Below are 71,372 nucleotides of genomic sequence, written 5' to 3'. Positions count from 1 at the left end.
GCATTGAGAACTGCCAAAGTCATCATGTTTGCAAACAGGCTAACAGCCATAACCTTTACATTTGCTTTCCTCTGTTTTATTACATTATTATTGAACATTGGGGATTGTGAAATCCTAACATTCAGCAACAGTAGTCTATGTCTCTGTTGTCTATGTCTCTTGTTTTTAATGTCAAAAAGGGTGCATGGGACACCAACTTGTTGCCTTGAAACAGAATAAGTATTTAGCCATTATTCTTTCCCCAGATGTTAGTTATAGCTGTAATAGGTGAGGCTGATCATGACCTCCAGGGTGACAAGTCCAAACCGGAGAGCTGTTGTCAGCATTTTCATAAAACATCCTTGTTTTATGAAAGAGGAACTTACAAGTTCCCATTAAGTAAAAACAATGATGAGGATGTAAAAATACTCGTAATGATCTGTAAGGGATACATCCAGTCACCAGGTCCTTATTGCAAAATAACCAGGGTAATAAGGACACAGACACAACGTGGCACTTTTGCAGAAGCCGTTGTCCAAAGTCTTGGCCTGCTGTCATTGTTGAGCATGCACAGCACTGGTGACACAATTTTCGTGGAAATTCTTAATATGTATACAACGTATACAATCTACTTAATCTGATTTCTTCACCACGGACAATCTAACAACTTGCAGTTGTTAAAATAATCTTACAATACAATACTTCCCTGAACTAAGGTGACGGGGTCCCGTCAAGAAGCTACTATTACTACCTCAATCACACATGGATGTTCTGTTGTTGTCTTTTGATCGTAGAATCTATTTCTCAGCTAAGCAGCATATACCTGACACGACTTCCAAGTTGCTCTTTGTAGAAATTAAGTTTTATTCACGGCCGGGAGATCACTGGCCACAACAACCAAGTGAGTCTCCTGAATAGAAAGATACATGTACATTTATATTATACAGTTGAGTAAAAATCACAGATCTTCTTCACTGTGATTTGTTCTGGTGATTGGTTTGTAATGATCTAAGCTAATCATGTGACTGTTAGTTCTACTGTGTTAAGCACTTTTTGGTTAAGTATATGACCTTTGACCTGAGGATCCTTAGTCTGCATTTCTCTGTACATTTAATGTTGAAAATACCTATTACATAAAATATTTCTATCACACAATCATGCAGCTGAATCCTCAGGATGAGATGGTCCTGGCGCTTCCTTGACACTCTGGGTTGTCCCGAAGCCGCCTTCACTGCAGTTGGACTGCAACTCTCCTTGAAGTTCTTGATGATCCGGTAAATGGTTCTATCAGGTGCAATATTCTTTGCAGTAATTTCCTTGCATTTGAGCTCATTTAAGTCTTTCTTTGGAGGTAACTATTGCTAACACAAGAACACAATGATTGGAAGCACTTCTTCCCTCCTTTTTTATAGCAAACAGTCTGCTCTTTTAATCCAATCAAAATGAGTAATTTCACTGGTTCACACTTTCCCATGTGCTGATGAAATGATTAGTGAAATTATGTTAGCTGATCATTTTGTGCCAGGGACAAAAAACAGTGAAATTTGGGCTTTTGTGAAAGTTCCTTTTTAGGCAATGAAGCATTTCTGCACAATAGTCTAAAAATAATGTGAATCAACACCACAACAACTGGATTTATTTTTCTATATCCTCCTGCATATCACGTTTTTTAACTTCGAAAAATCATTGTGTGAATGGCCTTAGAGGGGAAACTCCTCGCGAATTTATGTTATACTGAAGCTTCGAAACATGCAAATGTTTTGTTTTGAATCCAACCAAAAATTTGGAGCACATACAAAAATGCCTAAACGTGAATTGCGATGGGTCGATCATGAACCAACGTTCCTTTATTTTTTCTTCTTCTTTTTTTGCTTTTTCTTGAAGTGACATATGTACATCATATAGAAATTAACTCACCTCCCGAGATGAACAATAGTGATTTATTGTTTATTTTACTAATATGGTTAGTAAGTAACAAAAGAGATGCCTATCTCAAAGGAAACATATAGGTTATATAATGAATGAAAGTAAGTGAGCTCCTGGACTCTGGAGGTCAATTAATTTTCCTTACCAGCCTGTGTCTGTTACGTTTTTAAAGAAAAAAATGACATTTTATCTATAACAAATTAACAGTGCTTATAGGACACTTTAATAATTTTACATGATTCATTGAGTTTTTAAACACTCGGGCTCTGTTTGGTCTAATGTATTATCATAACCTTTGTCTATCAGAGCACAGATCTATACTCCTGGTACAGTGGCCAAATTGGACTTGTGCCGATATCAAAATTCTTTTCACCATCCTCCATCATTTTAAAATGTACAACATATTGATGTGTAATAATTTTCATTGGCAGGTTGTTTTAACACATGATCATTATTTTTTCCAAGATATTTTTGTAAAACTTGTCTTGTCACCAAAGACTACTGGAGAAATAAATAAAAAAACTAGTGATTCTAAACATCTCCGAAACAAGTGTCAATTTTGTCAAATGTCAAATTTACAAAATGAACACAGGATTATCAGGAAAAACCCTCTTGTCAGTGCAGACAGTGAGTTTGGCTAAGTTACTAAATAATATGCAGATACTGTGTAACTTTAAGCTGACATGTCACATGACTTTTCCTGATCATCCACCATATTTAAGACCATTAGCAAGGGAAAATAATGATGGTAAATACAAAAATAAAGTCATTTGTTTGATGAATAAATACTGCAATTAATAAACTGTAAATGTATCCCCTGTATAGCATGTGACAGAATTTCCCAAATTTTAGAACAATGGAATTTACAAAAAAACAACAACATTTTAAACAGGTTTTGAAACCAACATAAAACCACTGCTTTAGAAAATTCAATTATTTACCTTTGGTTTTTTAATTTTTTCCAGTGGGATATCCAAACAAGGACACAAACTCAACTCACTCCCATTGGATAGATGCATTTTAATTGATCAGTAAAATAAGCAGAGAAAGGCTGTCACATTATTAATTCATTGCAATACAATTTTGTATTTTATAATATTTATGATATAAATGCCAAGATTATTGTTAACATTATTTTATATCATTTTTAATAATTATTTTGTTAATAACAAATGAAGATACAGTATATTATGAATTATTTGATTAACAGTGCATGTACTTATCAAGACACAGATTTTATATCTTTTTTTAATAATTATTTTGTTAATAACAAATGAAGATACAGTATATTATGAACTATGTGATTAACAGTGCATGTACTTATCAGGACACAGATTTTATATCATTTTTAATAATTATTTTGTTAATAACAAATGAAGATACAGTATACAGTATATACTATATTAGAGAGATCTGTGATTAACAGTCAGATCTGTAGTTATCAGGACACAGACAGCAGATTGTTACAAATTATATAAGATTGTATGAGCTCAGACTGTTAGAATGATATTATCCTGCTTTAAAGCTTTCATTTATTTGTCATAATCTGATTCATTAATAGTGAGTTTTTAACCACTCTTCCAGGGCTCAGTTTCCACTAATTTTTTATCATAGCCCTTGTCCTTCATGAAACGAATTTGTACTCCGGGTGCAATAGCTAATTTGGATTTGAACTGATAAACATCAAAGTTTTTGGTACCCTCATCCATCTTTTCAAAATACACAGCATATTGATATGTGTCACACTGTTTATTTGTTTTTTGTGAACTAATGTAAAACCCCACCCATGAGTTGTAGAAGGTATTTTTCCAGTCTGTGAAGGTCTTCTTGATATAAAGCCGAGCACAAGCTTTGCCGTCTTTGGTGAAGAGCTGCAGACCAGCATCATACCTCTGTATTTTAATAGGGAGGACATTGTTAGCATCATAGATCTCTGGTTTGTAAAAGAATTCTGGATAAGACCAGGATGATGAGAGTTCAGGATTCCCTTTGTCACAAACTGATGTCACTTTTTCATCACTGTCCCAGGGTGTAGTTTGTGCTAAAACATTGTTATATTTTTGGTCCAGCAAGAAGCGGATTTGAACTCCGGGAGAAATAGTCAAACTAGAATCGTACTGGTAAATGTCATAATTCTTTATGCTAGTGTTGTCAATCATTGCAAACTTTGTAGCATACTGATACGTGTAACATCCACCATTTTTATCTTGTGAACTTTTGTAGAACCCCACCCATGAGTAGTAAAGAACATCCTTCCAGTTACTGAAGGTTTTCCCGATGTAGAGTCGAGCACAGGCTTTGCCGTTTCCAGCGTAGAGCTGCAGACTAGCATCCGTCCCCTTTATTCTGATGGGGAGCACTCTGTTAGCTCCATCAAACTCTGGTCCATTCCAAATATATGGCTTATTAAAAACATAACTAAACTTTGACGTGTACATTCGCAATCGGGGTTGGAGACCAGCATTCAGTGAGACAGAAGTATCTAAAGCCCCAGGTGATGTAACAATCTTGAAATCCTTTTTCCTGACCTGCGTAGGACCTTTATTAGGATCATTGGAAGGAGTGTTTTGGCAAATATCAATGTATACATACATATAGTTTTTCATTTTGTCAGGAGGTATATTCCATATAAGCTTTGAATAACCTTGTGTAGTTGTTTTAATCTCTAGTTTAATTCCCTCATATGTATTGCACTGGGAATAGGGTGAGCGTTTCTTTCGGCGGCTGTGTTTAGACCTACAGTCATTGCTGTAATATCCTGTCTGTTCCAGAAACTGATTGCATCTATCATCATCTTCATTATCATGTTGTGATGTACTGTAAATAACATGATCTTGGCAATTAGGTTCTCTGATCATCAAGATTAGTGCAGGATCAATCTCATAAGTCTCAGAAGGATTAAAGTCATTCCTGTTAAGGTTATGTGCTGTAATAAACACATTGGATATGCTGTCTGGTCTGTTTGTGTCCAAAGAGATGATAAGCCTGTCCATATTTCTTTCTGGTAGATCGTTGTTTCTGTAATGCCTCAGTACATACTCCGGAAAATCACTAGCACGAGGATAATTTAGATTGCCAACAGAATAGTATTTTTGCCTGGGGCTCAATGAGGGAAGAATGCACTCTCCATTTCCAAAATAATGGAATCCATAGTCTCTTATAGGATTAAATTTCAATTGGATATGATTGTTGTTTTGATCAACAATCGCGTTTCGGGCAAGCCAGAACAATAATTGGAGTCCATGACGTGGATAAGGCTTTCCATAGCCAGTGTTTCTCAAGTCATTAATATTGTTAAGTTTTTTCACAGAAGAGACGCTCGCCAAAAAGACACAGATGAGCAGGAAGCAGAGTCTCGTGGCACCCATGGCAAAATCTTAATCTACAAAAAAACGAGGTAAATCAAACATATAAGATGTAAATATAATTGGATCATAAGCAGACAATTTAATGATGTTGGTTTTTTATATTGAATTTAAGATTTTAATATTAACATTTTAAAAATTGTAATGCTAAACAATATTAACAATATAACTTTATTACAGTAGTACATTTTTATGAAGGTGCTTAAATGTGTATGTGGCATTTCTGTGGAGAGCCATTTGGGACACTCAATAAAAAATAGACAGCCACTCAGTGTACACTTTTTAGGCAATCAACTACTACACACATACACTTTATTTTTAAATGTTAGAAACACATTAACACTGGTATCCTATCATTGACAGTATAAACTCAATAGTTTAAGTTTATTTTGACCTCCATTTAATATTTTAAAATATAAATGTAATATTTCAATAATTTCTGAAATATTTCAGTAAATGTAATTCATAATCTTATTTTTCATCTGAATGAATTTTAAACTCTTTGAAGATATTTGTAATATTCAGCGGACTTAAATTTAAACTCATCCTACCTCAGATTGAAGGTCCTCTGCATCCTTCGCATCTACTGGGTGTTATTTATACAGTAGGAGGAGGCTGTACTAAGTACTCAGACATCCCAACCTGCAAGAAGTCATTTCAGGGAGGTATCTCATTTGGGGGTGGGGGCACAGTATGGAGCACATTATGTTCTGTCTCGCATGCGCGGTCTTGCTTGCTCGCTCGCTCTAGATTCCGGGAGATTTGAACTAATTTGCGGGCATCAGAGAGCCGCTATCAATATGCGGGAGACTTGGGATGTCTGGTGTACTTTACAGACAGGGTGTGTCTGCAACGGACATGGAGCCTGTAAGACTGTCCCTCAGTTTCACCATAATGAAACATTCTGGTCAAATAAATTGTACTTTACTATAAAGACAACATGTCAATGAAGAATATGCTTCAAATATGAGACATGTGATGTGTGGAGAAATCACTTGGGAAAAGAATATATTTAGTGTGTCAATTCTCAAGTTGTTTATCACGCTGCGATTTTGTCTTTTAAAAAAAATTATTTCACATGGACACAATTGCCCCAAAACACCCATAGACCTAATAACTCTTATACATATAGCATATAGCCTACAACATTTCATTCCTTACATTATAAGCTAATATTATAAGAAGTGTATTCTTCAACGGGTTTGTTTATCACATATTAATATCAAGAAGTGTTTTGCTTTACTAGAGATTTATTTACCACGAAAAGTCGTATAAGAATGCTAAAAAAAAAAAAAAAAAAAAAACATCAGAGCAATGACCCAGGACGGTTTTGCAGCAGTGCGAATCGTTTAATGGTAGTTCTGAAGAGCTCAGGTAGGGGGCGAGCCTGCTGCAGCTCCCGCCTCCGCCCCGGATGACAGCGCTGTCACGGCGCGCGCGTCCTTCCGGTTATGGGATGCTGTAGCAGTGTTTATGTTTCTTTCAGTGTTTCAATTACTAGCGATATGGCATGCAATTCCAAGATTTATCAAACTAGATTTAGATGCATTTCTTTGCTTTATCAACCCAGCTGACCCGACGGTACGTCTGCATGAATTATGATTAACGTTAGGCTAATGCTGATTCTGATGTTTGATATCTGAACATGTTTGTCACTAAAGCAGTTTTAGAAGAGCCGAAATTTCCATTAAAAGCTGTTTTAACCCCACGCTCGCAACTTTAAACTGTGCTTTTGGACAAATTAGTTTTCAGGTTAATGTCTTTTGATCACATATGCAAAAGTCAAAAATATGATAACAATTGTCTTACTGTATACGACATTTTCTTTTATGTCTTAAAAACGCACAGCGTGCTGAGATTAATTTATCATTCACATTTGTGATTGTGTTACTGCTTGTGTTTCTTCTATCAGAAGTGAAGCTGGTTTGGTTGCCATGGCAACGGAGACTGAGCACCATGCAATGTTTTTGGACCCGGACTTTCCGGCTGTTGACTCCTCAGTCTTCTGTGACTACACCACCCCCCTCTCCAAACTTTTGGCTGATGTCACTTGGCTCCGCCCACAGGTAACATATGCGCTCCCAATTTTCCTTCTTATACTACGCCTTAAGAGTATGTACTCTTTTTGTGAAGAAGTATATACTTTTTAGTGTGCAAAAGAGTTGGCAAGCTTTGGGACATACTACTTCATTATGGACAGCTCTGTCGCTTAGTTACGTGCATCCCGTCAATCATTTTGTCACAGTCAAAATCCTCCATTCAATCTAATTTAATTTCTACCGTTTCGGAGAGAAATGTTGTAGCACGTTGATCTGCCAGTCGTGGTCCTTTCATGCGGAGACTCTCCTCATGTGTTTGCAATTTGAATATAATGAGGCATTTAAAAGTTAATGGCTAAACGTATCTTTACAAAAGTTCATTATGCTGCTGCAGATGAAATATACAACATTGAATAAATACATTTTCGTCAGGTTAGAGATACAGATAATTAATCTCTCAAACCCCTTTATCTAAATCTCAGTCACCGCCGGACTCACACATCCTCAATGTAGTTTTTTAACAATTATGCTTGTGTTAGTAGTTCTAATCAAATCCTCGTTCAGCGCGCAATGGGTTGTGGGCAATATTAGCCGTTAGAGTGTGCATTGATCTGCACTTCGGCCGGAAATAGTTGACTATCCGGGAATCTTTGAAATACTTATTTCAACATACTACGATTTGGGCCATACTAATTCTATTTTCGAAATTATGTTTTATTAACGTCTACAATCAGTAATCAACAAATACTCCAGTATCACCAGCTGTCTACAATCAGTAATCAACATATCTACCCAATCAGCACGAAGGCAAACCATATATTATCACAGTCAAACCCACCTAAGGATTCTCTACAGTCTTTAATAATAATAATAATAATAATAATACATTTTATTTATATTGCGCTTTTCTTGTACCCAAAGCGCTACAAGTACAGTACAAAAGTAAATGCATTAAAAATTAAGATAAATTAACATACACCAATTAAGACACAAACACCTTCTTAAAAAAGATGGGTTTTTAACAGTTTCTTAAAACTCGTTAATGTTGTAGCATTCCTAATCGTTAAAGGAAGTGCATTCCACAACCTGGGGGCTGCCACAGAGAAAGCTCTTTCACCCATCGTTTTCAGTCTGCAAGAAGGCTGTTTCAGTAGAAAAGAGTGGGCGGAGCGCAAAGATCGAGAGGGCATATATGGCGTAATCAAATCACATATATATGATGGTGCAGTTCCATGTACAGCTTTATATGTTAAAATAAGAGTTTTAAAATCAATAAGGGGATGTACCGGAAGCCAATGCAGGTTCCTAAGCACACCAGAGATATGCTGACGAAAAGGAGTATGTGTAAGAACACGTGCAGCTGAGTTCTGTATGTGTTGCAGTCGCTTAATGGACTTTGCAGGTAGGCCAAGATAAAGGGCATTACAATAATCAAGCCTAGAGGTCACAAGTGCATGGACAAGCCTCTCAGCATCAGGTAATGAAAGAAAAGGCCTGATCCTGGCAATATTCCTCAAATGGAAGAATGCAGATTTTGAAATGCTCTTGATATGTGCTTCAAGTGTTAAGTGAGAATCAAAAATTACACCAAGGTTGCGAACTTGAGGTAATGGAGACAGTACATTGTTTTCAATGTCTAAATTAAATGTTTTACCATTACAGGTAGCTGCAGGGGTACCAACTAAAAGAACCTCTGACTTAGTACCATTTAATTTAAGAAAATTGTGGTACATCCATAATTTAATTTCGTGCAGACAGTCAGAAAGCATTGCTGATGTACCTGTGATATTAGTTTTTGTGCTAATATAAATCTGAGTATCATCAGCATAGAAGTGGAACCCCAAACCATGCTTTCTAATAATCTGCCCCAAAGGAAGCATGTAAATATTAAAAAGTATTGGGCCAAGGACAGACCCCTGAGGGACACCATGACATACCTGTCCAACGTTAGATTTATTATTTTCTAACGTGACGAACTGGGTACGATCAGTGAGGTAAGATTTAAACCACTCCAACACTGTACCGGAAATACCAATCCAAGTCTCGAGTCTCTCAATCAATATAGAGTGACACACCGTATCAAAAGCTGCACTCAAATCTAACAGCACCAAGATAGTAAGAGCACCAGAGTCAGCAGAGACGAGGAGATCATTCATAACTCGGACCAAGGCAGTCTCAGTACTATGTCCTGATCGAAAACCAGATTGAAAAGGTTCTAAAAGCTCATTCATGGACAAGTGAGAATGTAGTTGTGACATAACAACACGTTCCAAAACCTTCGCCAAAAAAGGAAGATTAGATATTGGCCTGTAATTAGACAGATCAGACACATCACACCCAGGCTTTTTAAGAACGGGTGTGATAGAAGCAACCTTAAGGGCTTGGGGAACAAGTCCAGTAGTAAGAGAAGCATTAACAATGTTCAAAATGAGAGGACTGATAGATGACAGACACTCCTTGAGAACATGAGTTGGAATAGGATCCAGAGTACAGGTAGAGGAACTCATCGTCATAATTAATTTGGAAATGTAATCAATGGTGACCGTTTGAAAACTAGAAAACCGGGTAAGTGGACAATTTACAGGCTGAATCTCAGGAGGTGCACACAAAGAGACAGAAGTAATAGACTGATAAATATTCTCAATTTTATCAGTAAATAATATCAGAAAATTATTGCACTGCTGCACAGTGGAACAAATAAGTGGATTGGTAGGTTTAAGGAGTTTGTTGATTACTCTAAACATCTTGTTTGGTTTTGCAGTACCGTCATTAATGATTTGAGAGTAGTATTCAGTTCTTGCTATTTTGAGGGCATCGCTATACCGAACCAAATGCTCATCATACATAAGTTTATGAACAGTGAGCCCTGATTTTTTATATTGTCGTTCCAACTGCCTGTTCTTTGCTTTAAGAGCCCTGAGCTCAATAGTAAACCAGGGTGATGATTTTGAAAATGAAACCACACGTTCCTTCCTGGGGGCCAGCACATCCAGAATTGATGATAAAATTAAATTATAGTGATCAACAGTATTACCTGCAGGACTCTCATTGATCATACATGAAAACTGATTAAGATCGATATTTTTAAGATTTCTAAAACTAATAACCCTCTTTTGTAGTTTTTGAAGAGGAACAGATAAGTTAAAGCTCAAGAGCTTATGGTCACTGATACACAAATCTTTGCCTTCAAGCTGATTAATATCAGCACCAGCTGTACACACTAAATCAAGTGTATGACCTTTTCTATGAGTAGAAAAGTTTACATGTTGTATCAGGTTAAAACAATCCAGAATCTCCATCAAATTAGTAGTATGATTACAACTAGGATTATCAACATGAATGTTAATATCTCCAATAAGAATCATAGATGGACAGAGGGGATTTACAAATGCAAGTAGCTCTGTGAGTTCTTCAAAGAACAGAGGGTTAGGTTTCGGTGGCCGATAGATAAACAAGATCAAAACAGGTCTTTGTCACAGTATATAGTAGACACTTGTGGATAGCATAAGTTCGCAGGGCAAACACCACGAGAGATGTTTTGATTAATGTCAATACATGTGGGACGGGAACATAAGACCTTAATATCAGTCCCTGTGATGTTAAAATTCCGCTGCGATCCCCTATGGACATATTTAGGCCGACGTAGAAGATGAAGTGATCGTAAAGTTTCACGGACACGTATGTTGAGCAACAACTGGTGTTTCTGTGAAAGCAGCTCAGGCAGAGAGTACCTTATCATAACGTGGTCCAGGTGTTCGAGGATGCACACTCCACGGAGCCCAGTCAATGTTAAGATACAAATGACAGTAAATAGTAAACAAATCCACATACTCCAATTGAGATCAAAATGTTGTGATGAACCAAAGATCAGACACTGCTACACAGGACACGGTTTGATCCAATCCAAAATGTCCAGGGTAGAATCCAAAGCGTTGTAGTAAAACAGAACTTCTGACGCACTGATACAGAATCACGGAGAGCACAAAGGAGTGAAAAATCCAGGCACACCGATAGGTTACACACACGTAGGTTTCACAGGCACAGCAAAGAGTGTTTTCCGATCCCAGTCAGAAATGTAGAAGCACGACCAAGTAACAAGGAATCCAACAAAAACATATAATAAAAAAAATAATAATATAAAACACGTAAAAACAATTAAAAGTACCGAGTGAAGAAGCGGCAACCAAACATGCCAGCGTTCTCTCCACCGGAAGTTCTTTTTCTTTAGAATCCCTCCACCACCCCGTCTCCTCTCACTCACCAGGTCACTTCCTAAACCTGGGGGGGGGATACTCTGCATTAGGGCCAATTACCAAGATGAGAGCCGGACAGCACGCCAAATACGTTTACCAATTTAATCTATCCGACTTATTTGTAAGTGGGAACTCGTGAATACTATTTTTGTTATTGTTGCATTCTTTCATTCGTTTCCAGTAAACACACATGAAGACCTATAAGAACTGACTTTCATTTAGCTTGGTGTCTGTCACAATTTTAAAGACTCCACGATATTAAAAATATTGGCTTTTAGTGGGTTACCTTTAAAGGGATAGTTCACCCAAAAATGAAAATTCTGTCAGTATTTACTCACCCTCATGTTGTTCCAACCCCGTAAGACCTGCGTTCATCTTCGGAACAGGAATAAAGAAATTTTTGATGAAATCTGAGACCTGGATCACTCCTCCACACTAGTCCATAGTAGTCTTCAGGGATTGAAACTTGCCGGCCTCGAAAATTTATTAAAGACATCGTTAAAATAGTCCAAGTGACTACAGTGGCTCAATCTTAAGTTTATCAAGCGACGAGAATACTTTTTGTAAGCAAAAAAAAAAAAAAAAAACGACTTTATTTCGACTATTCATTTCCTTCTCTGTTGGCCTCTAGTCAGTTAAACTAGTGTAATTACGTAGAGCTACGTCACACGTAGGCTCACTATTGGCCGACGCTGGTCATGTGGGTGATGCGTGTGACGTACAACAACAGAAGCTTACGCTATTATACTAGTGAACTGACTCGTGAACTATCCCTTTAAGACTATCTGTGATAGAGTACTCCTAAGTATTGACAAAATTATAATTTGCATATAGCAGATTGCATACATTTAACAAAGAAGGGAGATGAGCCCTTTGATATGTCCAAAACATGATATTTCAATTGGAAATACATAAGCATATGGGGGAGAAAACTGCACTTGTTAAGAGAATTAACTGGGTCTACATCTACAACACATATTGCCATAAACTGGCTTTACAGTACTTTTCCTTGCATATCTCCTAGGACATCTGCAAGCAGCCTCAACTCTTCCCCGATGACCCTGTGAAGGCCCACCCAAAGCAAGGCATTCTGGGAGACTGCTGGTTGCTCTGTGCCTGCTCCATGTTACTCAAGAACCAACATCTTCTGAACAAGGTGAACAGTGTCAGGTTTAATGTCAAGTCAAGTCACCTTCATTTGCATAGTGCTTTTCACAATAGAGATTTTTTTAAAGCAGCTTTACAGTGATAATAGGAATTTAATGCTACAAAATTGTTTTGGCTGTACCGGTCCGCAGCTTTAGAAAAAAATATTGTCCAGCTTAAGTAATTTTTTGATTAATTAATTTCCATTGTAAAAATCATCTGTAGTTAACTTAGGCCCCACTTACACGACACCGTTTTCAACTGAAAACAGAAAACATTTAATGCGCTCTGGCCATTAATTTACATTACAATGGCGTTTTGGGGGCCTGAGAAGAACACAAACTTTAAAATAGGTTTCAAAGTGCAAGATATTGATAACGAGGTGACGGCATGCACATGCGTATTATGTGTTTAGTCTATAGAGATGCGCGTTTGAATGCGTATGTGCAAAGGCTCGTAGTCTTACTTTACAAAGTGACATTGCCAATTACTTGTCTGGCATGAATAATACAGCGTTTTTAGCAATTTCCGTGGAACTGGAATAAAATTCATAACATTTTCATCTGTACAGAGGAAAAAATTAATTGTTTCTGTCGATGAGGCCTTCACAGGGGATAGCCTAGTTGACACGGTCTCTGCTGACATTTCAGGGCTGCGTTGTGGTCGTTACGGCCCGGATCCAGTTTACTATGGTAAACCTCTGGATAAACAGAGGGAGTAATATTTGCCTAGATGCCATTCTTCTTATGATGTAACGAGTACATCAGGTGTAATGGGAAGTGTTCCTGGTCCCGGCTGACCTAATGTGTGCAGCTTAACAATCATTTTACATGATTTGAATAAGAGAAATTGATCATGTGTTATGTGTATGCCTGGTTAAAGTGATGTGTTTTTAATCTAGATTTAAACTTACAGAGTGTGTCTGCTTCCCGAACAGTGCTAGGAAGACTGTTCCAGAGTTTTGGTGCTCAATAGGAAAGGGATTTACCGCCAGCAGTTGATTTTGATAATCTAGGTATTATCAACTGGCCAGAATATTGAGATCGCAATAGACGTGAAGAACTAATGGGTTAAGAGCTCGCTCAAGTACTGGGGAGCTAAACCATGTAGTGCTTTGTATACATTTTAAAATCTTGCTAATTACTTACAATGTTTAATAGGGAGCCAATGCAGTGTTGACAGAACCGGGCTAATATGGTCATACTTCTTGGCTCTAGTACTTCTTGGCATTGTCATTGTATGTCTTCTTTGTAAGTAATTAGCATGCATATGTCACCAACAATTAAGACTTTATCTGCAGCCGGTACTAGCTCTGATTGAAAAAGTCTGTATGGTGCCCTGGTGGCCTGTATACAGTAGCCTGCACAAATGTCAAGTGGGATTTATCACCTGCACTGTATAGTGAGAAATAAAGAACCATCACTTCAAAATAATTATATTTGAAACTAGACATCTGAGTAATAGTGAAGATATTACTAAAAATTACAGCAAAACCTCCCACTTCCCTTTCAGACGAGACTTGTGTTTATAAAGTCTGTATCAGACCTTTGCCATAACTGGAAAGAAAACCTACACTTTGTGATGCTCCCTACAGTCTGCTGTACTTTTAAAGGGTTAATTCAACCAAAAATAAAACTTCTGTCATTAATTTTTAACCCTTATGTTGTTTCATTCCCGTAAGACCGATCATCTTTGAATCACAAATTAAGATATTTTTAATGAAACCTGATTTGTCCAAATTTTCTGAAGAGACTTGCTTGCTTTATTTAATGAACAGATTTAATTTAGGCTTTTATTTACATTTAAACATTGATCAGCGAACATAAACAGAAACTCAACCGAACCAGCTTGACGCTCAAGAACAAACCCCAATGGTTCTTGAGGAAGCTCAAACGTGCTGTGTGACACGACAATGAACCTAATTGGTTCTTGCGGAAACTCAAACGTGCTCTGTAACACACTAGAATGAACCTCATTGGTTCTTACGGAAACTCAAACATGCTAACACACAAGAATAAACCTCATTGTTCTCGCACGTCAAGCAAACATGCTTGATTTTCTGTTACATCTAATGAGAGTTGATGAATGTTTATTATGTGAATAAAATATTAGAATTAGATGTTCATCATATAAAACGATTGTGTCTCTTCGTAAAATTCTTACACTTAATTCATATGGATTAGTAGTATATGTTAGGTTCTGGAAGATACTTTTGGAACCAAAGCTGCTAAAAAAGTGGGCGGTAGGGTGTCTGCGGGTCCTTAAAAAGTCTTAAAAAGTCTTAAATTAGATTTTAAAAATTTAAGGCCATAAAAAGTCTTAAAAAGTCTTATTTTTACTTATGAAAGGTATTACATTTTCGATGGCAATTTGACTTAGACATATCTAAATGTTTTCCAAATTATAACTATCTAATTAGCGTACTTTTTTATTTATTATTCGTTCTTTGTGGATTTGCTTGTTCACGTGACATTTCGCGTCACATTCACGCCAGCATTAACGTCTGTCTCCTGCACGCGAAACAGCAGGAGAGAAGGAGAAGAAAGCTGGTTAATTTCAGTTCAATTGTAAGTTCATTCTTTATGTGTGTAGTGGTGTGCGATGTGTATTGTTTATTATGATTTTGTAATCATTGTTTTATTGTAACGTTAACTATGTACGAGCGCGCACTGCGAGCTGACATCGCATTGTCTCTCATGCTTGCTTTCACTACGTGATGTGTCAGTGCAGTTACAGGTATTTTCCCTAATAGACGTATAAAGTTTTTGTATTTTATCATATGTTGTTATCATACAACATTACAATATTACATCAGCAAGAGGGCTGTTTTCCCGTGGACAATATAGCAAATATGATATTTATTTTATATAATTATTATTTATATATAATTAACAGTGTGAGTTACATTTTATAAACAATATTGTCAATATTGTTTGTTTTCCCTTTATTTCGCTGACGAGAATTTCAGAATGAAACCGTAGCAGAGTCTTAATGCAAAAGACAGCGATGATTTCTTGACTGAAATCCGCGTTTTGAATGAATCATTTTAACGATTCAATGAACATTCACTTGCACTTCTTGAATGAATCAGCTGTTTGAACAATACGGTTGAATGAATGACTCCCTGAAACAGTGACTTGCTGCCGCCTACTGGCGGGTTTAGTTTCACATTTAAAGTACCCTGTAATTAAAATGTTACAATTAGAAATCAGTTCATATTTAAATATTGAATTAAGAATTGAAGAATTGAAAGAATTGAATATCTCATAGCTTTATTTATGCAATTGTAAATGGAGTGTAAATATATTAATGCCAGTTCTGATGCTGCTTCTGTGTCTCCTCTGCACTGCAAAGATGGATTTTGATTTAATGATTTAATTTAACTGGTAACAGTGGTTTTGTGTTATTATTCTAATATAATTTAATTTGAATGTTAGAATTTGACATAAAAGGTGATGCATACCTCTAAGTAAAAAAAAAAGTCCATATATGGGTGAAAATGCCCCAGGAACTCAATTTTAGGTTGCAAATATTGTCCTTTAATAAAAAATGTTAATTTCTTTCACTGCTGTGAACTGACCACTGCATAGAATATGAAAAATATATATATGTTCGTGAGTCAGCTGTCAACAACAGGCCTAAACCAGCCATGGTACCAGTACACAAACACAATATAAATATCATCTAATTATCAACAAAACTTTGAAAATGTTGAGACATATTTTTGTCAATATTGTGCACCCCTAATGTAAGGTATTAATTTTGATTTCTTCAGGTCTTAAAAAGGTCTTAAAAAGCCTTAAATTTGACTTTAAAAAGTGTGCAGATACCCTGGCGGGCACTGTTTCACGCTGTTATTCAGTTATTTTAAATACCCCAGCTCATCTACATCTTCTCTGCAGCACACAAATATGGGTTTAAATGATACTAGTGTTAAAAGTTCTAGTTTAAAGAGTGTGTTATATAGCATTCGATCCTATTTCACACATTATTCTTATTCTTAAACATTATGACAACACTGCTGTGTGTTGTTTATTTCACAACTTCATGCAAAGACTTTAACTGAATGTGCTCTAGGTGTATTTTTATGTATGTTTGTGTTTGTTATCAGGTATTTCCACCAGAACAGCCATTGTGGGGCGACTGTGCATATCACGGTGAGTTCCGGTTTCGGTTCTGGCGGAATGGGCACTGGATAGAAGTACGAGTGGATGACCGGCTGCCCTGCATCAATGACACTCTCTGCTTCTCACGATGCCAAAGTCCTAGGGCATTCTGGGTAGCACTTTTGGAGAAAGCATATGCCAAGTATGTGCTGGTAAAAATATGTCTGTAAATTATAAAATATCATTTTGATGTTTGAACTAAGATCAAATCATAATAATTGAAGTGTTGGCAACTGTTCTTCATGCTAGGCTACATGGTTCATATGAGCGTTTGTGGGCAGGCCAAGTATGTGAGGCAATGGTGGACATGAGTGGAACCATAGTGGTAAGATGGAGTCTAAAAGGGGCGGAGTCATCACAACAGTCCAGCGACACTCAGACTCAACACACATCTAATGGAACGATTCTATCTCAACTCTCACTGGAGTTGAAGGAGCGATGTGCCATCAGCTGCTGTGTTCACAGCGCCTCCATGGGTGAGAAAGAAAAGTAACCACTGAATTTTAAATTTAATTGAGCAGGATGTTGACACTCATTTGGAACTGACAGTTATTGAACCGACCTGAAACAATATTGAGCTAAATTGACCTGAATAATGATGCTATTGCCTTCTGTAGAGATTCTTCACAGCTGAAATTTCATTTAATAATTGATGATTTTGCAACATTAACACTGTAGTTTTTCTGTTTATTATCATGAAGCTGCTTTGATCTTAATTATATTATGTGCTTTGATATGCACTATATAAATAAATGTGACTTTACGTGACAAACAAGTAACTGTTGTTTGACACAGCTAGGTAGTGTTATTTTAGTATTATTACTGTAATATGGAATTAAAGTATTTAAAAAAATTTTTTATTAGATTTTAGTTTTATATTTTCAGTTTTCATTTTAATGGTAGTTTAAGTTTTAGTAATTTTGCTGTGTGTTTTTGTCATTTTTATAAATTTTGTTAAAAGTTTCTTTCTTTTTTTTCAATTTTAGTTTTTCAACTTAAACTTATTTTATTTCAGTTAGTTGCCAAGGCAACATTTCTAATTGTATTATTATTTTTAAATAGTTTACTTAAATTGAGTTAATGTTTATTTTATTTAAAATAACAAAACTGTTTTTTAATTACCGATAACAACACTATTTGGGAGCCATTATAAACTATAGCAGCAATAGTTAATAGTTTACAGATTTTACAATGTCCCTAATTTATACCTTGAATTTTTCGCTGGCGATTTTACAATTGGCAGAAAATCTTTCACAAAATACCACTGGAAATATTTAGAGGAAGGGGCTTCTTCCTTATAGAAGTTTCACATAGAAGTATTTTGATAGCATGCCTCACTGTTTTTTAATGAGAAAAGAGGTGAGAAATATTGCAGTATTTGTTTATGCAATAACAATGGAAAAATGATCTGCTAGCCAGGTACAAGGTGGTATAATGCACATGAGTCTCATTTAGCCCAGCTCCGTCAGGTATTTTGTACTGTATTAGCTCTAGTAATGGGTTTGTTCTCTCTCTCTCTCTCTGCAGGTGTCCCAGAGCTCGGCCAGTTCCACGCCATGAGTGTAGTGGAGTGGACAAATGTGGTAACGACTACAGGCGATCAAGTGGAGCTGATCAGGATAAGAAACCCCTGGGGAAGGAGGAGCTGGGTCGGGGTGTGGAGGGAGAGGTATGGAGGGAAAAAATGCTGAATGATCACATACTAGTCCATTTTTACGTTGATTTTGTGTGCTAAATACCTGATATGTGTTTTAAATAGATTTGTTATTAATAATTGTAAATATCTCATATCTGTGTGGATTGATTTAACATACTTAACTAACATGATAATAAGGTTCTTCATAGAAATTTGCATCTATTTTACTTTTATTAGTAACTGCAGTGCTGTGTGGTTCATTGACAGGGACAGGCCGAAAGTCATTGATTTCCAATGGATAGCAATAATGATCATATGCATATGTAGATTTTTCAGATCCTATTTGAGCTTTGAATGCATTGGACTACATTTGTGATTAGAATAAATGCAAACACCACACCTAATCAAAACTATGATATTATTGAAGAACAAAGTGAGAATTAACGATATTTTTCCACTAAAATGTTGTTTTTTAAACACTATTTCTTGTGATTGAAATGATTGGTTAATGATTGGTTAATGAACAATTATGTCTGAAATAATAATTTTACGGTTGTTAAATTATAAAAAGTATTTACTTAGATTGTCTATCTCTAGAAAACCTACAGTACTATGTTTTTCTTCCACACATTTTGGTGGTCAGTTTTTTGGAACAATCATACACAAATGTTGGCTGGCGATTTTGGAAAGGCTGCTTCTGTCTGACGGGTTTTGTCTGTCTCTCTCTACAGTGGATCAGGATGGGCTTCTCTGGAGGCCTCCTGCACTCAGGCTTTACTGCGACGCACAGCAGAAGGGGAATTCTGGATGGACGTGAAAGAATTCCAGCAGGAATTTGATGAGATCACAGTGGGCTATCCCATCAGTGTTGCAGGACACCTCCAAAGCATCTACACAGGTATGGGCTATACGTTCTTAAAAGCATTTACATCACCAGACCCTTGCTGTCTTTTATATTTATTTAATCTTAATATTATGTGCCATAATATTAATGTGCCATTTCCCTTCATGTAGGAAGTTTTCTAACCCACAGCCACCAGATAAAGGGTCGCTGGGTCAAAGGTCACTCTGCAGGCGGTTGCCGTAACAACAGCACTTTTATCAGCAACCCTAAGTTCTGGTTGAAAGTGTGTGAGAGAGGAGAAGTGTTGCTGTCTTTGCTTCAGTACGGACTCCCTGAACCCCCAGCAGAGGGCGGCACTCGGCAGCATCCACACCTCCAGGCCATTGCACTACATGTCTGGAAGGTTAGAGAATCACAAAACAGTCTTTTTTTTAGTGACATATTACACTATGTGTAATGTAACATATGTGATATATAATATGTTTTAGGTGGAGAAGAAACACTTTAACCTGGTGCGGACACTGAACAAGCCTCCGCTTGTGTCACACACGCATGCTTATGATCGTGAAGTGGTTGTAGACACTCACCTGAATCCTGGATTTTTCCTGCTGGTGCCCAGTACCTTCCTGCAGGGAGCCGAGGGCCGCTTTCTCTTGAGAGTTCACTCTTCCTGCTCTACTTCTCTCAGGTCTCTGCTCAAAGACATATTTACTGTATTGAACTTCTTGTAAAGTTCAAAGATTGGGGTCATTAAGATTTTCTAATGTTTTTGTGACGCAAAGCTGAATTTTCAGTATCATTATTCCAGTATTCAGTGTCACATGATCCTTCAGAAATCATTCTAATATGCTGATTTGGTGTTTTAGAAACGTTTCTTATTATTATCAATGTTGAAAACAGTTGTGCTGTTTACTGTTTTTTGTGCTGTGATTTTTCTTTTTTCAGGATTCTTTGATTAGAATATTCAAAAGAACATAATTTATTTGAAATAGAAGTATTTTGTAACAATATAAATGTCTTTACTGTCTCTATTGATCAATTCAATCCATCCTTGCTGAATAACAAATTTAATTTCTTTCTAAAAAATCTTACTGACCTCAAACTTATGAATAGTACTGTGTAAATATACTATATAAAAATAACACCAATTATTAGTGGTCATATCTACATATCCGATTTGTTGCAATAAAGTCTTCCTATTAGTTTGAAATATCTGTGTTTTTTTCTCCAGTGTGATGAAATCAACTCCTCCTCCACTTCAGCACTGTTCAGAGGGTGAGTGGGAAACCATCAGCTGTCATGGCTCTTGGTCTGTTGGTTCTACTGCTGGAGGAAGTCGCAACTTCGCCACACATGGACACAACCCCTGTATACCCCTTACTGTGACCTATGACCCTGGAGGTAACAACGTAAGGGTCACTCTTCGCCAAAACAGGCCTGAAAATGCTCTCCATGCCATCGGATTTCATATTTATAAGGTCAGAAATTATTCATTTCTAATAAGTTTCAAGGCATTAAAGTGTGAATTAAAGCTAAAGCGTGTTTATTGTGCTAAAAGTGTTCAGTTCTAATTATAATTGGTTTAGTAATGGTATAGTAATTTAGTATTAGTAAGGTGTTGGTCTCTAACATTCGATAGTTATGGCTTTGGTGTCCAGGTACCTGCCGGTGGTTCTGGCTCCCTGTTAACCCCTGGTTCCATGTGTCCTGTGGTTAGTTGTGTACCTCATGCACACTCCCAGGAGGTCAGTGTGTTTTGCCATCTAAAACCGGGCGAGTATGTTGTAATTCCCTCCACCTACCAGCCGGAACTCAGCGCTCACTTCACGCTTACTCTTCTACGCAGGATACACCGGTAAGCACTCTGCCTACACGCTATAGTACAGAGCCTCTAAAGAGACAGGGCTATAAAAAAAATAATAAAATGAGATTGATGGATAAATCAATGCTTTTTCTTGAACACATGAAGAACGCAAAAGCATTGAAATGTATTGTTTCTTCCCATCTCATATTTTTGTAACCACCATGTCCCTTAAAGGTGCAGTAAGTGATTTCTGAGAAACACTGTTGATATTTTTTTATGTTAAGAAAGTGTTGCTGGTTGCTGGTTGATTGAGATTTAGTAAACTACTAAGGTTGTCATCCTCCTCAGGAAAGCAATGCAGAGTGAAGAGCTTCTTGGCCATGCGGTGCAGGAGGTAACAATCTTTCAGTTCATTTCACACTCATGTTCAGATGACATTCAAGCCATGAGCTTTTAGCTACTAGGGCTAGTGTATAAATCTATATATAATGCATTGGCAATGATTTTGCAGGAGATCATCATAAATAACATTTATAAATGACTATTATTTTAAACTAGATTTACACTTTTATGTCTTGCATAAAACATAGAATTTGAACAAAAAACATGAATAAAACCTACTTTAGTTGAAACTTTAGTTCAGACAGATAAATTGTTTCATTTTTCATTGTAATATATTATTAAATATGAATAATATTAAGATGTATTTATACATGTTTTTTCCCAGCCTGCTAAATAACTCCTTTTTGCTTTATTGTGTGTACCGTTTCTGTAATTGACAGTTTTGTATTTTGCTTTACTTCCACTGCTCTCCACTGCAAGTAGTTTCATGACCGCTAATGTACCATTAGTTTTGTAATATCCATTTTCTATCTTTCTCTTTTCTCTCACAGGTCTCCTGTATCTCTGTGATGAGATGACAGTCTGGGGAAGTGGATGCCCACGTTGAGATGAAAGCTCTCTAGAGGTTGTGTGGCATGAAGCCTGAGCTTAGCCACTGGTGTACATCACTCTCCTCAAACAACTACCAAAAGCCATCGGCAGTGGCTAAATCATGGTATATAACATGTAGGAATTTGTCACACTGGTCGCAAGGATTCTTGGCACGTTAATATAGCATTCGCTGATGTGCGATTTTACAACGGCTTCGAATGTGGCCAGAATTTTGTGTTGGAACGATACATTTTATAAAATTATTGTAATATCCTTTCTTTTAACTGTAATGTTTTTCCTTTTAAATATGTACTGATGCCAGATGTATTTATTATGAATGATCACAGGTTTATGATTAATGATCTTTTGGTTTTTGTACGTTGCAAAGCTGAAAATAATCAAATGAGAAGTACCTTTTATTTTTAAGTGTTTTGTTTACTAGATTGTCTAAAAACAGGCATTACCATGTGGTTATTCAGTATAAACATTTTGTTGAATTTCCAGCTAAAATTTGTACTACTTGATATTTAAAGTTACTGTGATGGATAGACCAGAAAGAGAGAAAAGCAAAAAAGAATCCGAGATCTTTAGAAAAACAAGGATGCAGAGGATGAATAAATATGGGGGTATTATTGGCAAAAGAAGGGTAGACATTGATTGAATAAATGGTCTGCGTCTCTATTGAAGCTCCAGCTCTCTCTGAAGTGTGCCGCAGAGTTGGAGCCCCTCACACAGGGCGCTGCCCCGTCGGCCTCTGTGAGCGCTAATTGTGTGTGTGTGTGCGTGTGTGTGTGTGTCTGTCGGTCCCCCCACGCCCACAGGCCTGTTAGTGCCGCACTAGTGACGAACTTGCGGCGACACTGCCGCCCTGATCCAGCCCTTGGAGCCGCTGCACAGTGACTCGTTACAGATACAAATACAGTTGTGACCCTTTCCTCCTTCTGTATGTGTCTATTATATGTGTAGAAATATTCATTAAATTATTTAAATACTTGAATCCTACTTTATTTGAATGCTTTGCAAACCATTCTTAAACAAATATAATTATTTTGCATGCACATAAATGAGATGTTTATACAACTTTCGTGTATAAACAACTCATTTTTATTCATATTCTTTTTTTTATATTTACTATCCACCAACATGTTTATTAGTTCAATAGTTTATAAGTTTACAGATTCACAGTCCCACTGTGCAACAAAATAGATATTCACCAAGTGAACATAGTGCGCGTCACCCACCACGGCACTATGCGCGCGCCCGCCACCAACACTATTGCGCGCCGCCGTTGCTGCGGAATTGACGGGGCTGCCGTCGGCGCGAGAGCGGATATAGACACTCACCTAGAAAATTATGAACAACAAATTTGACGCGTGAGTAATAAAAACAACGCAGAACGCAAGTGGGCCTTTTTTGTGTGTGAATGCAAACGCATGCGTTTCAAGCGTCTCTTTAACGCGGAGAGAGAGAAAAGGGAGAGGGGAAAAAGAGGTGTGTCTAGAAGCTTTGGCATGGGCTGGGAGGTCACTATGTTTAGTTGCATGATTGGACTCCTACGTTTTTGTGGCCACTGGCCAGATGGATTGTGTTTTAATGCACGAGGTGAATGCTGCATGTACATCTCTTATAGAGGCAGTTCTGCGTGCACAGACAGGGCCTCCAGGCCGAGGACGGATCACCGGGTTAGGCGTGTGTGTGTGAGCAGCGGGGGCAGGTGCTCTGCGACCCGGGCTCAAACTCCTCAGCCTGCTGGAATGACATGTGGGGCTGTAGGCTGCTATAAACATGCGAGGCGTTGTGCATAAGCGAAGCACTGTACATGGCACGTGGACACAAAACTACAGTAGATAATCATCTGTTACAAAACCAGCGTACTTTATTATGTATGCAAACTTTGCATGCTCAACCACTGAGCATTATAAGCGCTGGTTCAAATAAGATATAGTTTAGTCTGTTTCTGTAAACTCAGACATGGCCAATGTGTAATAAAGACTACGATTATAATATCCTCAGGAAAGTACAGTGGATATAAAGGATATTACAAAATGTAAAGTGGCAGTACCATGGCACTGAAATGCATGTACATGTATATTAACATGTTTCTCCAAAAAAACTTTCATGGTACCTTTTTTTAAAGCGTACAATGTAAATGTGATTATTATACAGTAGTCACATTTTAAAGTGGATCAAAACCTTTCATCAGTTATACATGCATTTTGAAAAATACCCGTTCTTGTCTTAGGACAACTTTTTTGATTCACTTCAAATGTTGACTACTGTACATGTAAATAAAGAAAAAATAAGTGTATATACTTATATATATATATATATATATGAAAATTTAAGAATGCACATATTTATCTTATATCCTTTATAACACTTTTCTGATAGATGTCACTTTAAATATAAATGACACTAGAATATAAAGGTACTAAATTAGTTAGTAAATACATACAGGTATAATATAAAAATATATATATATTGTTTTGAGTTGTCTTTTTTTCAGTTAGAAACCACTGCATGGGCTTTAGTTCCTGATTGAATTATGTATTATTGCTCTGATTGAAGCCACAGTAATAAATAACACATTGTGGTTGAATGAAATTGAGAGTGTTGTCTCCATTTAAGCCTGAAAGATGATGACAGTGGAGATCACGACCAGGACAACTGCTCACCCAAAGACGGGGAGCAGGAAAAAAATGACGAAGAGGAGAAAGACTCAAACAATACCAAGAGAAAGGTATGTAAATGGATGGCAGACAGACAGAGCAGGAATTAACAGTAGATAACTGTGCTCTACTTCTGCAGGCGGTGGTCCCAGGGGCCGGCGAACACCCTCTTCAGTACAACTACTCGTTCTGGTACTCTCGCCGCACACCAGGACGGCCGGCCAGCACACAGAGCTACGAACAGAACATTAAACAGATCGGCAGTTTTGCTTCGGTACCATGCAGACATTCATGCACGCTGAACATTCAGACACAGGCACAGTGGGGTTTGAAGTTAGACTGCCTTACTGTAAGTCACATGACTGACAGTTCAAAAGCTGTTTTGTGTTTGTAGGTGGAGCAGTTCTGGCGTTTTTATAGTCACATGATCCGACCTAGTGATATGACCGGTCACAGCGATTTCCATCTGTTTAAGGAAGGAATCAAACCCATGTGGGAGGTGAGTTTGGTCAGATTACACTCACGCAAGCAGCTTTTCTAATGACAGATAATAGAATTTCTATTGTATTGTATTGTATAGGATGATGCCAATAAGAGTGGAGGTAAATGGATCATTCGGCTACGTAAAGGCCTGGCGTCACGCTGCTGGGAGAATCTGATTTTGGCCATGCTGGGTGAGCAGTTCATGGTGGGCGAGGAGATCTGTGGGGCCGTGGTGTCCGTTCGCTTCCAGGTACTGCAGTTTACTTTGTAGGAAGGGATTTGATTGTATGATTGGATCATTGTGGTTTGCTATTGCTGTGATCTCATATGAGTGACAGGTTGTCCCGCCATCGCGCCAGTAAACACATCATAATAACAATGTTCTGTATTAAATAAATATTTTTGTTTTGGTTTGAAGGAGGATATCATTTCTATCTGGAATAAGACAGCCAGTGACCAGGCCACCACTGCTCGCATTCGAGACACGTTACGCAGAGTCCTCAACCTGCCTCCTAATACCATTATGGAGTACAAAACACACACGGATAGCATCAAGTGAGTCACACACACATTATGCAAGCCGTACCGATACTGAAATGTGATGTGTAAACAGTGCAGGTCACTGATTGGTCAGAGAGAATCGTCTCTACCAGCGTCATTGGATTTGCGACGCGAGACACCAAACCCAATAATATGAATAGTCAGCAACAGCCACTGCAGTATCATTTGTTCACACAACTTTTTTGGACGACTTGATTTAAAAGACCGTCGCACGCAACTTGAAAAAAGAGACGGCTGTATTGTAGTCATGGCAGTAGAGGCAAAAGTAAACTGTGCATAAAGCTTGTCAGGTGACCATCATACTATATATCTTTGTTAGATGCATACATTTACTACATGGCAGAAAATATGAGTTTTAAGTCAAATTATGCATTAGTTAAAAAACAATCTTGTTTTTTTATTTTTGTTTTTTTGTAGTATCGATATACTTGATAGTATTAATTTATATGTTGTGTGTGATCTTTTAGAGCTTGGGAGGATTTCCATGGTCTAGTGAACGCAAGTGGAGGCCGCTAGTTTTTCATTCGGAGAGTGTGTGACGGGTATAAACTCACGACACACAATCACTCACTGGAACTGCTCAGTTCTCATTAGGAGATTTTACATTCACTCCCATCATGTTCATCACTGTGTAAATGTGTTACTTTTTTCTCCTCATCTAGATTATCAAGTTCATTTTCCCACGGAAGAGGACATTTCCAAAGAGGATAACCTGAAATTGATCTGTTTTTTAAAAGGAAAAACAAAAGGGACGTCATGAAAAGAGTCAGCATGAGACATTTTTACTATCGAAGACTTCTGGCTTGTGTTTTTATGGTCATCCAAACACCACATCACCTGAAAACTCTCACAGAAGAAGATGGAGCCAAATCATCAACATGCGAACGAATGTTTTCCAGTCAGCCATTAGGCTGAGCTATCAGAGCGGGACCGAATAGTTCAGCCACTGTGACATGAACAAATGGCTGGAAACTGCCACCGTTTTTCACAAAGAAAAACAACATGCCTTTGTGTAGTAGTCACGTTTACCTGAATTATCATCTTGATAATAAAGTCTCGTGAAGATGGCCCAAGCAGGAAGACACAATTCATTTTGGTCACATTATTTACCAACGAGGTTGCAGATTGTCGGGGATATTTTACTATAGTGCAGTATTTTAGCTACAGTGTTGAGTTGTTTTAACATAGAACTGTTGTACAAAAAAAAGAATTATATTTCTAAGCGTATTTGGAGAGATCTATAATGGCAAACGTTTTATTTCTCTTGAGTTTGTGAGTGTAAACCCAAAGGACAGTGCCCTACCAGGGATGGGTGCCATGCTGCCTGATTCACTGTGCCTGGCCTTCGCCTCCTGCAAAACACTGATTTCCAAGATCGCTCAACATCCGCTGGAGGAGTCGACACTGGAGTAACGACTCTATTCATAGGACTTCAAGCCCTGTTTTAGAAATCATTCAGACATGCTAACTAACAAGCACTGATGTGGGGGGTAATGGGGGCTGTGTATCAACACCTGCTTTATACTGCCTGAAATTCAGTGCTGGTGCTGGACAGTTGTATTTGAGGTACATTAAAAAAAAAAGTGGAAAGGAAATGTTGTTTTTAAGTATGATTGATCATAGCAATAAATGTTGATTATGCATCTGCTGCTAATTTTCAGCTGTGATGTGACTCTGTTGGTGGTTTTTGCATCTAATATAATGTAAGGATCCTGGCTAAAAAAAAGTCCAGATTCAATCCCCAGTAAGTGAAACTTTCTGAAATCAAAGTCCAGGTAGCATCATACTGTACATCTAATTAATGTTCTTTAACCATACAAAATATTTTTCCAGTAAATTTTGTTGACCAGTAAATTGTTGTCACCAATAGGCCACTCCAAACTAAAAAGTCTGTAAAGGTTAAAGGTTATGCACCTTACGCAAGAGTCCAATATTTTGGCATCATTTCATGCTTTCATTCCTCCCTGACTCTTTACTATTTTGTTGATTCATTTGAAAAGATTTTAATGAAATGAGGCCAGATTTAGTAGTAGATTGTTATTATTATCAAAGATCAACTTTACAAACCTTTTGAACAAAAAAAAGTGTTATTTTTTTTCTGTCATCATGAAAATAGCCACAGAAGCTTGCATGTTAGATTATAAACAAACAAATATATCTTACAAAATAGTGCATTGAACATTTAACCCTAAAAAGCCTGATATATCTTTAAATGGGTTTATTGAACGTTTAGACAATATTATTTTAAAAAAAATGTAAGTATCATAGTTATATGATATAGATCAGGAGAATATGGAGCTCATACTTGAGATGGAAAAACACCTCAAATTTATTCAGATGCACAAACTGAGCCAACATATGCAATTTGTTACAGTTGCTTTTATTTATATGGCCAAAAAGTAAGATAAAATTCTGATAGCTGGTAAATTAATTAAATCTTAATAACAATGTAACAGACTACTTATAGTTGTCAGTCATTCTATATCTCTCAAAAATATATCTTAGTAAAAAAAATTGCATTATTTAAATGCTTAGTTTTATGATCAAAGATCTGTAGTTTTTATTGTGGGGGCAAAACATATAATGCAATGCAATACAATGGTAATTGAAAGATACAACTGAAAATTCCTCAAAAGCAAAATGCATCATATTTGATACATTTAACATGATTTTTCTTTAAAAAACGTGTGTAGTAAGTGTTCATCTTGAAATGCAAGAAAAGTATGAACTATCAGACGACAGAAGGCATGTAGTAGATCATGTACAGTACAACAGTTTTTTCAGCAAAGTTTTGATCATGTTGATAATTTGGAGGCCGTAGAAATGCGTGTATCAAATATGAACGATAGGGTTAATGTTCTGTGCAATTTAATACTCAACATTTAAATGCTTTTTCGGTGTGTTTAGTTTATAAAGGTGTAGAGAGGCTCTGTACAGGGATTCACGATGTTGTTAAGCGTCACCATAGTTTTACCATCGTTCTTGGGTTCACACTGCACTTCAGAGGTGAATCAGATGTCTTTTATGTCCCAGAAGATTTACCATTTCCACTTAGCTCATCTCAAAAAACATATGATTCTGCAAACAGAAAAAGATCAACGATAAAGCTGTTACATATTAATAATATGCCAGCATCTGTGTGGTTGGCAGCTTACCAGCAGGAATGTAGCAGCTAGTAACAGCACTTTGGTGTTCAAATTCATTCCTTGAGGTACTGAGGGAGAAAGAGATGTTCTTAATAGTCACTCCTGAGCTCAAAATAATCACACTATTATCAAAAAGAAATTGTAGTTGTAAAAGAAACCACAATTAGTATAGTCATTAGTCTAGTCTATCAGTTATGTATATGGGTGGCAGGCCTATAACCTATACTGTATACTTCTCTTCGTGAGAATGCTGGACTATATTGGTAAAATACAGCTGTCTAGCTATAGCAAGAATGCTTGTCTAGTCAAGACAGAGACAGACAGACAGACAGACAGACAGACAGACAGACAGACAGACAGACAGACAGACAGACAGACAGACAGACAGACAGACAGACAGACAGACAGACAGACAGACAGACAGACAGACAGACAGACAGACAGACAGACAGACAGACAGACAGACAGATAGATAGATAGATAGATAGACAGATAGATAGATAGATAGATAGATAGATAGATAGATAGATTGCTAGTTGACATGAAGTTGCAACTTGCAAATTTACTTATTTAGAAGAATGTCTAAAGTTGACTATGGAAATAATAAATTCTGTTCTTTTTAACTTTTCTATTCATCAAAGAATCCTGAAAAAAATAGCATGGTTTCCACAAAAATGTTAAACAGCACAACTGGTTTCAACATTGATAATATTTCACAATATTACTGTTTCTACTGTATTATTTGATCAAACAAATGCAGCGTTGATGAGCAAAAGAGACTCAAAAACATTAAAATTCTTACCAACCGCAAACCTTTGAACGGTGGTGAATACAGAAATATTTAAGATTCTTCACTATTTCTACTATAGGTCACTAATTGTCATGCTGATGACATAATGTGTTATCAAAAAATGTAAAATAGAATAATTTCCACAAGTACACCACATGATATGAATGTGGATATTAATCTTACCATCCAGTCCAAAATACTCATGATCCATGTTACATTCCTCTTTATATCCAGGCCACCTCTTCCATATGCGCCCCACACTCTCACCAATAGTGGAAACCACCTGATGCCGCAATAAATGAGAAAAGAGTATAATGGGACAGTATGTAAAAGGTGGGTGATGAAAATGGTCTGCTGGAGGGTTTCTGACCTGCAGCTCTTGCTCAGAAAGACATCGTGTGTTACAGTACGAACCCTGGATCCTCACAGCTGAGATGCCCTCAGAGTCACACACCTCGAAATACGGCGTGAACATACTCCACCTGACAAACACCTTAGGGATTACACACACTCTTAATGCAGGGGATTCTCTGGACTGTTAGGCCTAGTGAATGTTCAGTTGTGTGATATTAAAGCCTGATATGACCTGATGGTGTTCGTTCATGGCTGTCCTGAGGAGGTCATATTGTTGGTTTCGTACCACAAAGTTCAGCACATCTCTCCCTATTCAATCCGAGAGAGGTTACTTGAGGGTTTTCACACTGACACAATTAGTTGATTCACAATGGTGACCTTATCTGACCCTGCAGGATAGTTGGCATCACGATGAAACATGATGTGGATGGCTTTGTCTGCATAATGGATTTACAGTACAGGAGTTTACCTCATCCATTACACAACTGTTAGATACGGTCGACTAATTTAATTGAACAAGCGGAATTCCAAGAGTGTTAACAAACACTGGGACATTCATATCTGAATATTCAACTTTGCTCTCATGGTAATCCACCCCTGAACATCATATAAAAACGTCTCGGTTACGTATGTAACCCTCGTTCCCTGAGTAGGGAACGGAGACGTTACGTCGGATGACGACGAATGGGGGTTTCGCTTAGAACACCTATCGACTTCGAGTATTACAAAACGAGCCAATGGCGATGAAATGCCATGGGTCTGCGGAATTTGCATAGCGTATCTCCGCCCCACCGCGTGGGTATAAAGGAGGACGCCGGCAACATGCAGGTATGTCTTCGCTGAGGAGCCGAGACTGAACTCAGGCGTCTGCCCAGCGGTACAGCGGAAGTGGCAGGGAGACGTAACGTCTCCGTTCCCTACTCAGGGAACGAGGGTTACATACGTAACCGAGACGTTCCCTTTCGTAGTCACTCCGAGTTACGTCGGATGACGACGAATGGGGGTCCCCGTGAAATCACGCCACCTTCACAGCTGTCTTCCAGTGCCCTGCGAAAGTCTGATCCCCCTGTCGTGATACTGGCACAGACGAAGGAGTCCTACTTAACACAGGAATACCAAGGTACACTGGGAAGCATATCTCAGAGGAGATATGCCGCAGCATGCCTACCCGTAGGGAGGACTTAAGATACACATACGGCCGGAGGGCTACATATGGAGGAACACTGGAGTGACCAGCCCGAGGGGTGGCAACTTTCAACTCCAGGAGGGCAAGATGGCTTGCCAAGGGAAAGACACATGCTCAAGGAGGCTTACAGTGGAAATACACATGTGGGGGTTACTCAGGGAGGAACCATGCACACGGAGGCACCTAGCCGACGCCCAGGCAATAGACACTGGCGCCAGCGTCAACAGTGCAGGAGGAACTCAGGGCTTCAAAGAGGAAGGCTCACCTGAGGAATAATCGCACGTATCCAGTCCGTGGAGTGGAATGGCGAGCAAGCGAAGACACCTGAGCGGGTCCAGCACGAGAGGACACAGGCTCCACTCGGAGATTATAGAATCTGGCGAATGTGTTGGGTGTCGCCCAGCCTGCAGCTCTACAAATGTCTGCCAGCGAGGCGCCATGTGCTAGAGCCCAAGAGGAAGCCACACTCCGAGTGGAGTGGGCTGTCACACCAAGGGGGCACGGTCGGCCTTGCTGTTGGTAAGCCAAAGCAATGGCGTCCACTATCCAGTGAGACAACCTCTGCTTTGAGAGAGCCTTTCCCTTCAGTCTCCCACCATAACAGACAAAGAGCTGGTCTGAGGTCCTGCAACACTGCGTTCTGTCTACGTAAGCGCGGAGAGCGCGTACTGGACAGAGCAGTGCCAAGGCTGGGTCTGCCTCCTCCCGGGGCAGCGCTTGCAGGTCCACCACCTGGTCCCGGAAGGGAGTGGTGGGAACCTTGGGCACATATCCAGGCCGGGGTCTCAGGATCACGTGAGAGTGACCGGGCCCGAATTCCAGGCACGCTTCGTCAACGGAGAATGCGTGCAGGTCCCCTACCCTCTTGATGGAGGCCAATGCAACCAGGAGCGCTGTCTTCATAGACAGGAACTTAAGCTCAACTGGTTGCAGAGGCTCAAAGGGAGCCCTCTGCAGGGCATTTAAGACCACTGAAAGGTCCCAAGAGGGAACGAGAGGAGGGCGAGGAGGATTCAGTCTCCTCGCTCCTCTCAGGAACCTGACGATCAGGTCGTGCTTCCCCAGAGACTTACCTTGAACTGCTTCGTGATATGCGGCGATAGCGGCCACATACACCTTCAGGGTGGAGGGAGACAGCCTTCGCTCCAACCCATCTTGCAGGAAGGAAAGCACGACAGAGATCGAGCATCTCCTGGGGTCTTCTCGACGAGAAGAGCACCAGTTGACGAAGAGGTTCCACTTCAACGCATAGACATGTCTCGTGGACGATGCTCTAGCGGAAGTGATGGTAGCCGCCACCGCTGGTGGCAGGGTACTCAAACCTGCCTCGTCCCGTCCAGGAGCCACACGTGGAGCCTCCAGAGATCGGGTCGAGGGTGCCAAAGGGTGCCCCGTCTCTGAGAAAGGAGATCCTTCCTCAGAGGAATTGGCCAAGGAGGTGCTGTCGCGAGGAGTACCAGTTCGGAGAACCAGGTCCGGGTGGGCCAATACGGCGCAACCAGAATGAGCTGCTCCTCGTCCTCCTTGATCTTGCACAAGGTCTGTGCGAGAAGGCTCACTGGGGGAAACGCATATTTGCGTAGGCCCCGCGGCCAGCTGTGCGCCAGTGCATCCGTGCCGAGAGAGCCCTCGGTCAGGGAATAGAACAGGGCGCAATGGGTCGAGTCGTGAGAGGCAAACAGATCTATCTGTGCGTCCCCGAACTGGTCCCAAATCAGCTGAACCGACTGGGGATGGAGTCTCCATTCGCCGGAGATGGGCCGAAACCGTGACAGCTCGTCGGCTGCAAAGTTCCGATCTCCCGGAATGTAGATAGCACGAAGGGACCTCAGGTGCTTCTGACTCCATAAGAGGAGGTGGCGTGCGAGTTGCGACATACGGCGGGAGCGTAGACCACCCTGACGGTTGATGTACGCTACAGTCGCGGTATTGTCTGAACGGACTAGTACGTGTTGACCCCTGAGCAACGTGAGGAAACGGTGCAGGGCAAGGCGTACTGCCAGCAACTCGAGGCAATTGACAAGCAGAAGGCGCTGGGGTCCTGTCCAGGAGCCCGCGGCAGCATGTCCGTTGCACATGGCGCCTCAGCCCGTGGAAGAGGCATCTGTGGAGACAACAACATGCCTGGAAACTCGTTCTAGGGGAACACCGGCCCGTAGAAACTGAGGTTCCACCACGGGGTGAAGGTCTGACGACAGGTCGGAGTTACTGTAACTCGGAGCGTGCCATGATGCCATGCCCACCTCGGGACTCGATCGCGAAGCCACAGCTGAAGCGGTCTCATATGAAGCAATCCGAGCGGCGTTGCCGCAGCTGCAGATGCCATATGCCCCAGGAGCCTCTGAAACAATTTCAGTGGGACCGCACTCTTGTTTAATGGCTGAGTGGAGAAGGCGACCAAGTCCATGCCGAGAAAAGAGCTCCCCTGCACGGGGCAAAGTTACTCCTTTCCCAGTTGACCCGAAGGCCCAGACGAGCTAGGTGCCGGAGCACTGGGTCCCTGTATTCACAAACCTGGTCTCAGGAGTGAGCTTAAGACAGCCAGTCACCGAGATAGTTCAGGATGCGAACCCCGTGTTCCCATGGAGGAACAAGGGCTGCCTCAACAACCTTGTGAAGGCGCGAGGAGACAGGGCTAGCCCGAATGGGAGAACAGCGTACTGACATGCGCGCGCCCTGACAGCAGAACGTAGGTACGGTCTGAGTCGAAGGAGAACGGAGACATAAGAGTAGTCGTCCTTCAGGTCGATCGCTGCAAACCAATCCTGTGGCCGCACACATCCAGAAATGCGTTTGGCCAGGAGCATCTTGAACGGCAGCCTGAGAAGGGAGCGGTTCAGATGCATAGGTCCAGGATTGGCCGTAACCCACCAGACTTCTCCGGGACAATGAAGTAGGGACTGTTAACCCGGACCTCATCTCGGCTGGAGGGACAGTCTCAATCGCACCCTTCGCCAGTAGGGAGCAACCTCCGCTCTCATGATAGGGGCATAGCCACCGACGAAAGTGGAGCGGACTCCCGTGAAGCCGGGAGGAGACCGTGCGAACTGAATCGCAAAGCCGAGCCGATGGTTCGCACGACCCAGCGGAACAGATAGGGAGCTCTAGTGCAGGCTCCCAACTGTGCCAGATGAGTGAAGAACCACAGACGTCCCCCCGGTGGTGCAGCGAAGCGGAAATGACCAGCCCAGACGAGGGCGGCATAGCGGCCCGGTGTGGGGGCAAGGTCATAACCGCACCCTGACAGAGGAGGCCAGGGAAGGACCAGCGTTCCACGGGGGCCTGCTCTGTCAGGGGTCTGGCGACAGAGGGGGACAGGGGCGAAACGGTCCGTGGACGGCACGCCGTGTCAACCACCTCTGGGGCAGAGGGGGAAGAGGAGAGCACGGCTTGTGGGCGGCGCTCTGTGTCGTCCGAGAACTCTGTATGCTCAGAGAGGAGAGAGTCAGTTCTTCCTGAATAAGGATTCTTCCCCAGCCCTCCACCGGGGAAAGGAGTGGCCCTGCTACCAACTCCTGGAAAGAGCTGAGTCTCATCTCTGAGCAGCCCATCTCAAAAGTGCCGCTTAACCCGGCGTTTAGCGGGGTGCGGGGCTGGAGAGGGCTGTGGCATCCCCCTACGGTCTTCCAGAGCCAGGCCCGGGTGAACGGGCGGGGTTGGAACCGTGGGAGGGAGCCTTCGGCGGTGGGCAGACTGAGGGATCTGAGCGGACGGCGGGGCCGTCGGGGCAGAATAACCTCAATCTGCTCACGGGCGGTTGAGAACTGTGGGCAGAAGCACTCAACCGCACCGCCGAAGAGGCCGACCTGGGAGATGGGGGTGTCGAGCAGACGGGTCCGCCCGACATCTTGCACATCAGACCGGTCAGCCCCAAACTGGTGAACATCACCTGACTCCGAGAGCGTAAGGCCACTTTCGTCGCTCGGAGAGCAAGGTCAGTGGCGGCGCGCAGCTCACTGAAGAGCCTCGGGTCAGTCCCGCCCTCCTGCATGTCCATGAGCGTCTGGGTCAGGTAGACCAGCAGAACGGTCATGGGATGCAGTGAGGCAGCTGCCTGTCCTGTGGCACTATAGGATTTCGCCACAGATTACTGTGACGAAAAGAACTACAGGCTTGGACGGGTGCTTAGGATTGCGCCGGGAAGCACTCTGAGGACACAGTAGCATGGCAACAGAGCGTTCAACCGGGGGAACCCCAGTGTACCCATGGGCAGCGGCCCCTGAGGGGAGGAAAGGCGGATGAGACCAACGAGAGGACCCGTGAACTCATCATGCACGTCCGGGAGGAAAGATATTGGGGTTTGCCGTGGACGCGTCGGCGGCCTCACCCAAAAACCAATCGTCCCGGGAAAGCATGGCCATCATCTCCGGATCAGACTCAGGCACAGCCGTATGCACACCAAAGGGTGGCAGCTGTGAAGAGTCGTCATTTCCAGAAGAATCAAGCCCACCTAGTGATGCTGCTACAGACACAGCATCATCCTCTGTAGCTTCAAATGAAAACACACGGGCCACCCGAGGGTAGACTCGTGGAATCATCAGTTCGCTAGCGGGCACCGTCATTAAAGAGGGGGGGCTGGGGCGTGGACACAGAGTCGGCGCCTTGTTCCAGACCAACACCCTCAGGTCACCCTGTCCACCAGCCGAAGATCGGGTAGTGGATGAGGGGACTCTCACTCTTGCGAGTTCATCGAGTCTCGACCTATATATGACGCGATGATCACGTTCCCAGAGAGAACATGAGTCATCCACGAGCGCTGTTCAAGCATGATCAAAGCCCAAACACACTAGACAGCGCTCGTGCCCATCAGAGTCCGATACCAGTCCGCTGCAACCAGAAATGCACGGGCGAGCCGTCTTTAAAAAGACGTGCCGCGTGCGAGCTCTTTTATGAGAGGAGAAAAAAACTCCGCGATGTTGAAGCGCACAGGGAGACACACACACACTGGCAGATCACTGCACAGATCAGCAGGCACTGTGAGCTCGCTGCAGATCGCCGTCACACCAACACCGGAAAGAGAAGCTCGTCTCATAGAGCGAAGTCAGAGATGATTGTGGAGTGAAGAAATATTCTTGGCTCCGAAGCGAAAACATACCTGCATGTTGCCGGCGTCCTCCTTTATACCCACGCGGTGGGGCGGAGATACGCTATGCAAATTCCGCAGACCCATGGCATTTCATCGCCATTGGCTCGTTTTGTAATACTCGAAGTCGATAGGTGTTCTAAGCGAAACCCCCATTCGTCGTCATCCGACGTAACTCGGAGTGACTACGAAAGGGAACTGCAGTTAGCTACTACATGTCGATCGGGTGACTTTTTTCTGTCTAAGTAGGAGATTCTTGCAGTGTGGTTTCCGGTATTTGTTTTAAAAAAAAGTTTTAACTGAACCCCTTTGACATAGAATATTTTCTTGAAGTACCCCCTTAAATTTTAAGTTAATATTTCAATAATTTTCAATAACAGCACATTTGCATGTCATATAATAATAATAATATAATGTATATTAATTATTTTTACTCTAATGAGTATGCATAAAAACGAACATGAAAATATATTACTATTGTAATAATGCTATTGTACTTTTAAATTAAATTGTTTTTATAATTATAATAATTATTTAATTTCACACTACAAGCTACAATAGTAATATGACTATTCTTCACCTTCAAACATTAAATCAGTTTTATTTTAGTATCACTAATACTAATAGTATCACAGATACTTTTTTTAGTTATTTTTTTAATTAATTTTAAGTTATTAATTAATTAAAAGTTATTAATTTTGTTGTTTGTTTTTCTAATTTTTGTTAGTTTTTTTTAAATATGTGTTTAGTTTTTTCTTCAGTGTTAGTTTTAGTTATTTTTAAACTAAAACTAAAATAAGTTAAACTAAATGAAAACAAGAAAGCTGATATCTGAAATAAAATAGGTTTTAGGTTTTTTAGTAACAAACATTTTTTTTGTGGATTTAGTTGAGCAAAATAACCGTGTTAAACCCTTGAGCTTATATTTTTGCGTAACAAATAAAAGGAGACCTTTATGTTTTTGTTCAGTTGACGCTTGTTGTTACAAATCTAGTAAAATGTGGAAAAACTATATCCACAAAAATCTTGGATGTTATACGAATGGGAAAATAAAGTAATCCTTGCAAACGTTGTGTTTCAAGATACATGTTATAAGTGTTATGACTCCAACCTGTGTTCCCCTGTCTTGTGTGTTCCTGGACGTTTATGTTATTTCCTGTCTTCCTCAATGTTTTGCAGTTCTTTGTAGGTTTAATAGTTTAATAATGATTAGTCTCCCCAGGTGTTTCTTATTAGCCACGCACCCTTGTTATCTTGTTAAGCTTCTCTGCCTTAGTATTTAGCCTTTGTTTCACTTGTTCTATGTCAGATGTTGAATGGGCATTCCCTGGTTTAGTGCGTTTCCTCCTGTTCCGTGTTTTCGTTTATTTTTGCACTTTAATAAATCTAACCTGCACGTGGATCCTCTTTTTTTCCTGTCAAACGTTACACATAGATTGAGTTCAAATGGAGCAGTATTTACTGTGAACTGAGCTGCTCTGAGACACTGAAACTGACACATAAGTAACAGTGGCATGCTTCAATCTGAAACAAGCAGATAATCAGATTAAACCACTGCCTTTTGTGATTTGATACTTTCACTAAGCCAATATTATTTAGATGAAATGTGCAGTCCTATTGATTTATTATAATTTGACATTTTTATGATTTTAAGTTGTTATTAGCTTATTCACTACATGAGACAAAGATCTGGTTTGCTGTTGATGACTACCTTTGGTGGACTGTCCCAATAAACTCTCTCTCTGGTGTATAGGCCCTTATTTCCATCAGGCAGCAGCCGAGCCAGCACATCTCTGCTCTCAGGGGCCTTTCGAACCAGAACACGCAATCTGCGTTCTTATCAAAGCCTTGTAGTGAACAGGATCGAGCTGGACCACAGCATTGCATACAAACGCATGAGCTCTCTAACAGAGATGGGAACATAAAAAGAAGTTTCGTGGTGTAAATCAGTTGTGTTCGAAGTTTAGACGTGGCTGCAACACTGTAAATAAGAGTGAAATCATCGTAAAGCGCCCCTATTATGCTTTTTGGATATTAGCTTTCATGTAGTGGGTAATATAGCTGTTTAAATTGTCTGCAAAGTTTCAAAGATTGCTCCCAAAAGAAAGAACCATTTCTGAACTACCGTCAGTAACAAGTCGTCAGTAATTCCATCCTTACTTCCTGCTCAAACCTGTGTAGGTTTATAACACATTTGCATAATGCCATTCTATATGCCCGTGAACAACGTTTACTTTGACCCTCAAACATTGACTGGGCCATCTGACCAATCAGAGCACAGCAGGCTCTCTGAAAGGAGGGAATTAGAGAGACCGAATGCTTTGCAGAACCGTTTTAGACACTGTGAGAAAAGAGGTGATGCTGCAGTGAACATTATGAGACAATTAAACTGTTTTTTGACCTTGAATGTATGTAAACCCGTCGTTCAAAACCAAGTGAAAAACTATTAAAATAGCATAATACTGTATGAGCACTTTACAGAATGATACTCAATATGAGAATTAGAGAACCTCACATATCCTGTGTATCATATTTACCTTCCACAGCCACAAAGAGCTGGTCACTGGTTTCTGTGGAGATGCTGTATGTTCTTCGGGCGACACACTGTGGACCTGAGACATTACAGAAATATAAACCTCCATTAAACCTTTTTATATTTACATAGGAAATTGTATTTGTGAATATTTCAAACCATGTCCAATGACCACAAGGTCAATTGAACAAGCAAAATTCAAGGGAAATATTTAATTTTTCAAATATTTTTCAAGAAAAGAAAAAAAAAATTCATGGTTAAGGAATTTATCTTACAAAATGATTTGGCAAAAAAAGCAAACTACAGCTACAGGTTTTATTTTACTATGCATACAAACGCTCACAGGAAAAAACATACACTGACTACAACATAATCAGTTAAATCATTTTCGTTGATTCTGTCTTGTTCTTGTATGTGTTCATAATTTATTCTGTATGTATGACAGCCTGGTCAGCGCAATGAATTATGTGGACATAATTTATATCACAAAGAAAACAACTGACTCCAAGCCAAATTATCTAATATGATTAAACCCCCCCCACCCCACCCAATTTTCCCTTTTGACCACTACTAAATACTGAATGTATTCATCACAACAGTGATTGAAAATGTTTTGAATATTTCTTTAAAGATTATATATATGGGTTATAGCAAAAAATATTTATCTATTAAATAATATTATTTAATCATTATTATTTACTTCAAATTAATTTATTTATCATTCAATGCTGATTTGGTGCTTAAGTAATACTTGTGCTGCTTAATATTTTTGTGGAAATAATTTTTTAGAGGATTCTTTGAAAAAAAGTAAAAAAACAGCCTTTATTAGAAATAGAAATCATTTGTAACATTATAAATGTCTTTACTGTCACTTTAATAAATATATGCCCTTCTTTAAACAAAAAACTTACCCTAAACTTTTAAACGGTAGTGTATTTCCATTAACCTAATAATTTATAAATAATAATATAGAATTATAACAGTAATATGACAATAATTCCAGGTCATGTCTCATTTAAATGTATAGCGTATTTATAATAAAAATCAATAATTTTCTGTTTGAAGAGATAAGACGAAATGTCAGAAATTTGTGAAAGTTTTTGTAACGTCACATTTTAAAGATATTATTTTTAATACAATTTCTTTCTTTTTTTCATGATAAACAGCCAATTTTATTATTGATATTTATTGATAGTTTTATTCACCTTGTAGTTCAGGTCTGGCATTAATGTGGAGTCTCGTGACTGTTCTCAGAACAGACAGTTTCCCCAGTGTTTTCCCCTCACTGTCCGTGTCTTTCCCCCCGGCTCCCTCGTCCTCTCCTCTGTCTGTAGACCCGAGCTCAGCTGTGAGGGCCTGGCTGTCTGTAGCAGGTCCAATCTGCCGGTGGAAAGCTCTGAAGAGCATGTCAATATGTCTCTCCCTTTCCAGACCGAAGGGAAGAGGCTGAGCGGTCACAGATGGGAAGGCCTGAGAGAGAGAGAGAGAGAGAGAGAGAGAGAGTGAGAGAGAGAGAGAGAGAATTGCCATTTGCAACCAATATTATTTTTATAATACAATGCATTTCCGTGCGAAACAGGATATTAAATGAGAAAAATAGGTGATCAGAATGCCACCGGACAAAGGTGTTCACTAAACTGGGGTGTTAATAACCATAACAGACTATATATATATAATAAGTATTTCTCTTTTCTTCATTTCACCCCTGATCTAGCTTGTTTCCCATCAATTTTCTAATAAATCTGGCATTGTATACAATGAACATTATCAAATATTATTGACAAATTGTTTAAGCATTTCATAACCATATTCACTATTAACCAGTTTTTAGGAAACTATTTAAAAAAAGTGCAACATATTTAAGAAAAGGGGGGAAAATGAACTAAATATAAAAATAACTAAAACTAATAATAAAAACGTTACTTAAATGTATTTTGAGAGGAAACATTTTATTTAATAACATATTTTTTATTAGTATTACTTAAAATATATCCAACATTATTTATTTTGCTTAATAACATTGGTTAATAAATATTAAATATCAAATTAATATTAATATTAAGATATTAATATGACAGTAAAAGACCAGAAAATAAATAAGGTAAAAGTTATTTTTCGTTTTTTTTATTCTCTTTGCAAACAGCTTTTTTAAGGAAACCATAAAAATAGCAACAAATTTAAGAAAAGAGGGAAAATGAAATAATGACGGGTAATATTCAATCAGACAATGGATTTTCCTTTTTCCTCTCAAACACACACACACACACACACACACACACACACACACACACACACACACACACACACACACACACACACACACACACACACACACACACACACACACACACACACACACACACACACACTTAAAGTCATGAACTGTTTGGTTACCCATATTCTTCAATATATCTTCATTTGTGTTCAGAAGAAGAAAGAAATTCATTCATACAAGTTTGAAACAACTTGAGGGTGAGTAAATAATGACAGATTTTTCATTTTTGGGTGAATTAAGACACCTTAAGACATTAACCAATACAATATGAATTCAGCTGCTAAATGGACACATCGAAAGCGAGAGAACAGCGATGAGAGAGAGATGAATTCTTACCATTTCAGGCCCTGAGGTTTTAGGGGCTGTAGGACAGGTGCAGTAGTGATGGAACGAGACTTTCCTTTACTGAGAAACAGCTTCCAGAACAGCTTCAAATACTGTGTGTTTGCAGTTGTGATGCTACTACACCAAACACCCCCCTCTCTGCCCTGCTCTCTCCTTCCCGGATCTGCTCTTTGTCTGACAGAAAAGTACCAGTAAGCCATGTAATGAAGATCCTCCTCGAGCTGGTGGGGGGTAGTGGGGTGATATTACCAGAACTGAAACAATTCCCATGCTTGCATGCAGAACATCATCTTTGTCCTCTAAGTAGAGAAGGTTACAGGTTTTTTTTTATTTTCAGAAAAGCATCAACTGTTGAATCACTAGACAACATTAAAGCTGACTGACAAGCAAATAATATGACATTTATTATTATGAACAACTGATCAAAGCCATGTCTCAGATGGCTTCAGATCCAACCAGCTCTCTTATCTGGAGACCTTGAATCACTTTCAGTAGGTCTACAGCACAACTAAACTGGAGAGCTGAGAGTTCCTTTCCCCCAGTACACCAAAACTGTTGGTTTTTATCACCAGAGTATTTTCTTCAACAAAGTCCTCCAGTCTTCTGCTGCAGTTTCTCTGAGTCTATCGTTTTGAAATTGTGTTCATCCAGTGATGTCTCCAGGAGATATTTCAGGCAGGTATTTTTTAGGGTCTCCTGGGAAGGGCTGAGATGGTGCCTGGTTAAAATGTCCCATAAGGAAGATTCCGATGGTGCCCAGTATAAACAGCAGCGCCATGACGATAAAGCACATCCTGTCAATCACCCTGGCAACCAGAAACCATTCTTCATTTTCCTGCAGGACGTGAAATAAAAAGGATGTCCGGAATTAAGACGTCAACACAAGTTTTTTTCTTGGAAAGTTAAACCCAAACACAAACATTTGCTGCTAATGTGTTTATTTTGTAAATGAAAGACACTTTCAGCCTCATGTTTGGAGAATTCTGGAACAGTGACTCACACTTTGAAAGTCATTTTGATGCTTGACACTTTCTGCAATGTGTTTACAGGAAGACACACACTGCTGCACTTCTGATGAAGCTGAAGCCAGACTGGATTCCAGATCCTGTGCCATGTTTCCTCCTAGATTATTTTCTGAGGTCAAACCACAAACAGCGAATTAATGTCTGCAACAATTTGGGGTAAAGATAGCAGAAAATATTATTTAGTTGTATTTAATAGGAAACATTTTATTTAAAAAAATATTTATTTAAAATGTTCAAAATGATTTAATATTTATATTATATATGATTTATTGTAATTATTTATACTATTAAATACCAGTGTTATTTTAGTTTTATATTTTAGTTTTATTATAGTTTATTAATATTTAGAATTAGCATTTATTTTTATATTTTCAGTTTTCGTTTTAATTTTAATATAATGTTTAGTATATGTTATTTGCTTCTTTTTTCTTTAAAAACAATTCTATTTAGGTTTAATTTATTTTTCTTTCAGGTTATGTTTTTTTTATTTCATTTTTTTATTTATTTTTTATTTATTTCCAGTTAATAATTTTGGTGCTTCAAATTAAACTTTGTTCAGTTTATTGCCAAGGCAACATTTTGTTTAGTTTCATTTTTTCAGCAAATATTTGATTTTATTTCAGTTTTATTTCAGTTAACAGAAATGTTTTAATAGTTTTAGCTTGGTAAGAATGAAAACCCTGTTGAGTACAGTAATTATTTAAAAAATAATATATTAATATTAAATTAAAATGATTTGTGAAAAAAGTGTCTAATGCTCACCAAGGCTGCATTTATTTGATCAAAACTACGGTAAAAAAATGAAATATTGTAAAACATTAGTACAATTCAAAATAAATGTTTTCTATTTTAAAATATTTTAAAGTCTTCAGTGTCACATGATCCTTCAGAAATCATTCTAATATGCTGATTTGCTGATTTGCTTTGAAACATTCCTTATTATTATTAAGTTGAAATTATCAGTTGTACTGTATTTTTTTATCTTTTTGTGGAAACCATGATAAATTCAAGTTTCTTTGATGAATAGAAAAGTCAAAAGAGCAGCGTTTATTCGAAATAGAATTTTTTGTAACCTTATAAATGTCTAAATAGACAGATTTGTGAACAATATTTGAGAGAAATAGGCCTTTTGTGTACATATAAAAAGTCTTAGATCTTTGAGTTCAGCACATGAAAAATGGGGGCAAAAACAAAAGTGTTGCATTTGTAATTTTGTTCAGTGTAGTTTGTTCATATAACTGTTGACTCACGTATTTTCTCCAAAGTGTTCTTCAGCAGCCCCTTCCTCTCCTTCAGTCGACTGAACATCAGCTCAGAGCGAGCAGTTCTGAACATATATTCATCAGCCTTCGCTATTAATCCCAGAGAGCTGCGTCTCCTGCGGCGAAGCGGGGTGCCGTTACCCAGGGCAAACATTTTAAAATCCCCTTCCTCCTGCTCAGGTGTCCAGCGTCGCATCGTCATCCTCAGCAGACGAGGAAGGATGTTCAGCAAGACCTGAGTCACCCCGAAATGGAGGTGAAAGACATTATAGACTTTAGCACAACATAAATGCATTTGGCAAATGCTATTTGCACAAAATGACAACCATTGCATTCAAGATATACATGATATACATACCTTTCTGATAGTGTTACTCATGGGGTGGGTGTTTGGAGTTCGCAGAGAGACGTTCAACACCACCACACAGTTCATCACAGTTATTGTGGTCACGGACATCACAAACATCAGATACCTGCCAGAAAAACAGACATTTCTCAAGGGGGGCTAGAACAGCACCATTTCACTACCTGAATTAGCTCTTATGCTAACATTAGACCACAAAGACACAGATAGTCTACATAGCACATCCACAGATCTCCCACAATCTGTTCACTAACCAAAAAGGCTCATTAAAAATGGCGAGCACCTTCTCAAGCTGCCAAGCTTTAATCTGATTGGCTGGTTTGAAATATGTGCAAACTCAGGTGTCAGGTGTAGTAGCAAGACTCTACAGTACTGTTCTAATGTACTCTACCGTTCAAAAGTTTGGGGTTTAAAGAAGATTTGAAAAAAAGTCTCTTATGCTCACCAAGGCTCCATTTACTTGATTAACATTTCAAATAATTGGCTCAATGTTAATATATATTTTAAAATATAATGTATTCCTGTGATGTAAAGTATTCCAGTCTTCAGTGTCACATGATCCTTCAGAAATCATTCTAATATGCTGATTTGATGTTTAAAAAACAGTTCTTATTATTGTTAATGTTGTAAACAGTTGTGCTTCTTAAAATGCTATTTTTCAGGATTCTTTGAAAAATATACATTTCAAAAGAACAGCATTTATTTATTTCACAATGTAAATGTCACTTAAATTAATGTCAATTTAATGCACCCTTGCTAAATAAATGTATTAATTTCTTTAAAGACAAAAAACGTCTCAGGTTACGTATGTAACCATGGTTTCCTGAGAGGGAACGAGACGCTGCGTCAAGCGCTGCGGGAACGCCCCTGCGTGAACGCCCCTGCGTGAACGCGTCATGAAGCACTCGTGAAATCAGTCCAATGGCGTGACGAGACGTCATAGGCGGGTGACGTCTTTGACCAGGAAGCTATAAAGCACCCCTGAACCAAACCATGTCAGCTTCTGATAGGTCGAACAAGTTGGTCACAGGCATGCCAGGAGTATGGCAAAGCGACGCAGAGTCTCGTTCCCTCTCAGGGAACCATGGTTACATACGTAACCTGAGACGTTCCCTTTCAAGGGAACTCGCGCTGCGGGAACTGAATACCCGGGAACTGAATACCCACGTCGCCATAATCCTCAAGTGCCTGTATATGTGAAATCGTAGCGCACATTATACTAGAAACACCCGAGAACCCGGAGTAGAAGCTACATCCAGGTTATAAAATCTCACAAAAGTGTGCGGAGAGGACCACCCTGCCGCATCACATACCTCTTGAAGCGAAACCCCTGACAACAGGGCCATAGAAGCCGCCATACTCCTAGTCGAGTGGGCTCTGACCTTTAGTGGTGAAGGATGACTGGCCGCCTCATATGCAAGTGAAATAGCCTCGACTATCCACTTACTTAAGGTCTGCTTAGATGTGGGCTTCCCCTTACTCGGGGACCCAAAACACACAAACAATTGATCAGACTTGCGCCACAGGGCAGCTCTATGGACATAGGCATCCAAGGCTCTAACTGGGAAAAGTAGATTTTATTTCTCCTGGTCCTGATCTTGGAATGGAGGCGGGGAAAAGGCCTGCAACATTATTGGACCTGCCACATTAGTGGGGACCTTAGGCACGTACCCTTCCTTTGGAAACAGGAACGCTTTCACCATACCAGGCGCAAACTCAAGATACGAGGGAGCAACTGACAATGCTTGTAAATCCCCGATTCTTTTAAGAGAAGAGATAGACAGAAAGAACAAGTTTTTAACGTGAGAAACTTCTCTGGCACCTCTTCAATGGGTTCAAAGGGGGCCAGGGCTAGGCCTTCCAATACAATAGCCAAATCCCAAGTCGGCACCCTTGAGCGTGCCGCAGGCCTCAGCCTCAAAGTACCACGAAGGAAGCGAGTTACCCATGGGTGTCTCCCCACTGATGCCCCCTCTAGAGGAACGTGATAGGCAGATATAGCTGACACGTATACTTTTAAGGTGGAGGGGGACAACCCCGAAGAGAACTTTTCTTGAAGGAAATCTAGTACTGAACTAACTGGGCAGTCAACTGGATTCACAGACTGGCTTGTACACCAGGCAACAAACACTCTCCATTTTAGTGCATAAAGCCTCCTCGTAGAAGGAGCTCTGGAGTGCAACATGGTCTCCACTACCTCAGTAGAGAGACCTGAGTCTATGAGCTGAACCCCCTCAGAGGCCAGGCCCACAGTTTCCATAGCTCCGGACGCGGGTGAAACACTGACCCTGTCGCCAGGGAGAGAATTCAAATTCAAATTCAAATTTATTTATAAAGCACTGAATAAAACAACACAGCAATCTTGCAGCCGCATTTTGGACCATCTGTAGTCTATCTAGAACTTTATTTTGGGCACCATAATATAACGAGTTGCAGTAATCTAATCTTGTAGTGATAAATGCATGAATTATTTTTTCCAGATCTTTGTGAGATAAAAAAGGCTTAATTTTTGAAATCATCCTCAATTTAAAAAAACTCGTTCTAACGATTTCATTTATTTGTTTGTCAAATTTAAGTGCACTATCACAAATCATCCCCAGATTTTTTACATGTTGTTTTCTAAACAGGCTCAGAGGACCCAGCTCGGTTTCAACTGTGTTATCAAGATCAGAGGGACCAAAAAGAATATATTCTGTTTTCGATTCATTAAGGCTCAGGAAATTTGTAGACATCCAAGCCTTGACTTCATTTAAACATGCCAACAATCTTTCCATGGCAGTGGAGTCCTTTGACTTAAGTGGTATATACAGCTGTGTATCGTCTGCATAGCAGTGGAATGACACTCTGTATTTACGCAAGATTGAGCCCAAAGGGAGCATATAAAAAGAAAAAAGAAGTGGTGCTAAAACGGACCCTTGTGGAAGGCCACATGAAGGAGAGAAGGTCCCTCCTGACCGGAATTTCCCACGGAGGACCTTCAAGGAGTGACACAATGTCTGACAGCCATACTCGACCCGGCCAGAACGGGGCTATCAACAAGAGCTGAACCCCGTCCCGGCGTACTCTCTCCAGAACTCCTGGTAGTAATGCCAGAGGGGGAAAGGCGTACAGCCGTAGCCTCGGCCACGTCTGCACCATGGCATCCAGCCCCAAGGGGGCTGGGTGTGCTAGGGAATAATACAGGGGACAGTGCGTTGTCTCTCGAGACGCAAACAGATCCACCTGAGCTTGCCCGAATCGGCTCCAAAGGAGCTCCACCACCTTGGGGTGGAGTCTCCATTCCCCCGGCACCACTCCCTGTCTCGACAAAGAGTCTGCCGCCTTGTTCATATACCCCGGAATATAAAGTGCTCGAACTGATAGCAACTTCCCCTGGGCCCAAACCAGAACTGGATGTGCCAACCTCCAAAGTCGGCGAGATCGTAAACCCCCCTGGCGATTTATGTAGGAGACCACCGCTGTGTTGTCCGTGCGAACCAACACATGGTGGCCCCTGAGGTCTGGGAGAAAGTGTCTGAGTGCCCGAAACACGGCCATCATCTCCAGCTGGTTTATGTGCCAGGAAAGGTGATGGCCGCTCCACAGACCCTGAGCTGAGCGGCCACTCATGGTCGCCCCCCAACCGGTGAGGGAAGCATCCGTCGTTAGCGATAAGCGACGACAAGGAGCTTCCAGCACCGGACCCTGGGACAAAAACCAAGGATCTTTCCACATCACCAACGCACGTAGGCATCGCCGCATGACCTTGATCATGCGAAACGGATTTCCCCTCGGGGAGAATCCCTTGGTTTTGAGCCACCACTCCAAGGGTCTTTTGTACAGCAGGCCAAAAGGAATCACGTTGGACGCTGCTGCCATCAAACCCAGAAGTCTCTGAAACTGTGTTACAGTGAGTGACTGGCCTAGTCTTACCCTGCGCTCGGAATCCAGGATCGATTTTATCCTGGCGGGCGCCAAACGGGCTCTCATGGTGTTTGTGTCCCATTCTACGCCCAGAAAAGTGGTATTCTGTTGTGGAATTAGCACGCTTTTCTTTACGTTTAGCCTCAGACCCAACGTCTTCATATGAGCTAGCACAGCATCTTGAGACTGAGCCACCTGATGTTCCGACTGTGCCAGGATGAGCCAGTCGTCTATATAATTTAACACGCGGATGCCCTGGAGTCTCAAGGGAGCCAGAGATGCATCCACACACTTTGTGAACGTACAGGGTGACAGTGCTAGGCCGAACGGAAGAACCCGGTACTGGTACGCTTCGCCCACGAAAGCGAACCTGAGGAACTTCCTGTGTTGCGGAAGGATGGAGACGTGAAAATATGCGTCCTTTAGGTCTATTGTGACACACCAGTCCTCGGACCTGATCTGACACACGATCTGTTTCAACGTAAGCATTTTGAATTTTAATTTCTTTACTGCTAGATTTAGTTGGCGCAGATCTAGAATGGGCCGTAGCCCCCCACCCTTCTTGGGAAATATGAGGTACGGGCTGTAAAACCCCGACTCTCTGCTGTGGGGAGGAACCCTTTCTATAGCCTCTTTTTGCAGAAGTGTCTGTACTACTCCTTCCATCACCAGAGCCTGCTCGGAGTCTACTACCGTATGTACTACCCTGTTGGACCTGGGCGGGCATGACCCGAACTGAATTCTGTACCCTTTTTTCACTGTACGCAGGACCCAATCTGAGACATTTGGCAGAAGTTTCCACGCTGCCAGAAAATCTACTAAGGGAACCAGCCTCTCGAGGCTGGCCTCTGGTGTTATTTGAGGGGCCAGCCCAGCGACCTGAAACGACGCACCTTCAGGATGCAACCGAACTGACCGGCTTCGACCCCTCCTCGGAGGGTGCGAGCTTCCCCACCCCGCTACGTTTCCGGGCGGACATGAAGATGTGTACTCGCCGAGGACCGCTGCGCCCTGAGACACCGGAGGTGGCAGGGTTGGCAGCACGGCCCCCTGATGGCACAGAGAGAAGACGGGTGCCTCAACAGACCGACTCCCCTCGGAGGGGACTGCCATCAGAAACCTGACGCCCTTCGCGTCAGGACCTCTTCGCCGAAGCCTTTCTGGAGACAATCACAGTCCTCAGATCTGTTCTACCTCGGGAAGGTCTCGACTGGGCGTGCTGTCCCGACCCCGAGTCTCTCTGAGGGGGAGCACGGGCAGCCACGCTCACCTTTTGCTGACATAGCTTTTTCGGGGGAGATACCTCTGAAACGCAGCTGCCTGCTTTTTTGCTTCTTGGAATCTCTCGACGACCGAGTTCACTGAGTCGCCAAAAAGACCAGCAGGAGAGACAGGAGCGTCTAATAAATATTTTTTATCTCTCTCTTTAATGTCAGACAGATTTAACCAGAGATGTCTCTCCGTAGCCACCAGTGCTGCCATAGAGCTGCCGATGGATTTCGCGGCTTCCCTGGTGGCTCGAAGAGACAGATCAGCTGCCCTCCTGATCTCCGCTATCGTTTCTCTCCCCACTTCTTCACATTCATCATCTATATCTCTCAGCAGATCAGCCTGATATGCTTGTTAGACCGCCATAGTATGTAAACTGGCGGCCGCTTGACCTGCTGCCGAGTATGCTCTACCCACCAAACCCGATGTCGTTCTTACTGGCTTAGTGGGCAGCTGCGGGGCTTTCAGCGACGATGCAGACTCAGGGGAGAGATAGCTCGCAAGTGTCTCTTCTACCTGAGGCATTGTGGTATAACCGTGTTCTTTTAACCCTACTATATTCGAGTATTCAGATGTTGCTGGGTTAAATACTCTAAATAATGCAGGTCTAATCCATGACCTCGACACCTCAGTGTGGAGGTCAGGAAAGAACGGTAAACCCCGGTTTGGAGGTTGAGACCTGGGTGGCAGAAATCGTTCATCTGGAGACCGGAGAGTTTTCATTGTCAGCCTCTCGCAATGCTCGCAGCCAGCCCCATCGAGGGCTGACTGGGCATGCTCCAGTCCCAAACACCTCACACACAGCTCATGTGTATCCCCGCCCGTGATAAAACGAGGACAGGGAGTGACACAATGCTTAAACTGCTGCTTATTTTCCATATTATATAGCAGAGACAAACACACATCAAATAGACAGTAACGATTTCACATAGAGCGCTAGTGAAGACACAGAAGCTGACATGGTTTGGTTCAGGGGTGCTTTATAGCTTCCTGGTCAATGATGTCATCCGCCTATGACGTCTCGTCACGCCATTGGACTGATTTCACGAGTGCTTCATGACGCGTTCACGCAGGGGCGTTCCCGCAGCGCTTGACGCAGCGCGAGTTCCCTTGAAAGGGAACCTTACTGACCCCAAACTTTTGAATGATAGTGTATGTTTTATCTTCTATTACACACAATTAATCTGAAACTGCTGAGGTGTGATGAGTGAATAAAAGCCCAGACTCACTTTCCAATGAGAGGAACAGCCTGGGAGGTTTCTGGCACTTTCTTGGCGATAAGAAACAGGAAGACAGTCTGACCGAGCAGGATAGCAATGGTCATAGTGCATTTCTGTCCTCCAGCTAATAAAAACAAACAATTAAATCATCAATAATCACACTGATCATAACCCTGTCAGTCAGCTGCCACTATCAACAGTCATGGAGAAAGAGGGATTTATTTCATAACTGAATGACAATGTGTTTTGACAATCTTATTTGTTAGATATAATAGATATCTTACCATAAAAGTTAGTAATTCACTTTATTTATTATAATGTTTATCATCAAATGGATAAAAACGTTTATTCACAAGTTTCCTCTGTTGCCCCCCCTGGCCAATGGCCCTGATTGACATTATCGTCTGATCACTTCATGTTTAGTTTGTTTTTCCTCCTGAGAATCCTCTGTATTCCTAAGAACTGTTGGATATCGACCACTGTAACATTCTGTTAGCATTCGTTATGGGGCATGTCTGACCTTTGGCCGGCAGGAAGTAGACAAGTAACCCAAGAGATGAGAAGAGGACACAGGGCACAATGATATTGATGACGTAGAACAGTGGTTTCCTCTGGATGATGAGGTAGAAGATGATCTCCTGGCGCTCCAACTCATCTGGGCTGTATCGCTTATTCACAATCTTCTTAGCAGGGCGGTGCTTAATAATCCATTCCCCATTCTCTGGCCAATCAGGGCACAGGACATGTATTATCTTAGAACTGTACATTTCTAGAAATATGGACATTACTTGGACACAGTCACTTCTGATAAAAGATTCATTGTGGTAAAACAGATTAAAACAGGTTAACTGTAAAGCTGCTTTGAAGCAATATGTGTATTGTGAAAAGGGCGCTATGCCTATATAAATAAATGTGAATTGAACTTAAAGACAGATATCTGACAACCCCTATCTCACCATATTAAACCTAAAAAAACAATTGAAGCCTGGTCACATACCGTTGTTCTGCGACTTTCCGCGGCCAAAATGCATTTCAATAGGAATCTACACGATCTGGGATATCGCGTGAGGGTGAAAGATTTCCTAATGCAGATTTGTTCACTTCACTATTAACATAAAGTTACTTGACTTGATTTGAAAGTGACTTGTGTTTGAGCTGTGCTTCATTCATAGCTGCATTATTGACCTTATTAATTGTGAAATTTCAAAAAATAGCTAAATTGTTGCAGCTGCCGTTAGAACAAAGTCACTTTAAGGCAAGTCATTTCATTCACTCGGCGGCCATCTTTGAAACACCTCTCGGGCATGCAAGTGCAACTCCTATCTCTCTGAATGGGGAAACATCAAATTTTCTATAACTGTTCGCCGAGCCTACGATTAAATTTCATATTTGAAATCACCAATGAAATCTGAGAACAACTGTCTCATCAATTTTGTTTCTAAACGCTCAAATCATGTAAAAAAAAAATAATAATTCAGGCAAGACCAAGCTAATGTGCAGTACCGTTAAATGACTGTCGAGTGAACAGGCTTTCCCTGAAAAGGACTTTGAAATTACTGACTTGAACTCACAGCAGTTAACCATGGTTTTACAAGTCAAATAACACAGACCAACTGAATTTTACAAAAAGAGCCTTGATGATGAAAAATAATGCCCAACAGAATGTTTATTACCAGTGAAAGCTTCAGGATCGATCTCAATCCATTCCATAGTGACGTTGTCTTCATCTGACAGCATCAGTTTAATTTCATTGGAATTGTATGTTTGAGATCTGCCAAAGCAATCAGAGTGAAACCCAGCATGAAGCTACTCATCCTATTTTCATGCATTTCCAGCAGTAGTCACTGTGGGACAGACGGATCAACCGTACCTGAACACCATGCTGCAGTTCTGCCAGTCGAAGGGGAAGAAGTTGACTTTGATGGCACAGGAGCTTCGATAGATGGCAGGGGGCAACCAGACCACACTACCGTCAGGATCTATCAGAGCGTTAACGTAGAGCGCCACCTCAAAATGCCCATCCACACTTTACACATAGTACACACACACACACAAAAAGGTATGTGTCATATTTGATGGGCTAAAATACTCAGATTTGTGAAAAGGTGTTTTTTTTTTGTCTTTGTTGATCCTGGAACAACATTTCAATCATACAATCAGATTTGAGGGTCAAGTTTACAGTATATGTCAAGTTTAGACTTACAACCAGGGTTAGGTGCTTCTACATCACTGTTATTCACCATCATTTTCCTCTGATTTTAGGCATAAGTAATGGGTAGGGTTAGGTTTAGGGGTAGGATTAGGGCTAAATTTTCAGACAGAAATGTTGTTCCAGGATCAACAAAATATGTCTTGGGTGACCATTTTATTAGTGATTTAGTTACATGTTGTGTATCTGCCTGTTGGATAATCTGCACAATCAAAACAATTATCTTCAATAATCCAATCACTCACTTGTTCTCCAGGCCGACATCGGGGAGCCAGATGGTTTTAGAAGGAAGACGCATACGGGTGATGTTCTCATAGACCTCAAACCCTGTCCTGTTAGCCCAGCGGAGTCGATAATCACGCCATTTCTAGACAGAGAGAGAAAGAAAGATATTTTGCTTTGAAACCATTGTTGACTACAGTAGTCCAGTATGTCAATACAATATGTGACCCTGGATGACAAAACCAGTCATATGGTTTATTTTTTTTTTAATTAAGATTTTAACATCACATGAAGGCTGAATAAATAAGCTTTCCATTGATGTATGGTATGTTAGGATAGGACAATATTTGGCCGAGATACAACTATTTGAAAATCTGGAATCTGATTTATACATTTACGGTAGGAAATGTACAAAATATCTTCATGGAACATGATCTTTACTCAATATCCTAATGATTTTTGGCATAAAAGAAAAATTGATAATTTTGACCCATACAATGTATTGTTGGCTATTCCCACAAATATACCCGTGCTACTTAAGACTGGTTTTGTGATCCAGGGTCACAATTATGTCCAGTATACAGTAACTGTCTACTGGACATATACACAGATGCGATTTGTCTTACCATTTCAATCCAAACGCAAGTGGTGAGAGTCTCCCCTTTCTCATTCTGAACATGAAAAAAAGATGATAAACCATGGTCACATATTACACATAATGATTTCCATTACACGAGAGTAGATGTTAAAACTTCATGCTGATTTGTACTCGGCTTTCGCCAAGATAATCACCAACTAAGACGTAGCTTTACAGTAACCTATGCTTCTCCATCCATTTACGCTTCTTTCCATCTAGTGACGTGAATCTTCTGTCTGGTGTTAATACAGTGTATTGCGCGTCAGCACACACAACGGCTGCAACCACAGTGCGGTCCCCCATAACAACCGTCTGGATTGAGCGGAGTAGGGGACATCTCTAGGGTCTTCAAGTGGGCACCTTCCGTCCTCAGTGTTTCGTCGACTAGCCCACGACACCTCAAGAGGGCTCGACAGTGACCCAGAGTCACCCCCCTCCGTCCCCCACTCAACTCAGCCCAGCTTACTGACCTCTACTTCCCTCTTGCTGCTGAGACCTAACCACAATCTCACAATCTCTCCGCAACCCAACCATACGCGCCAACCCGTTTGACTAAGGCTGTCGAGCCCCACTGGTGCGTTAATATGCAGTTTCAGTGGCAACGGTTCCGTATGGCATACCACCTACCACAAAACACAATATCTGCCCAACCACCCGTCATTCACGCAATATACACAGGAACGTAATGACTGTAAATACTATACAACCTATACAAATAAACCAACAGTTGCTGCTGAGACCTAACCACAATCTCACCGCAACCCAACCATACGCGCCAACCCGTTTGACTAAGGCTGTCGAGCCCCACTGGTGCGTTAATATGCAGTTTCAGTGGCAACGGTTCCGTATGGCATACCACCTACCACAAAACACAATATCTGCCCAACCACCCGTCATTCACGCAATATATACAGGAACGTAATGACTGTAAATACTATACAACCTATACAAATAAACCAACAGTTGCTGCTGAGACCTAACCACAATCTCACAATCTCTCCGCAACCCAACCATACGCGCCAACCCGTTTGACTAAGGCTGTCGACCCCCACTGGTGCGTTAATATGCAGTTTCAGTGGCAACGGTTCCGTATGGCATACCACCTACCGCAAAACACAATATCTGCCCAACCACCCGTCATTCACGCAATATACACAGGAACGTAATGACTGTAAATACTATACAACCTATACAAATAAACCAACAGACCTTTCAAGTTTTCAAGAATTCTACGAAACCGTAGCATGGCGGCCTGTACACAGCCAGCTAGAATCTTTCCGTCTCAACCACAGCCAGTTGCTGCTCCTTTCTGCTGCTTCAGATAAGTTCTTTACTGTACGACGCAACTCTTGGCCACTGAATCCGACGTCTCTGAGGAACCGGGTTGTAGAGTGTGCCACAAAACCACGACAACCCACTTCCACTGGATAAACCTGGACTCTCCATCCTCGCTGTTCTGCTTCAGTGGCCAGATGAGCATACCGCAGTTTCTTCCTCTCATATGCCTCATCTACCGCATCCTCCCATGGCACTGTTAACTCTATCAGTTGAACAATGCGTGCTGATCCAGACCACAAAACAATATCTGGCCGTAGGTTAGTGGTGGCAATCTCAGGTGGAAAAATAAGCCGTTGATCAGGATCAACCAGCATCTTCCAGTCCCTAGCAGCTTCCAGTTGTCCTGGGCGAGAATTGGTGTTAACACCTTTTCTTGGTGGTTGCTCGCCTGGGCGGAGGAATATTGTCTTCTGCGTGTAATGTTTTGCTAGAACAGGCGGCAATTTATTGGTCATACTACGCTTGCCTTCCAATGCTAAAGCCAAACATCGCAATACTTGGTCATGGCGCCAAGTAAACCGACCCTGGCTAAGAGCCACCTTACATCCTGTCAAAATCCTATTTACCTTGTGTAAACACATGCAGAGTTTTACCAGAGAAATGAGGTTGGTGAGGGTCATCTTGATCTTTACATCGGTGATGTCACCGTGGTGCTCCATATGTCGTATGTTCTTGTTGTATCCCACCATTAGATCTCTGTGCAGAGATCCTTCCAGATTACAAACCACATCTAAAACAGACAAATTAAAGTTCTGTTAGTTTGATAAAAAAAAAAAAAACGTTTCTACATAATTAGTTAAGGACATGTGCAAAAAATAATGTTTTGTTGAATAAACTAAATATATTTAGGTTCCTGTGTCCGATACTAACTAACATTAACAACTACAACTTTGAGTGTTTTCATTCTGTAAAGCTGAAGTACAGCTAAACGATCTTAATGTTTTTTAAAACAACTTTGAATGTAAAATTGCTAATAATTGCATAAAGCAAAACATGCCTTTAACTTTACAGTGCTACAGTACAGATACAACTATTATTTACACATAAGGCACACTTAATAATGCCGGAATGCCTTTGCATTCAGGATAACACAAGCAGAATTTCAAGATTGTAAATGATCAAAAACAAAAGATATATTTAATGCATAATTATTTGGATTAAAATATGAAAATCCACACCTACAACTGACATACATCCGCTAAATATCTTGAGACCACTTTAAAAGTATAAACATGTATCAGAAAATGTAAGTTAGTTCCTGAGTTCTTGCACTTATATGCTGATACAACTTACTTTGATATGTTATTATGTAATGTAATGACATTCATATGTATATGTATTAAGAGTGACTTGTGTCCAAACACCATCAATGGGTCATTAAAGGGCTTGCTGTATTTAATCCAATGGGTTCCAAATTTTGAGTTTTTCGATTCATTTTATTTTCAGAAGTCTTCTTATTGAACTTTAGTCTTGGTTAGTCTGTGTATGCATGCATTGCACCTTCACAATTAAAACAATCCTTTTATTACTAAAGTAGATACACATTTAAAGACATGGCAAGCTTTATGTAATACTTGTGTAAATCAACAAGGATTTAACACCCTATTTAACACCCTGTTTGACAAGCTGACACTCAGTAACTTTAACACTTAACACATAATAGCAGAAAATTATCATGTAGAGACCAGTGGTGCCATAAAAGACTAACACTTCCAGAATTGAATTACTTTTCCATTTGCTACCTACAACATATTTTTTGTGACAGTCTGCATGTGCTGAACTGGATTAATTCACTCAAAAGCTGGATTTTAAAACAAAGCTTTAGAACAAACCCATTTACTCAAACACATAGTTTTACCTGAGATGACAAGAGGTAGCAGAGTCCATAACCAGACGGTTTTTGATGGGGAGATCTGATCCATGTCTGATATCTTCAGAGAAGCATTAGTAAAGAAGGGTTATCTAGCACCTGGTCAGTATGTGAGGGAAACAGTTGTTTAGGAACAGGAGGGGTTACGGGAAAAATAAGTGTGGTTCCAAACTTCCAAACCTCATTGTTATTTTCAGAATGCCCAGAGTCTCTGCCCATAGAGTTCCTCACATTCTCAGCTGTCTCTGTACACACACACACACACACACACACACACACACACACACACACACACACACACACACACACACACACTAAAGACCTCAAAAGCGAGGTCACAGGAACTGGTTGTATTCTCTGTCTCTGTCCATCTGTCTCTGGTTGTTTCTCTGATGTAAAGCAGAAAGATAGGATAGGGTTACAGTATTTCCCACAGGTCAGTGCACAGATGGTATCTCAGGTATTATTTGTGAAGTGACATGTGTCATCAGCTGCCCTGTGTTCATCATTGTCTAATGATCAGAGACAAACAGGGTCATAACACCATAAATTCATCAATTTACAGTTGGAAGTTGGTTTTATTTCCAATGAAGATCTTTAGATGTTTTAGTGAAGATATTATAATTGTTAGAAAACTAACAATCTTCTGTTTTCTGGAATGTTTGAGTGTGTGAGCAGATCTGTGGGTTATGGGGTGCTAATGGGGATTACATCCTCTGGTGTATTATTTTAATGGCATCTGTATGACATAAATGAATGACAGCTACGCTTAGTCTAATGTATGTTTTAAGATGGGATTCCTGTCATTTTTTTCCAATGAGTTCTGACAAAAAAGGTTAAAGATGCAGTCACTGTCTTTTTTAGAGGGATAAAAAAGTATTATTTTTATTGAGTCTTTTAATTATTCACTCAACTGATTTCTTTAAAAAAAAAAAGATTCATTCAGGAATTAAAAATATACATGAGCGAGTCATTCAATCATTCACTCAACTGATTTGTTAAAAAAAAAAAGGAGACGTCAAAAGGTTGCCTCTGCTTTGGATTTTTTTTTTGGAACTATTTTAGTTGCCAGAGCACAAAAATAAAAGTAACTGGCAATATTATGCCTAAAAAGTAAGTTACTCAAATGGTGTATAAAAGCAATTTTTATTCATCTGCTATAGGAGCTGCTAGTGCGAAAATCAGAATGGTTGTAAATGCCTCATAAGGAACAGGCAGATACAGTAGATTAGATGATAGATAGATTAGATGACAGATACATGTAGATAGATAGATAGATAAATAGATAGATAGACAGATAGATAGACAGAAGACAGACGGACGAATGAGTAAATGTAACGAGGAACCATCATATCTGCTCATAAATAGAGAGCGAGCTCAGGAATATCATGTGTTGCCACCCTGCACCACTACAATCCTTCACCGTTAAGTGTTGAGGTTTATTTTTAACACTTTGGAATTCTGGATTCTAGACTCTTTGTTTGAGGATGAGAGAGGAGTAAAGCAGAGCAGATCAGAGTAGAGTGTAGTCATTTGGACCATCTGATACTATGTTGACTGAGATTGCCAAAGCATGGATTAAAATGGGAAAAAGTGTGGGAGGAGCTAGTTCATCTAATTTGTCAATCATTACACACGAATATATAAACAGCTGTTTCCATTACTAGTGTGACTTTTCTTTTGGCATCCCTCCATTATCTCATTGAATTATTTCTATTCATTCATAAGTCCAGGGGGGCTTTTAGTGCTCAAGTTGAGTCTCAAATGATATACTCAAGGATTATATAAACATGCAAACTCATGAAACTGCAGTTCATCGGCACTGAAAGTAAATTTACATCGCTCTGAATAAACTACTTAAGCAGACTTCTAGGTGGGATTACGACTTTATGGAACAGACAAGGAGCTGCAACTAACTTCCAAATGGCATGCTATTTTTTAGTGTTCCTTTAGGATCCCCTACACTGAGTCTTTAGTGCTCCTTCTAAAGGCCCAAAGGATTGTCATCAGCTCCAAATAAAGATTCTGCATGACTTAGTCAGTAATTCAGAGACACCTGTCGCAGAGCAGCACAATTAGCACAGTTCCCGTACGCTAAAACACCTCAGAAGTGCTCAGAAATGGAATCTGAGCCAAACAAAAAAGCCCCCCTGAGTTTTCCAGCACTGTCTCCTGCTGAAAGCGATGTTCAGCTGTCATGATCATCAACTGTTTGGCTGCCAGTTCAGTGGAAGTAAACAAGCCTCTAAATAGGGCTATTTCACACAGCAATTACTTCCCTTTCCCAGCTAATAAATCTGAAATATAAATGTTATGTGAAAGTAAGTGACAGTGCAAGGAGAAATATAGCAATAGCAAATAAAAGAGGAGATAACAAATAAAACAGGATGAAAAAATGAGAATGGAAGGCCTGAAAGGAGTGAAATGCATGCCTGCCAAGCGCATAAAAAATAAAAAGACAAAATGTAGTCTAATATAGTTAAATCTTTAACTCCAGTTCTTTTTTAATGATTTGTTTTAATATAAAAAAATACAAAGTAAAACAAATAAATATATAACAAACATCAAATATAATATCTGTACAATTTGCAGCTCGGACAGGAGGATCAACCTCTGTCCCTGCGAAATAAGTTAACATACTGTTAGCGTCAGTCCAGACTCATAATGCAGTGAGTGACCAACTGAGACCCTTCATCCTCCAGGAAAGTGTCAGCTGTCCCGTGATGACTCTAGAATGGAGGTCCCATGCAATCATTTCCATAGCAGCACATGATGTCACATTAGAGTTTAGGATGCAACAATGCTCAGCATCGGGGATTCCATTTCAGCTCGAGTGTCATTTCAGCAGCGTGTATGAGTGTGCGTGAGTGTGTTTTATGTTTTGAGAGCATCAATGGCAACGGCAATGATGCGTGGCATGCTGCGGTAAAACGCCTCGTTCTCCAAACCCACCAAGCTGTAAAAGGTCAAAGGTCGTCCACCAACAGTGGCCTTGATCCGTGACTGGTACAAACCACGTTCATTCTTAGTATTCAGGTCGACCAGCACCTGAGATGAAGAACACACACAGAGATATGCATAAAGAATTAAAATTCAACAGCAAACATAAAGAACATGGATAGACCATCACACAAACAAATCATACATTACTTTTAAAAAAGGTTTTTTGAAAGTATATATTTTTTTTTAACAAGGATGCATTAAATTGATCAAAAGTGACAAAAGATTATTATATCTAATAAATGCTGTTCTTTTGAACTTTCTATTTTCAAGGAATCCTGAAAAAATGTATCATGATTTCCACAAAAATATTAAAGAGCAATTATAATAAGAATTTTATTCTCAAGCACCAAATCAGCTTATTAGAATGATTTCTGGAGGATCATGTTACACTGAAGACTGGAGTAATAATGCTGAAAATTCAGCTTTGCCATCACAGGAATATATTACATTAAAATAGAAAATAGTTATTTTAAACTTTCATAATATTTCATATTGATTTTACTGTATTCTTTATCAAATAAATGCAGCCTTATAGTGAGCAGAAGAGACTTCTTTCAACATTACAAAATCTTACCAACCCCAAACTTTTGTATCTATGTCTATAATCTATAATCTAATACTACTCTTGTAAATATATACTGTATGCAAATATGTCTTTTGTTTGTAGGAAAAAAATATTTTTTTGTAAATGAAGTCGAACAACTACGACATACAGACACATACATGTACGTTGGGTTTTCATGTTTTATGGGGACATTCAGTAGATATAATGATATTTATACTGTACGAACTGTATATTCTATCCCATAACCCTACACAGAACAGAAAACTTTCTACATTTTTAGATTTTCAAAAAACTTCACTTAGCATGATTTATAAGCCGTTTTCCTCTTGGGGACCAAAAATTGTCCCCTCAAGGTCAAAGATTTTGGATATTGCCGTCTTTGTGGGGATATATTGTCCCCATAACATAGGGTATACCTGAACCACACACACACACACACACACACACACACACACACACACACACACACACACACACACACACACACACCTCCTGGAAGATCATGTTTATGTTGTTAGATGGAACAGCCAGGATCCAGTTGTACATCTCTTTGGTGGTGCTGACCAGCTGAGCTGATTCAGTTACTCCTGAGCAAACTACGAAACACAAAGTACAAACTCATATTCCTTAATATGAATATTAACCTAATATTCCTTTTTAAATCGCAGCTGAAGTGTTCCATAGCACAATAAGCCAGATAGAACTTTGAGAATATAAAAAAAACTGCTAAACATGAATTAAAAGAGAAACTGTACCTTTGTCATTGGCTCCTCGTTTGTGCAGGTCTCTCTTTCTCCTCTGCAGGAGCTCTGAAACAACAACAGGGGTTTTATTAGATTCATGGTTAGATTAGATATTTATTTACATAACAGTCAACTTTTAAACGTTAAAGCTTTTATTTTGGTCTAAAACCGCAAAGAAACCTTAAAGTTGGTTTGTGCAGTGCTGAGCTACAGTCTACATGCATGAAATTAAAGTATGTTAATGTATTCGAAAAACAAAATCTGAATAAATACGGAAAAATCATATACCTGATAATGTAAGTTACCACAGAAAAGATTTGTCATCAGTTTAAAAAAAAAAAGTAAAATAAACGGGGCCATTTGAGGTTAAACTCAGCCTGAGGCGTGTATTTTTGTCAAATCACTTGCATACTTTCTTTGTTTAAAATATGTTTTATTTGAGTTGTACAGTGGTCTAAAAAGTCATTGTTGTGGTAGGATGACTGTTGCAGGTGAATACAATTGTAGTTATTTCAGAAAAATCTTTTCCTGAAAAAATCTTTTTTTAAGGTTTCCTGTTTTTCTTTCCCTATATTCTTTCCTGTTTTCCTCTTACTTTTAAAGAGTGGCTGTTGAAGCTGGGGCATCTGGGTAGGCACAGATCGTTTTCCAAGGAGTGATTCGGAAGGTTCCAGGGTCTTGAGCTTCATTGGTTGTGCCGAAGGTTCTGCGAATCTGGATGTTGTATCCATATCATCCCGAGGGGATTCTGTCATCACCGGATGTCCTGTGACACTTCCTGTGATGCTTCCCCTGAGAACTCTATATATCAGAGAAGTCCAAATGTCAGCTGACAATACAGGCTCCCTCGAATGGGCACTATTATCCTGTTGTTGATTTCCAGTGGTGGGAATGGTGAAATCCCTCTGAAACAGTTGGTGGTTCAATTCTGGTATGACAGGAATGCGCAGTGATTCTAGTTTGGATCGCAGGGCAGAGATGGATGAGCGCAGCGCTCCGTCGAGTTGCTGAAGAGGTGCTTTTTCACTGTCCTCATCCTGAAACTTTCATTAAAAAAAGAAAAATTTAGTAAAAGGATTGTTCCTGATCTGTAATATAAAAAGAATCAAGCCAGACTCACAGTACCATTCAAAAGATTGGGGCCAGTAATGTTCTTTAATGTTTTTGTTAGAAGTCTCTTATGCTCACCAAGGATGTATTTGTTTAAATATACAGTAAAAACAGAAATATTACGAAATATTAATACAATGTAAAATAAATGTTTTCTATTGGAATATGTTTTAAAATGAATTGTATTCCTTTTAGGAAAGATCATTTTCAGCAACATTACTCCAGTCTTCAGTGTCAAATGATCCTTCAGAAATCATTTTAATATGCTGATTGTAACATTTCTTATTATTATCTATATTAATGTTGAAAACAGTGCTGCTTTTTTTCAGGACTCTTTGATGGAAAGAAAGTCTCTTTTTTTCTTTACTGTCATTTTTAGTCAATTTAATACACCCCAATTTTACTGACTTTTCACATATTTGATCTGAAATTAGACAAGATTACCGGTGTGAAGAGTTGTTGCTCCTGAGACAGGTTATTTGAGTTCTTTAGTTCTTTGTGTTGATCTAGATCTTCAGCAATGCCTCTGAGGTAGCTTTCCCAGTCGTCCACCAGGGGGCCCACTTGCTGGAAGAGTGCTGGCAGGCCTACCTGCTCTTTGAGAATAATATGTTGGTTAGAATAACAATATGGAGAATGATGAGAATAATGTCCTGAAAAATACTACATTCTGGAAAGCATTGGATATCTTCTCTTGAGCCCTTTATAATTACATTGCAGAAAGTTTTAATGGCTCTACCTGTTACAAGTGCATTTCTGCGTCTTCGTGGCATATGAGCAGAACTGTACACATTCTCCACCAACTGAGGAAGAGTCTGAGTGAAGAAGGTCAGATCGACTTTATCTCTGATATAGTCATCGGCCCTCTGAAGCAAGTCCAGCAGAGTCTGCAGAAAGGAATGCAACTCTGTAGAGAGAAAGACATTCATACTTTTATTCAGAAAGGATGCATTCAATTAATCTAATTTGAAAAATTAGATTTCAAATAGATGCTGTTCTTTTGAACTTTCTATTCATTAAAGAATCCTGAAAAAAATTGATCATGATTTCCACAAAAATATTAAGCAGCAAAACAGCTTTCAACATTGATTATAAGAAATGTTTCTCGAGCACTAAATCAGCATATTTAAAATAATTTCTGAAGTATCATGTGACACTGAAACTGTAAAAGTCTAAAAGTAATGGCTGGTGAAATTTTATCTTTGCCATCACAGGAGTTGAATTTTAAAATAGAATAAAATACACAACCATAATTTTAAATTGTAGCACTATTATACTGTTTACAGGTTTTGCTGTATTTTTAATCACGAAACAAAAAGTAGCCTTGGTGAGCCAAAGATACTTAAAAAAACATCTAATAAAAATCTTACCAACCCCAAACCTTTGAATGGTAAAATACACTGCAAGTCAAAGTTTGGACATGACCTAATTTATGATCTTAAAATTTCCTTTAATTTAATTCAAAGGCTTAACTTTGAATGAAGTCTCTTACACTCACCAAGTCTGCATTTTATGTGATCAAAAACACAGAAAATAGTAATAATAAAAAATCAGTACGCACATCCAAACTAGTACTTCATTGAAGGTAAATATTGTTCAAATATGTACATTTTTTAAATCAAAATGTCTGGAAAACTTACGGCACTTCTTAAATCGGCTTTGGCATTTGGCCTCAGCGAGACGCTGACAAGCAGAGGGGTCGAGGGTCGAAGAGCAGGATAGTGTGTAGTAGTGGCAGAGAGTGTTGAACTCTGACATCTGCTGATCCTCAGATAGCTCAGTTGTCTTAAGCAGCTCAGGACATGTGGGCTCTCGACTCCCGAAGGACTCTGGAATTTGGAGAAGGAAATGTAAATAACTTTTGCAGGCTTCGTGGCTTTTCACTGAGCAGAAAGTGTGGGAGGGTTTAAACCCATGGTGGTCTTTGTTTCAGTAGTGTGTGCAACATGTTGAGAAACTCACTCTGTATCTCTGTCATGACCCAATCAGAGAAGGCTGTGACCCGTGTGTAAACGCCAGGCTTTCCCCTCTCTCCACAGCCGTCACCCCAAGAGGTGATGCCAAACAGCTGAAACCGCCCTGATAAACGGTCCTGGAAGATCAGCGGTCCTCCAGAATCCCCCTGTACACATGCAAAGAGACACATTTAAGTCAGATTATTATAAAGCAGATGCAGTGTTTATAAAGGGGATATCATTGCTGTCGGGCAGAAACCTTATATCTTGGTATAGTTTGTCCTTTTTATGATTTTTTCCATAAATCATTAATATAGATCGCCCTTTACATCTATCTGTGGGTTCTGAAAATATGTAACCATTGAAATGTATTGAGCTTGTGACTGTAATTCCATTGGATCCTCAAACTGTCGGTCAAACCTCATAACTCCTATCTGCTTGTTTGCAATTCAAAGATAAAGAAAGAACAAGTACCGCATTTTCTTTACTTAAGAAACACTATATAATGGCTAATGTTTAATGTATTTGAGGCGCAGAGAAGAGTGTATTAGTCTAGCATTTGCCATTGAGTCACAGCCAATACAATCTTAAATAGTTTGTGTGCAACCCTTCATCTTTAATAACATGAGATTTTGGCCAAATTTTTGGTCCACATTGCTAAAATAAACTTTATATCCAGTAAGTTGATGAAAACATAACATGATGCACTCACTGCCCCAGATGCGGCTGTCCATCTAATGATGGACAAAACATGTACAGTATGTCCGACATTCACTGGCAAAAGACCTCCATCTGAGCTTGATTTTGGTAAAATGTTAATAATATAATGACACGTCTAAGTATCCCACCACATATAAATCCACAATATCAACTTTGACAGCACAGTGTTTAATTATTTTAAAATTACAATGTTTTTTCTATTTCCAGAAAAGTAGAGGTTTTGGACATATACAAGGTTTCCACCAGACAGTGACGATATGATGTTTCTTAATCAGGTGTTGTGTTCATTATACAGGCTTGTATGATAATGTGGACATACCTGGCATGAGTCAATGCCCCCAGACAAGTAGCCAGCGCAGAACATGGTGTTAGTGAGCAGCTCCTTCCCCAGAGCACTGCGACAGGTGGTCTGAGAGAGGAGGGGAACCTTCGCCTCCATCACCACATCTGCAGAGGGGCCGTCTACACACGTACAGAGAATCAAGACAAACAGAAATAGAAAAACACGTTACAGAATTTTAGGACAACATCGTATGCTCTTTTGCTTATACATGAGTTCAGCAGCATAATCTCTTACCCTCATACAGAGAGCCCCAGCCGGCGACCAGACAGTTTGTGCCAGCCGGTGGATCGAGGTCAGAGGGCAAGCAGACTGGTGTGACCCGTTCAGACAGAATTACTGGAGAACTCAGCTCCACCAGAGCGATGTCGTTATTGAAAGTCTTTGGGTTAAACTACAACAGGAGATACGAATTGAACACAGATTAGACATTTAAAAATAATAAAACTCTTTATGAATTTATTTATTTTAAAAAAGTAAAAAACAATGCATATATACACAGAGGAGCCAAAACATTATGACCACCTGCCTAATAGTCAAGTCAAGTCACATTTATTTATATAACGCTTTTTACAATACAGCTTGTTGCAGCTTTACAGAGATAACAGGAAAATAATGCAACAAAGTTTGTTTCCAGAAGAAATTAGCGTCACAGTCCAATAAGTTCAGTGATGTTTCATTTTTGGTGTAAAAAAGTTATTAAATTAGTTCATTTATATGTATATATAGCCGCTCTGGAGAAAACCGTGATGTCATCGTCCAGCTCAGTTCAGTTCTCATATAATGTTGTCAATACAGGCAGATCAATATTATTGTTCAATATTAAATTAAATGTTACATTTAATGTCCCCAACTAAGCAAGCCAAAAGCCAATGGCACCAAAGGTGGAAAAAAAAGTGAAAAAGGCAACAGTGGCAAGGGACAGGATGGAGACAAAATCCTTGGGAGAAACCAAGCTCAGTCGGGAGGCCAGTTCTCCTCTGGCCAACGAACAAACGAGAACTGAGTGTTTGCCTACCATCTAATTTACCCAGACCATGATTTGTGGCCTTGTTAGGAGATGATCAATGATATTTGCTTCACCTTTGACTAGTCACAATGTTTTGGCTCATCATATACTGAATATAAAGCAAAGATAAAATAACAAGTCAAATATTAGACTGGTTGCATTTTTGATGCATTTACCTTTGGATGAGTGATGATGCGATTGACTTTCATGATCTGCTCATCAGGGTCAGATTTTGTGAGATCAAACTCTCCCACTACAGCTGTCCAGTAACTCTCACTGCGGCTCCTATTTGGGGGAGAGATACATTTTGTACGTTCACAAACTATTTGAATACATTCACAAACAATAAGACAGCAAAATGTATAATCCTTTTCATATAAATGGTGACAATACAATTCATATATACTATTAACAACAACAACAACAAACAGTAATTCCACTACAGGTATTTGGTTAATTGTTTTTAATGATATGGGACATTCAATTACTGTTACAAGTGTGTGTATTTCTGATATTTTACAACTGCTTCAAATGTTGCTCATCCAGTGCAATACACTATCTCACCTCACATGAGATATGTGATTTGTGCTCTTACCCAGCAAAGCAGTGGGCGGCAGTGAGGACCCAGGAGCTGTCCACCAGCACGCCTCCACACATCAGAGTCCCATCCAGCCGCAGGTTCACCAGCCATGGCCAGCTGCCCAGAGGGGCACGAGATCCCCCCATGATACGAGGACGAGGCTGTGTCAGGTTTTGTGTGACGGAGAAACGTTGGCCACACACAGCTACGTTAAGGACACATCAAAGATGGTTAGAATATAACATAACATTAATTGATAGTATAGTGTCAGTTCAGTCTTTTAAATAATTGTATTAATTTATTAACAAAATGTACACTACCAGTCCAAAGAATCATTAGGATTTTTTTTATGTTTTTTAAAGAAGTCTCTTTTGCTCAAGGCTGCATTTAGGCTGCATTTTTATTATAATTTAAAAGAACTGTTTTCTATTTTAATATACTTAATACAGTGTAATTATTCCTGTGATAGTTAAGCTGAAAATTCAGAAACATTATTATCAAAACAATATTGCTCAAGAAACATTTCTTATTATTAATGTTGAAAACAGCTTTCGCTGCTTAATATTTTTGTTGAATCAATTGTACATTTTTTCAGGATTCTTTGATTAATTAAAAGTTCAAAAGAACAGCATTTATTTGAAACACAAATAGAAGTCTTTACTGTCATTTTAGACCAATTTAATGCATGCTTGTTGAATGAAAGTATTTAATTATGCTATTTTTTTTTTTTTTATTTAACCTTTATTTTTCCAGGTAGGCCGATTGAGAACAAATTCTCATTTACAACGGCGACCTGGCCAAGATAAGGCGAATAAATGTGCAAGACAACATAGAATTACATAATAAGTACACATAACACAGAAGTGCATTTACAAATTAACACAATGTGAAACACAATACAGCAGTACAGGATCAAGAAAACAGAACAAGGTGTATATGAATCCTGTTGAGCAGCATAGCTAAGGCACTAGAAAATATATTTTAAAATATTTTAAAACTATATTTTCTAGTGCCTTAGCTATGCTGCTCAACAGGATTCATATACAGGATTCTATCACGGTTTCCACAAAAAATATTAAGCAGCAAAAAGTTTGCCTGGTAGTGTAGTTTTACATTATCTAAAAAATAAGTAAAAAAAAACTTTTTATAGGAATATTATTTGAATGTTCGCATAATACAATGACATTTTTTATATTTCAAAAGACATTTGTCTTTACCCTGTGTCGTGGTCTGTGTGGCCGGCTCCAGACTCTGCATGGTGTTGAGCAGACTACACTGCAGGACACGAGCACTGCACCTCTCTCCCATGACTCTGACGCACATGTCTTTGTTCACCTGTGCAGTTGTGCACCGCCGTTTGTAGAAGCCACACGCCTGACTCAGCAGCCAGCTCCTCTCGCCTTCATCAGCTTCCTGCTGAGAGCGAGAGATGACCTCGCAACTCGGCTCCGACTGCGTGTCCTCTGGAGATGCTACGGAATTACCAGCACCATCATTATCATCAGCACTTCACCCAAAAATGTAAATTAGCCCATGATTTACTCACCCTCAAGTCATCCTAGTTGTATATGACATTTTTCTTATATTAAAAAATGTCCCGTCTCCTCCAAGCTTTATAATGGCAGTGAATGGCCATTTCTGTTTTGAAGTCAATCATGTGTTTGTGTAAGAAAAATAACCATATTTAAAACTTAATATTTAAATATTATATTATGTGTGGAGAACTTTTATGATGGATAGATGCACTTTTATGGACTTCAAAACAGAATCGGCCATTCACTTCCATTATAAAGCTTGGAAGAGCCAGGACATTTTTTAATATAACTCCGATTGTATTTGTCTGAAAGAAGACTTTTCATTTTTTGGTGAACTATATCCCTTTAAAGTCAAAGAGTCTTGTAATGAAGCATGCATGTATTCAAGCTTACCACAGGCGCCTTTTCGCTGTCCACAGTCCTGAAACAGACAGGGCACACACCCTCTGCAGCCTGCCTCAGCCTTACTACGGTCCGACACGGCAGCATCTATGGCAGACAGAGCGCGGGACAGAGCGGCCTCCATCACCACTGTTCCTCTATCAGACAGCGCTGAAAGATACAGTATGTAGGCAAAAGTGAGTTTATGCCTCAAAACCAACCAACAAATAAAGCAAATCAATAGAGTATGTGCTATTGAAAACATTTAAAGCAGGTACAAAACAATAAATATAAGACATTTATCTTCAGTGGAGCATAAATTTGTGCTGACTTCATGTGTGTCAGAGTCAGAGACTCAATTAAAAATAAAGTTTCTTTATTAGCATTGATGTTCTAAAGCACTGCTGCAAAATCCCCCTTTTGGAAACGTTGTTTTTAAGAGTGAATCATATTTGGTTCGACGATAAAATGGTCAGATATATGAATACAAAGGCAGAGAGAAAAGGAAACATTTGCACAGAAAACAAGCAGTCTGAAATTGATTTCTTCAGTGAAACTATCCATTGGAATCCATTGGATTATCCATTGGATAATCTCTTAACACATTACTGGCTGGCTGTGATGTGTGCGGTATGTTATCAGTCATGGTTTTTCCATTAGGACAAGTGAGCAAACTCATGCTCATAGCAGTGCAGAAGACACCAAACACAAAGTTCAAACACACCGAACATCATTCAGCCATGCCCTCTTCTCTATATCCCAGAGAGAGAGAGAGACTTCAAAGCTGATTGAGACCTTAATTAACGGCCTGAACTATGGCCTCTATAGTGACAACGCTAAACTCCTGAACACAGTCTCACTGTGACAACACACAAGATTCTTACCAACAAAAATAATGTTTTATTGAGCGGCATATAGAAACTATGTTGACATTTACACTGTGAACAAAATATGTACTCCATGACTTCATTAAGAGTAGTAGTGTTCAATCAATATGACAATCTAAGAGTATGAGACCATTAAGATTCCCAGATAAAGATCTGGGATCTTATATCTCAAAGAAAGGATATAACATTTAAAGCAATATCAAAAGATTATGCAAACCATTTTGAAATGCAAATCATATTTAGCAGATGCTTTTATTCAAAGCAATGTTACAAAAACAAGCGATTCATCCTAAATAGACAGTGATAAATTTTCTAGTTGGCCAGAAAGTACAAGCTAGTACAGAGAAGTAGGAATGACTCTTATTTAGATGGAAGAATCTGTCAAATGCACGAGTGTGAGTGTATATTTGAATATTATGCATGTCAAAATGTTTATACTTAGAGTAACTCAATGTCAAAACTCAAAGCAAGCTGGAGCTCTGGCATCTCTGCTAGCAACGGCTTTTTAACTTTTGGTTAAGTACACTTTTTTTTTTTAAAGACATTTTGCCTTTTCAAGTCTTGATTGGTTAGATGTCACAGTGAGAAACAACAAAAATTTCCGGATATAGCCTACCTTTTAGCGCACTCTGTGGCATTCTGTACACCTCTCTCGCCGGTGGCGCTCCACCACACCAGCCAATCACCGTCAACAGCAGCAGTGACATCACACCCATGACTTCACTTCACCTGTCCACAGGTGAGTCTTCCAAGAGAAAAGCGTACTTACTAACAGCCTTAAGAAGTTCCACTTTTAAAAAGCACAGGAGCTCAAATTCTTTTCACATCAAGTGAGGGGTGTCTGTGCAGTACGAGTGTCTCCCACGTCCTAACTGGCTTAGCTTTCTCCCACACACCCTGTTGGAGTATCTGTTAGTGACAGAAGCTGATGGAACAATGGAAGAGCATGGAGCAGCCCTGCAGATATATGCAAGACCACTCTCTAAGGGGGTGGGCATCAGGGCCAATGCACTCCCAGTTGAATTCATTAAGACGATGAGAGCAAATCATGAGGAACTTGCCAAGGCTGGAAATGGCTTAGTTCTGTGGTGAGAGAGAAAGAGCGAAAGAGAAAGAGAGCTGGATGGGTAGGGGCGGGTTGTTTGAATTCATTAACATTAGAGAGAGACAGAGAGGAGGGGGTGAAAGAGTGAGGGAGAGAGACAGAGAGAGGGAGCATCTGTCATTCAGCCAATCTCTGAATGAGAGCATTGTGCTCCTCCCTGAGAGTTCAAAGCCAGCGAATGTGGCGATCACAGGCACGCCGACCTCCTTGATCACTTTCACGCTTTTATGTGCTCCATTAAAATATTGTCAGTTCAGATTATCGCATCTTTCTCAGCTCAGCATAGCCTCATTGCATAAATACATACAACATTAAAAAACAACAGCTCATCATTTGTTTACTCATTACTGACTGAAGATTCGTAGAAAAGTTTGTGTTTTGCTTCCCAATTTGTTGGACAGTCAAAGAAGCTGCTTTAAAAAAAGAAAATTCAGTGACATTTCAAAAAGCAAAATCAAGTACAATGTTAATGCAATATTTGTCATTTTTTCAAATAGTTAATAGACAAAATTTGAGCTCTGCATATATAACACTATGAATAAATCATTTATAGGAATGTCTAACTGCTATTTTTGTTTAACAGGAATTGCTTGATAACTTTATA

The 71,372-nt window shown here is 39.8% G+C and overlaps 6 protein-coding genes across 6 annotated transcripts; 2 read left to right on the top strand and 4 right to left on the bottom strand.

The window, feature by feature from the left end:
- Positions 1–3,401: 3,401 nt before the first annotated feature.
- On the bottom strand, positions 3,402–5,273 carry LOC143731161 (uncharacterized). The gene has a single exon (XM_077221827.1). It carries the CDS (start codon positions 5,271–5,273, stop codon positions 3,474–3,476), a length of 1,800 nt encoding a protein of 599 aa, XP_077077942.1. The 3' UTR covers positions 3,402–3,473.
- Positions 5,274–6,627: 1,354 nt separating this feature from the next.
- Positions 6,628–23,088, top strand: capn10 (calpain 10). Its single transcript, XM_077222267.1, has 13 exons — positions 6,628–6,851; positions 7,183–7,336; positions 12,587–12,718; positions 16,820–17,016; positions 17,124–17,350; positions 18,402–18,543; positions 19,242–19,408; positions 19,525–19,757; positions 19,843–20,042; positions 20,586–20,832; positions 21,013–21,209; positions 21,507–21,552; positions 22,052–23,088. Exons 1-13 carry the CDS (start codon positions 6,814–6,816, stop codon positions 22,076–22,078), a joined length of 2,007 nt encoding a protein of 668 aa, XP_077078382.1. The 5' UTR covers positions 6,628–6,813; the 3' UTR covers positions 22,079–23,088.
- Positions 23,089–23,332: 244 nt separating this feature from the next.
- On the top strand, positions 23,333–27,458 carry eif4e2 (eukaryotic translation initiation factor 4E family member 2). Its single transcript, XM_077222268.1, has 8 exons — positions 23,333–23,464; positions 24,720–24,831; positions 24,900–25,034; positions 25,155–25,259; positions 25,341–25,493; positions 25,662–25,798; positions 26,272–26,346; positions 26,467–27,458. The coding sequence occupies exons 1-7, from the start codon at positions 23,445–23,447 to the stop codon at positions 26,318–26,320; spliced, it is 711 nt and encodes a 236-aa protein (XP_077078383.1). The 5' UTR covers positions 23,333–23,444; the 3' UTR covers positions 26,321–26,346; positions 26,467–27,458.
- A 368-nt stretch (positions 27,459–27,826) lies between these two features.
- On the bottom strand, positions 27,827–40,360 carry LOC143731199 (phospholipid scramblase family member 5). Its single transcript, XM_077221878.1, has 7 exons — positions 40,102–40,360; positions 38,901–38,975; positions 38,075–38,267; positions 30,111–30,222; positions 29,924–30,023; positions 28,960–29,018; positions 27,827–28,882 (listed from the first exon to the last, which is right to left on the bottom strand). Exons 1-7 carry the CDS (start codon positions 40,301–40,303, stop codon positions 28,856–28,858), a joined length of 768 nt encoding a protein of 255 aa, XP_077077993.1. The 5' UTR covers positions 40,304–40,360; the 3' UTR covers positions 27,827–28,855.
- Positions 40,361–41,861: 1,501 nt separating this feature from the next.
- chrng (cholinergic receptor, nicotinic, gamma) lies at positions 41,862–57,075 on the bottom strand. Its single transcript, XM_077222357.1, has 12 exons — positions 56,824–57,075; positions 55,559–55,695; positions 53,617–53,661; positions 53,014–53,135; positions 52,430–52,585; positions 52,233–52,330; positions 51,080–51,280; positions 50,569–50,683; positions 44,162–44,276; positions 43,792–44,038; positions 42,517–42,650; positions 41,862–42,351 (listed from the first exon to the last, which is right to left on the bottom strand). The coding sequence occupies exons 1-12, from the start codon at positions 56,885–56,887 to the stop codon at positions 42,160–42,162; spliced, it is 1,626 nt and encodes a 541-aa protein (XP_077078472.1). The 5' UTR covers positions 56,888–57,075; the 3' UTR covers positions 41,862–42,159.
- A 2,257-nt stretch (positions 57,076–59,332) lies between these two features.
- On the bottom strand, positions 59,333–70,547 carry prss56 (serine protease 56). The gene is made up of 15 exons (XM_077221853.1): positions 70,280–70,547; positions 68,789–68,947; positions 68,078–68,332; positions 66,876–67,065; positions 66,457–66,565; positions 65,509–65,665; positions 65,251–65,393; positions 64,219–64,378; positions 63,897–64,085; positions 62,996–63,163; positions 62,701–62,852; positions 61,742–62,189; positions 61,159–61,212; positions 60,893–60,999; positions 59,333–59,883 (listed from the first exon to the last, which is right to left on the bottom strand). The coding sequence occupies exons 1-15, from the start codon at positions 70,377–70,379 to the stop codon at positions 59,710–59,712; spliced, it is 2,565 nt and encodes an 854-aa protein (XP_077077968.1). The 5' UTR covers positions 70,380–70,547; the 3' UTR covers positions 59,333–59,709.
- Positions 70,548–71,372: the final 825 nt, after the last annotated feature.

This window comes from Siphateles boraxobius, unplaced genomic scaffold (assembly GCF_051911475.1).
Source record: "Siphateles boraxobius isolate OS27281-9 unplaced genomic scaffold, OSU_SipBor_1 86, whole genome shotgun sequence".
Classification (NCBI taxonomy): domain Eukaryota; kingdom Metazoa; phylum Chordata; class Actinopteri; order Cypriniformes; family Leuciscidae; genus Siphateles; species Siphateles boraxobius.
The sequence above is the reverse complement of the archived record's forward strand: the minus strand, read 5'-3'. Positions and strand labels throughout refer to the sequence as shown.

Coding starts and splice junctions, on each gene's coding strand:
- chrng (XM_077222357.1), bottom strand. CDS start 56,887: ATGGATCAGATCTCCCCATCAAAAACCGTCTGGTTATGGACTCTGCTA. Junction 51,281..52,232: donor CGATCCTGAAGCTTTCACTG/GTAATAAACATT, acceptor CTGATTGGCCAG/AGAATGGGGAATGGATTATT. Junction 42,651..43,791: donor GAACACTTTGGAGAAAATAC/GTGAGTCAACAG, acceptor GTTTGACCTCAG/AAAATAATCTAGGAGGAAAC.
- prss56 (XM_077221853.1), bottom strand. CDS start 70,379: ATGGGTGTGATGTCACTGCTGCTGTTGACGGTGATTGGCTGGTGTGGT. Junction 68,948..70,279: donor GCCACAGAGTGCGCTAAAAG/GTAGGCTATATC, acceptor TGTATCTTTCAG/CGCTGTCTGATAGAGGAACA. Junction 64,086..64,218: donor GGTCATGACAGAGATACAGA/GTGAGTTTCTCA, acceptor TCCAAATTCCAG/AGTCCTTCGGGAGTCGAGAG.
- capn10 (XM_077222267.1), top strand. CDS start 6,814: ATGCATTTCTTTGCTTTATCAACCCAGCTGACCCGACG. Junction 6,852..7,182: donor TCAACCCAGCTGACCCGACG/GTACGTCTGCAT, acceptor TTCTTCTATCAG/AAGTGAAGCTGGTTTGGTTG. Junction 12,719..16,819: donor ACCAACATCTTCTGAACAAG/GTGAACAGTGTC, acceptor GTTTGTTATCAG/GTATTTCCACCAGAACAGCC.
- LOC143731199 (XM_077221878.1), bottom strand. CDS start 40,303: ATGCTCTTCAGAGCTTTCCACCGGCAGATTGGACCTGCTACAGACAGC. Junction 38,268..38,900: donor GCTCTTTGTGGCTGTGGAAG/GTAAATATGATA, acceptor CATCTCTGTTAG/AGAGCTCATGCGTTTGTATG. Junction 28,883..28,959: donor TAGCTGCTACATTCCTGCTG/GTAAGCTGCCAA, acceptor TTCTGTTTGCAG/AATCATATGTTTTTTGAGAT.
- eif4e2 (XM_077222268.1), top strand. CDS start 23,445: ATGAACAACAAATTTGACGC. Junction 24,832..24,899: donor CAAACAATACCAAGAGAAAG/GTATGTAAATGG, acceptor CTACTTCTGCAG/GCGGTGGTCCCAGGGGCCGG. Junction 25,035..25,154: donor AGATCGGCAGTTTTGCTTCG/GTACCATGCAGA, acceptor TTGTGTTTGTAG/GTGGAGCAGTTCTGGCGTTT.
- LOC143731161 (XM_077221827.1), bottom strand. CDS start 5,273: ATGGGTGCCACGAGACTCTGCTTCCTGCTCATCTGTGTCTTTTTGGCG.